This window comes from Cuculus canorus, chromosome W (genome assembly GCF_017976375.1).
Source record: "Cuculus canorus isolate bCucCan1 chromosome W, bCucCan1.pri, whole genome shotgun sequence".
Classification (NCBI taxonomy): Eukaryota; Metazoa; Chordata; class Aves; order Cuculiformes; family Cuculidae; genus Cuculus; species Cuculus canorus.
In genome coordinates this window covers 19,505,450-19,577,538 of record NC_071440.1, presented here as the reverse complement: position 1 = coordinate 19,577,538, position 72,089 = coordinate 19,505,450, and positions in this window count along the sequence as shown.

Below are 72,089 nucleotides of genomic sequence, written 5' to 3'. Positions count from 1 at the left end.
ACCAAATAAATATATAATACCTTGAGACCAAGGCCACTCAGTATTCTTTTGGCTAGAGGTAACTTTCCCTCCCTGGATTATAATTATAATCATGAGAAAAATGACTTGCGTGACGTTCCATGGAGATTTATGTGCCTTTTTCTCTTGGGTGCGATGGATCCATGCACTCTGCTCCTTGATTTTGATTGCTGTGAAGGAGGTAAGGAGCACCTGGAACAGTCCTTCCCTCTGTGGTTCCAGAGTCCTCTCTGCAAGAGACTTTACATATACATAATCTCCAGGTCATATGTTATGCACAGGTCCATCCAAACCCTTACTTCACATCTCAAACACATGTCTTTCAATCTTTTGGAGTTGTTTGTCCAATGCCAGCATGTAGGAGGTCCTGATTTCATACACAAATAGTGACTTCTCTGTTATACTACTTCTGGGATAAAATGTGGTCCCCTATCAGGAGACATAGTTGCTGGAACCCAAAAGCATGGTATTATCTCCTGTATTAATGTTCTGGTTATCTCCTTGTTCTAGTAGGGAATGCCTCCATCCAACCTGAAAAGTTACCAGTTAATACCAATAAGTATCGACATCCCCCCTGCCTTGGGAGTTATGAAAAATCAATCTGCCATTATTGCCCAGGCCCGTTGCCTCTTCCAATTTGGCCCATTTCTGGTTTGGGGTAATTTTGGGATTAGTCTGGAGGCAAAGGTCACACTGCTGAGCCACTTGTCTCACAGTGGTGTATAGATTTCTAGCTGCAATCCCTTTAATTAAGTGTTTATGTAAAGCTTCTTCCCCCCCCCCATGTATTTTCCTGTGTTCTTCCCTCATCAAAAGCCATGTTAAATAAGGGGGAATGATTAGTTTCCCTTGTGGAGTGAGGACCCATCCCTCTTTATGATATGACCCTTCCAGGTCTATAATAAGTTTCTGATTATCTGATCTTTCTTTGTATATTCTGGCTTACCTTCTACAGAGATTTGCCGGTCAAGGATCAAAGCTTCTTTTGTTTTCACCTCACCTTTGGCTGCCAGTTTTGCCTCTGTGTCCGCCAGCTCATTTCCTCTCCCCAATTCCAAAGTCACTTTGTGGTGCGCTTTGATGTGCATGATTGTCACTTTCTCAGGTAGCTGGACTGCTTCCAGCAGTCTCAGGATCCCTCTGCATTCTTGATGGCTTTGCCCTGGCATGACTTTTATTGCTTAAGATATAGCTGTTTCCATCCATGAATCAGCACTCCACGTCTTCCATGGGACTGTCTTTTAGGTCAGAACGGCTCAAGTATGTGGCCTCGATGGTCTCTAAGTAGTCCTGGTGCACTGGTTCTCCTGTATTTCCACTGAGAAAAGAAGCTGGGTTGATGATGTTAGTAACCACAATTCCCGTATCATCATGTTCCAACGTTATAGCTTGGTATTTTAGGAACCTTTGTGGAGAAAGGCAGTGCCCACCTTTCACTTCCAGACACTAACACAGTCATTTTCTGGCCCACGGTAAATCTTCATGCCTCCTTGATGTTTAGCATGATGGCCTTTACTGCTCGTAAACATCCAGACCCTAGGACAATCCCTTGCTTCTCTTGAGAGAAAAGGAAAAATGACTTACTCACATCTTGTAGTCCTAAGGCAGGGACCGACATCAGGGCTTTCTTCAGCTGTTCAAAGGCTTGCACAGCCTCTTTGCTCCATTGGAGGTATTTCTGTTTGGCGGTGGTTAGTGCATACAGGGGGTTAACAAGCAGTCCATAGTTATAGATCCATAGCTGACACCACCCAATCATCCCCAAGAAAGTTTATAACTCTTTCACTGTTTACAGTCTCATAGTTTGGTATATTGCCTCTTTTCAGGCCTGTGCCAAAGTTCTTCATCCAGTGCTGATTTCATAGCCCAGATAGATCACCTCACGTTGCATTATTTGGGCCTTCTTTTAGATACCCGGTATTCCTGAAGCCCCCAAAAGTTTAACAGACTCACCGTCCAGGTCATGCAAGCGTTGTCTCGGTGGCAATCAGGGTCTCATCTATATTCTGCAACAGTCTCCCTTCCTTAGGTGGGGCTTTCCAGGCCTCAAGATCTTTTGCAAGTTGATTACCAAATATCCAGGTGAGTTGAGTTCTGCACCTGCTTTCAGGGTTTTCCCATGCAAATTCAAAAGTTTCTGGCTGCCTTCATGGAGAGGGAGGCAGAAGTAGGCATCCTTCAGGTCTAAAGCAGTAACCCAGGTTAGTTCAGGTATTAATACAGTTAACAGGGTATATGGATTTGCCACCATTGGGTAAAGGGTTTTTCTTATTTTATTTACACCCCAAAAGTCCCAGGCACATCGGTGGCCCATATCTTGGGATATACCTGGTTTGTGATTTCTTTGCTGATTTTTCCTTCTGTGGGAACCCTGACTACAGATAAACCCATTATTTGCATATACTGCTGGTCATTTACCTCCAGAGTAATCTCTCCCTTTTCAAATTTGATTATTGCACCCAATTGTTCTAATAAACCTCTCCCCAAAAGTACCTTTGGGGAGTTGGGCATATACAAGAATCTGTGGATGCTCCATTGTATTCCCAGTTTATATCTGAGAAGTTCACAAAAATGCGCCTTTTCACTTTGGCCAGTTGCCCCTTTTACCACGATGTAGTCATTTCTTAGGGACATCAAAGCTTGGTTCAAAACCAAATATGTTGCCTCTGTGTCAACTAAAATTCTACTTTCTCCTCCTCTTTCCCTGGCTTCATTATAACTAGTGGATCCGCTAGGGTGGATTCCCCAGGTCTCCGTCAGTCTTCCTTCACGTGAGCCACTATTCCTCTTTTAGACTAGCCCAAACCCAACAACCTAGTTGTTGTATTCCTACCCTTGACCCAGGATCCAGCGGTGTGTTGCGGCACATTATATCCCTCAGTCAATTTAGGAATTCAGATGGTGATTTAGAGGAACCTTGTTTACTTGTTTTGGAATGGCCCTTTTCATTCCCTTTGAGATTCACTCCTGATATACCTGTAATTTTTCTATGTGTTTAGATCTGTCTGGATCACACATTGGGTCTTGGAGGGGAAAATACTCTTTCCAAATCCCCTACAGTTTTAAAATCAGTTTTTGTTTTTATTTTTGTGGGTTTTTTTTGTCTCGGTATTCTCAGAGAGGTGCCTGTAAAACTGTCAAAGCAGACCTTTTCTTGATGCAGGAAGTTACTGGGCTCTTCTGGGCTGAGGGGTCCCGTCCGAGTCCGTATCCCATTCCTGTGATTGAGGGGGAGGCTTAAGCAAATCAGATAAATCTTGTTCTGGTGTCTGGTGAATTTTATTTATTCAAGTTCACCTTTGCCCAGTACTGCATGTCACGCAACACCGCCTCAGTTTACCTTTAAATTCTGTTATTTTCCTGCTCAAGGGCGAGTACCATAGGGTCCTGGGGTGGCAAAATCCCACAGTCCCTTTGCCACTCTGGATGGTTTCAGATGGTGAAAGCATGGAAAATTTATTTCACTTTCCCTCTCTCCTTAAAAACCAACATCAGTTGCAAAACGGTACTGCAATCCTCTTCTTACTCATTGAGTCCCCGGCTCCCCCTGCCAATTCCTTCCAGTGCTGTAATATGCACCCTAAGGGGTTTGCCGGAGGAAATTCTTGCTCGATTTTGCCCCCATTATACTACCTTCCGACTCTACCTTTCTCTAACTTCCACAAACTGTTTAAACACTTATAAATGGCATGTCTCTAAGTTCTCAGGGACTTCCCACAAGACTAGCAACAACAACAATTCCCGTCTACAAATTATAGACACTCAGGACAATAGAGTCATCCCAACCCAGCTGAATAGCACAATGAAATCTTATGATAGTCTGAACACCAAAATCTGATCCATTCCCGCAGCCTGCAGAATTCTGCCCCCCCTGTCCACACAAACCTTTTTGCTTTTACACTTTCAATTTATTCTTCCTCTCACACAAAGCACTTAACTCACATTCCCGGACAGGGTTAACTCACACAGCAATGAGACTGCTTGAAAAGATAAGCCTAACTCGCATTCCAAGAAGGGGAAGAAGGAAGGGCACTCTCAGCGCTTCTCCCTTTTTTCTCCTTTTTTTTTTTTTCCTTCTACTGTGCTAGGTATTTTAAAATTTCATCCTTTGCAGCCTTCCATTCCAAAGGTCTGAGGTAAATATACCTATCTGCCGGCTCAATGGACGTTTGGAATTGAAAGGCTTCTTTGGTGCATTCCTAGGATCAAGACAAGTAGGGCTTCAAACACTTTGCACTTCATCCATCTCTGGCCCCTCTGTCTATGGAGGAATAATGTCCTCCAGTAAACTATCCCTCTCAATTCCACTGATACTCTGTTATACATCAAACAATTCACAGAGTACAGTTATGACACAAAGCACACAACATATAACAGTGATCTCTCACTTTGTTCATCTCTGTCTGCTTCCTTCGCAGGAGAGCAGAACCGCGGATCAGATCTACGCACTCGCTTCACACTCAATTGCCCGTCTCGTGCTACCACACGCTCACATACAAGCACTCCACAACATATGAGAAGTTTAAAATGAGCTCTTAGCGATGTTACAATATGCACGGTACCGAGACGGAAATCCTACAGTGCAAATATATGATGCTAGCTACCATACAGAGTGCTCCAGCTACCCCAGCGAGGAGCGCCCAAGTTATCGTACCATACCATACCATACCCGCAAATTCGCTAGTTTCCTATGGGCGGGCAGTATCATTCCCTCACCACGTGCAAGTAGGGGATTTATATCCCCCCTTACGACTGAAAGGGTCTTGGTAAGTGGTCCTACCCCATGTCATCATGTGAGGCGTCCCATGCATGGCTTATAGACTCTTCCCCTGTTTTCCCTGCAGGTATTTCCAAATCACATACCTGGTCTGCCCGCTGATGGGCCGTCTCTCCCCCTGCTGTGATCAGGTAGGCATGGGAGATTCTCTTAGAATGTCCCGCTCCCCACCAGTCCTGCAGCTGGGCAGAGAGGGTGTCCCATCTGGGGTGTTAAATTTTTCTGTGGAATCAAACCCTATAATCCAAAATGAGTTATAAAGCAGGTATGTTTATTTCCAGCACTGGGGTGCAAGGGGGTTCTCCTCCTAACTTATCAACTTCCAAGGCCTTCTGACGAGTAGTGCAAGTTCCATTGCTCCGAAGTGAGCATTCCCAACTACCCTGTCTGCTTTCGCTCATCATAACTATGGGCTCTTAGTGAAACCATTGTATGAACTATTGAAATAATATCCAATGGGATCATGAAAATTGGCATGGATTGGGAAGGCAAGAAGGGCATGTGAATAATTAAAGAAGGAACTGATGAAGTTCCCAGCTTTATGTCTCCCTGATGTTTCAAAGCCATTCTGGTTATTTTCACCACTAACATTGCGAATCCAGCATCTTTCCTTAGCGGAGTCACTTTGGAACCAGTGAAACATGACTGATACAGTTGATAGTGAAGAAGCCAGCTAGCAGAAGCTTACTGATAAGTGGGCATTGGAATGCAGAAAGCTGGAAAACAAGCAGAAGAGACTGTGCCTGCACACAGTTAAATGAAAAAACTTTTTTTCATCCTGAGGAAGACTTCTTACTTCATCCCTAAGACCCCGTCCCACGACCACCAGGAGCCACTATGCTGGCGCAAGACAGGACCGAACTTTCCAGAACTAATTATAATATGAAGCGGGGAAAGGTTATGAATATGTAGTAGACGCTAATAACTATGCATGTCTTTACACTATAAGTAGCTGCTTGTTAAGTTATACGGTGTGCAAGCTAGGAGGAGAACCCCCTTGCACCCCAGCTCTGGAAAGAAAGATACCTGCTTTATAACTCATTTTGGGGTATAGGGTTTGATTCCGCCAAACAGAGTGCTATGGAAATTAGTCTTAGACGAGTTACAAAAAAAAACAATAAAACAAACCCACTGTGGCACAGATGTTCTGTATAAATAATAGGAAAGCAAGTAGATTTCTCTGAACTCCCTAGAAAAGGGGGGTACTGATATTTATTAGTATTAACAGATACTTTTTCAGGTTGGCCAGAAGCTTTTCCTTGCAGTACGAACAAAGCAGAGAAGTCACAAGAGTATTGTTGAATGAAAATATACCTCTTTTTGGAGTGCCTGCAGTAATAACATCAGGTAGAGGTACACATTTGTGCTACAGTTGTAGAAAGATTCATGAAATTTTAAGAACCGATTGGCAGTTACATACTCCATACTGACCACAGGCTAGTGGACAGATGGAGAAAATGAATCATCAGATTGTTGCTGATAAAACAGAAAATAGTTAAATTTGTCAAGAAGCCAGTTTATATTGATATCAAGAACTTCCTTTGGCCTTGTTTAGGATTGGAACAAAGCCAAGGCCCAAGGAAGGCGTTAGCCCTGTATATCAATTGCAGTATACAGGAGAAGATCTAACAGAATTAGGTGAGAATTATTTACAATGATGTTTAATCAGCTAACAAAACTGGCTGAACTTGCTTGAGAAAGAAAACAACAAAAAAAAAACAAAACTAAAAAATCCAACCTATATTAGATGCACAGGCTATAGGTTTAGATCAACCTGTACATCCTTTTACACTTGGGGATGAGGTTTATGTTAAAGATTTTACAGGAAAACCACTGGGAGAAAAGTGGAATGGACTGTACCAAGTATTCTTAACAGCCTTTGCAGCAATCAAGATTAAAGAACTTGGATCGAGTGAGGAAATCACCTACCAGCCAGTGGACAACAGAATGCTTAACACCTTTAAAAAAAAAGAAAATAAATTAAAGCTAATTAAGTAAATGGTAAAGATGGAAAAGTTTTAATATTATTGTTAATGTATCCACTAGGAGAAGCTTTATTTTCCCCTAAGTGGGATGCCTCTATAATCATTTGGGAAGAACTGGCTTGTACAATATAAAATAGTATGTCCTTTTGTTTAAATGCTGGTTCTTCAGTACAACAAATATTTATTCCATGTACTTTGGGAATCCCCACAAGTATTCAAACATTTGGAAACTATACGTGATTGTCAAAATTTTGTCATATAAAGCTGAAAGTATGCTGTCTTCCTTTTAACACCATGAGTAGCTGTGTCCATGAATTATAATACTTTAAAGAGATTTATTTGTAGGTATGCAAGGAGCCTCAGTCATACCTCTCGCACCTCGGAGGCCTTGAATCTTGAAACTAGACTTCAGCATCAGTTTTAGAAAACAGAGCTGCAATTGATTATCTATTATTAAGGCACCATAAAGGATGCTCGGATTTTGAGGGCATGGGTTGTTCCAATTTGAACCATCAATATCAGACTGTAGGAACCTCTATAAAAATTAGCATGGCTCCATACAGGAGTGAGAAGATATAGATTTTTTTCTTGTTTAACTTATTGGCTCCTAAACTTGTCCTGGTTGCATCCCTTGCCAAGTTCAGCTCCAGCTGTGTCTTGGCCTTCCTGATCTCATGCCTACACAACCAGGCAGCGTCCCTATACTCTTCCCAGGTTCCCTGTCCCTGCTTGCACCGTCTGTGCAGTTCCCTCTTGTTCTTGAGTTTAACCAGCAGGTCTTGACTTAGCCACACTGGTCTCTTCCATTTCCTGGCTGATTTGCTACATATGGGGACTGAGCACTCTTTTGCTTTATGGAAAGCATCCTTAAATATTTGCCAGCTCTGCTCTGCTCCCATGTCCCTGAGGACCATGTCCCAGGGGGTCCTACCGAGTAATTCCTCGAAGAGCTGGAAGCCTGCTTTCCTGAAGTTTAGTGTCCTGACTATACTCTTCGCCTGTCCCATATCCCTCAGGACCTTGAACTCCACCAACGTGTGATCACTGAAGCCCAGTCTGCCTCCAATCCTGTCACTGATGAGTTCACTTGTATTAGTGACCATCAGGTCCAGTACTGCATCCCCTCGGGTGGGAGTCTCTATCAGCTGTTCTAAGAAATTGTCTACAGTGCACTCCAGGAGTCTATGCAGCAGGACTCTAATTTGGTTATCCACACCACTTGTCTTCTGCATGTACAAAAGAGATTTAAGTGATGAAGTCCTTCTGAAATTCTTGTTTGAAGAGCAAGATTTGGTGCACACACTCCAATTAATTTTTCTTCTTTAGCAATCATGTCTGATTGACTGTGGAGTTTGCAAGGTTTTTTCCAAATGTGAGGATCTTCTCTGTTTAATAGTTTTCCCTCAGCCACCTGAATTACTGCTGTACATAACAATGTTGACAGAAACCCTTACCACAGCTACTTAGTCTATCAGTGGGATTGCATTCTTCGATGACAGAAACAATCCCTACATTCAAAACACAGGTGGTTCCTCCGCCTATAGCTTCCCAGCTAGTGTACTATTAAATAGCTGTGAAATGTGTTTAGTGCAAAATACTAGACAAAATCTAAAATAATTGCTTCACCTGAAATCTGAAGAAAAATCCAGACCTGGCTAACTAATCTGCAGATAAGTACTGATACAAGAAGTAGTTACAAACAGTGGAATATTTTGATTTAAGCTAAAGTTAAGTTTCATCTAAGTAATTGTGTTCCTTGAAAGTTAGACAGATTGTCCCTCTGATAGCATGTTTTCTTTAAAATGGTGTTTTTCCAGAAACTGTTTATTCTTTGAAGATGATAACATATTGTGTGAAGTATGATCTGTGCTGAACAGATGTCTCATCTTCTGTAATCACCTCTGTTTGGAGTTTCCTATCTCAAATACAAGGCCAAGGAGAGAGCTGGAGCCAGCTCCAAATTAGCAAGAGTTCTGACTGTTGCGAAGTTTCATAACATTAAAATTAGACCTTGGAAAGTAATAGAATATGCATAAGATTTCTGGGAAAGTTTATACCTATGCATGTAAGTGGGAAATATATTCTGTAACCAGCTTTTGTCTCGTTGCACATGATTGATGGAGATCACTCCCTCACGTTGCCCAGGCCTGATAAAGGATGCTTGCTTTCTAAAACTCCACAACAAGTCTTAGAGAGTTTTATTTGCCGGCATTTTCAGTATCATTTTGGCAATCCAGATGGGACTTGCTTTCAGGATTTCGGATCTGTGGGTGGTTGAGGATGCTCCAGCCATCAACCGAGAACTTCTTGGGGGGAACCTCCACCCCCTTGGACTGCGTTATGGAAGCAAGGATTCCACTGGTAAGAATTAAAGAATTAAAGCATCCTTTTTTGATTTTGGTTTGGTTGCCTGCTCATCAGTCAGAGGTGAAAGCCCTGCAGGGTTGGGCTAGAAAGGTATCTAAATTGGGTTTGGGGTTAGAGTCCCCAAATTGGAATTTTGGTATATTTGGCAATCCAGATTTTGGTATTTTGGTATTTTGGTTTGAAGTTAGAGTCCTCAATTTGATATATAATCATGATTTTGGTTTTGGTTTGTTTGTGGTTTGTCAGGGCCTTGGATTTAAGTCAAGACGAGAGAGTCAATATATGGACAGACTCTAAATATGCCTTTGGCGTTGTGCATGCCCATGGAGCCATATGGAAAGAGAGGGGTCTTTTAACAGCACAAGGGACTGGAACTGAGCATACAGAACAAATTCAAAATTACTAGCTAGTATTCAGAAACCTACAGAAGTGGCTGTTATGCATTGTAAAGCACATCAGTTGGAGACATCTAATATTGGACTGGGAAATCAATTGGCTGATAAAGCTGCTAAAGAGGCTGCAGAAACAGGCATCATGGCTTTAGCACCAGAGAAAGAAATAAAATTGTTAGAAACAGCTCCTAGATAGGATAATAAGGACCTTAGATTGATTAAGGCATTGCAAGTGAAAGAGCAAAAGAGTGGGTGGTTTGTCACACCCACCGGGCAGGTGGTAATGCCTCCTTTTCTTTTAAGGGAATTGGCCGAAAGGGAACATGATGAAGTACATTAGGGAACAGAAAATCTTTTAAAACACTTAAAGAAAGTAGTTATAGGAAGGACCATGACAGAAATTGTTCGTTCAGTTATGGGAAAATGTGGGGTATGCCGAAGAAACAATCCCAATACCAATAATCGAGTAATACTTGATGTTAAGGAAGGAAATTCCTCTGGAAATTACTGGCAAATAGATTTTACTGACTTATCTCGCAAAAAAGGATACAGATATATTCTAGTTTTAGTAGATAGTTTTTCGAACTGGCCAGAGGCTTTCCCTGCACGCACCAATAAGGCAAGAGAAGTAGTAAAATTTTACTTAAAGAAATTATTTCAGGGTTTAGGGTGCCTTCAGTAATGTCTTCAGACAAAGGTTCTCATTTTGTGACAGAAGTAATCAAATGACTAAGCAGAGTTCTGGGAATGTCCTGGGATTTGCATACGCCTTATAGACCTCAGTCTAGTGGGGAAAGTGGAGAGTATGAATTATATGAATGGCAGTTGAGTAAAATATGTCAGGAAACCTCTATGACCTGGGTAAAAACTCTACCTTTAGCGTTACTAAGAATTCAAATTCCACCTCGATGAGGAGGTCTTAGCCCATATGAGATATTGTATGGAAAGTCTTATCAGATGCCACGTGTCCCAGGAGATATCATTGTTAAAGGGAATTTGTGTTGGGCAGGATTTGTCTAGCTTCAAGAAAACCCCCAGCACAGATCAGTTGATAAAAGCGGATGTGCTGGAGCTTGTCGGCTACAGGCCCTGGGAGGGAGTGAGATAAGAACTTTAACAAAGATTGCTGGCTTGATCGCGGGTACTTATTGTTGAATGGCAGGGAACTGTCGTTAAGTGAGGCAAATGTTTAGAGAGAAGACCCTTTTGTATTAGCCAATCTATGTTCGCCTCGTTTGACATAACCGCCAATCATTATCGGACACGCTACCTGTAACTAGTATAAATACATGTTAGCTGCGCAATAAAGACATTTTGCTTGCATCAAGCTGCGTCCCGTCTCTCAATCGCGGCAAATTTGGACATTAATAACTATTTGATATCTTTAGGAAAGACTCGAGGAATTGCAGAAATTTGTGACTGTTAACAAATCCTTAGAGCTTGATACGCCAGCACATCCATTACAGCCCGGAGACTGGGTGTATATCAAGTCTTGGGATTCGGAACCATTAAAGGACCTAGGTGGAAAGGACCATATAATGTACTTTTGACTACATATACAGCCATGAAGCTAGCTGGAAAAGGACCCTGGATTCATCATTCACAGATTAAGAAGGTTCCTCCTTCATAGACCACAGAACAATGATCCCAAACTGCTCACCACACATCAATTGAGCGGGTATTGAAGCCTGAGTGGAAAATCCAGCAGGACTCAGGGAACCCACTAAAGGTAAGGATTCAAAGAATGAGATCACAATGAATTTTGGGGTTATGTTTCAAATGACTGTCATTACAATGATAACTGTGGGAAAAGGAGTGGAACAACAACAGCACATTGGAATGGATAAAAGGTTTTGGTAAAATGAATAGACTCTAGCATGACAGTCTGCCTCCCCATGCCACATTCCACCTCAGACCCCATACCCTGGGGAATTATTCCATTAAATTTTACAGCTCTTCAAAAATTGGATAATGTCACCAAAGTGCTGAAACAGGCTAATGTGAGATATTATTTAGATAGTGAAACCAGTGCAGACAAAGAGAGTGGTGTACTGCAGGATGCAATACTTTGGAAGCTGGGAAGTAACAGGATTGTTTTTGGGCATCATGCTAACACTCCTTGCCTAAAGGGGTCCACCCCATTAGACCACCATTTCTTAGATTGGGTTGCAGGGTATAGTGAGACACAAGCCGCTGCTGGATTAATGACCCTGCATGTTACCAACTGCAGCAGTGATGTGACTGAAGTACCAGAATGTAATATCTTGAGGAAAGGCTCTGGGACTTGGGATAAAAGTTACAAGGAGATTGGAGATATATTTTGAATTGGTGTCTTAGATGGGGAAAGAAAGATATATTTGATTACATCAGGTCATCTTGGAACTGCACACAGAAAATCACATTTAACTCTGCCAGGGGCAGATATAATAACAATGGCCCTCTCTTTATTATAAAAAGAGAATGAGAATTATAAACCCTTGATATTGGGGATAAACCAAAAGAGCCAGTGATGAGGATAATTGGCAAGGGCTGAGCACATCCACAGAGTTTTTTACACCCAGGATTTACTGCACTGGAAAACTGGATTAGAATTGAAAATCTTACCTGGAATATCGCTGATTGGGTGGCTGGCTTCCTCTTCCTTGTCATCAACTTTAGTGTTAATCACTGTCATAATAAGGATCATCTTCTCAGTATTAAGTTGTGCAAAAAGCATAGTTTCAAAAAAGGATCACATTTCTAAAATAGATGTAGATAATCTATGTTGGTGTTATTCTGCCTTGCTTGCTATCCTGTGGGAAGAAAGGTGGTGTGTTTGGACCTTTAGATGAGAATTGAAGGTCCAAAAAGAAAAGGAGAGATTTGATACAAGAAGTAGTTACTATTACAAAAAGTGGAATATTTTGATTTAAGCTAAAGTAAGGTTTCATCTAACTAATTGTGTTATTTGAAAGTTAGACAGAATGTCCCTCTGATAGCATGATCTCTTTTAAAACCAGGATTGGGATTGAAGGCTGCCCAGTTTTAGCTACTGACCCGGCCGGGGGATGGGCTAAACCAGGACACAGGTAAAGAATCTGGGACCAAATTAAAGAAATCCAGGAGCTACAGTGAAGATTTTTACCAATAACTGACTATACCAAAAAATAATTTAGAAGAAGAATGAGCTCCATAAAAGACAGAGAAGTGTGACTGAATCCCAGTATTGCATATATGTTATCTGGAGAACTGTACACTCCTATAATTAGCAATTAAGGCATTTGTAAAGGCTTAAAAATTTTCAAAACAGGAAAAAAACAAGCAGAAATCCAAGGACAGAATTCAGATGAGACAATGGAGAAATGCTGTAAGAATTGATAAAATGTTGTGTGCTTTTGTTGCTCTGTATCACCAGTATCAAGCTATGGCCCCCTCTGCATCTAGACATGGCATCATGACAGATATAAATATGGTTACAAAAACATTTTGCAGCTGAAGAAGTTTACCACTCTGTGTATTAACTTTCAGACCAGCTGAAATGCAGAACATGTATGTCCAAGACAAAGACTACCACATGATCCAACAGCAACCTTGTAAAATTACTTTTTCGACTGGATTGGCTGCTGTATGAAAACCCAGGGGGACAGGTAGACAAGTTTCAGTGTATTAAACAATACAATTAAATGAGTTGTTAAAAGTAATGGTATTTTCCTATTGCTCTAATTGACAAATCCAAGAATTAAAAATTATTACAGTATTCCTTTACAAACCAGGGCTCTGAAATTGTTTCTGTCGACATCGATGAGTACCAGTCCTCTCTCTACTTTTCTTTTTTTTTTTTATGCCCATAGAAATAATTATACCTGTAATTAAAAGAACTTGACAGCTAAAGCTTGGTACCAACTTTTTGAGACTGAACTCATGCCTACAAAAGGGATGGGGAATGTAGGCACAGCACTAACATTACTGTGGGTAATCCTAGGCAACAATTTGTTAATTCCTATCCTGTGAAGGAACCACATGTGGTAGGTTTTTTGCAAAATTTTCATTTTTAAAGCAAAAAAACAGATGCTTGGTCATGTTCTAGTTGCACAAGGGGAAAAAAAAAAACAAGCAGTGACAACTACAAGAGATCCAGGTACAGTTCTGGATAGTCTGTGTCTCTTTTCTTAAAAGATAAAGGAATGAATAAGTGATAATGCTAGAGAAGAGAGAATGGAAACAAGCTAAGAAGATGTAGAGGAAACCATGATGAGCACAAGAATGAGAACATTATCTGGAGAAAAATAATTTGAGTTTGATAAACACTAACAAGGAACACACAAATGCACAAAGCCAAGGCAAACTATGGGCAGAGCTGGATGTTCTCACCTCTGACCATCCTGGAATACTGTTACTTTATTTACTGCAATATAATTAAAAATTAGCATGACATCCTCCTGTGGGGAAACTGATGACACGGACTCTGATATCTTGGATCAAAGACCTTTATTGCTCTTTGCGAGCTCCTTATATACACAATGTTATGTTGCATCTAAAACTTGGCATCCTTTGATTGGTTACAAACAACTGTTCATGCATATAAGTTTATACTACTATTGGTTAGTTGCTACTGTCCACACGCCTAGATCAAATGCTTACTTGGTTAATTAGCTTTGCATATTTTACATGCTTTTCCCCTAAGTTATCATGATTTCTACTTTTCTAACTTACACCTCCCTCTCAGCTTCTGGGCATACAGCCTTTGTTTCCTCTTGCTACACCATTCATGGTCCTTCAAGGGCATTGTGGCCTTCGTTAATATAAAATGTTTCTACACTCCTGGGCAAAGACTTCCAGAGAATTCAGAACTTACGTACTGTTGGAAAGACACTGGCACGTAAAAACAGTTGAAAAGTTTATGGTTTATATAATAGAATATCAGAGGAGTCAAGCAGGCATGTGCTCACAGTTAGATTCCTTACAGGCATATTTACCCAACAAAAGATAAAGCAGTTTAATCACTGTTAGTGGAGGATGCAAGAACTCAGTGTCACCAAAAACCTGCTTAATTTATGGTACCTGTCTTCTGGTTCTTACATTGGAACATTCTGAGTGCTCATCCTTTTAGTTTGATTTGTCATTAAAATAATTTTAATTTTTATAATAATAAAGAACTGGTTAAAAAAGTTCTATTATAAATGAATGCAAATCTCCAGCCTCTAAATGTTAACAATTCTTAGGAGAAAAAAAAGGAGGCATGTCCATGTATCATTCAGGTTAACTTTCCTTAACCATCCCTGATGGCTTGTACTTTCTAATAAAAACAGAGACAAAATTATTCTGCTTTTTCTTTTCTTTCCTCCTATGCTAATTTATAAGGAAATAAAAATAGATTTCTTGTAGTCTCTCTAAAGGCATTTTCTCTGTGACTGCAGCCTGTGATCTCGGCAGCCCAGTGTTCACTTCAGCTGCCACACAAGCTGCGTCCCCACTGCAGAGCTGATCTGAGTGTCCTGTCCCTGCTTCATCTCCAGGCCACATCAAAGCCCCTCATTTGAGCCCAGCTCATCTTTTGACCCTCAGTCCTGGGTACAGGCTATGAGCCAAGTGCTGTCCTGATTCTGGGTGGTACCCGGGGTATTTCATACCAGGGATGTAAGGTAGATGGTGAATAGATTTCTTGACATTCTGCATTTTTGGCTACTTACCCAGGAATGATAAGCTCAGCATCCAATCGTAGCTCTGCAACCTGAGCTGAGTTAACCCATTACATTGCCAGTTACCAGCAGTGACAGTACAGCTGAATTCAAGGAAATATTTGAGTTTTGATTTCGGAGTGAGGAATGAAATAATTAGTTTTCTAATTTAGCCTTTCAGTACTTAAATGGGGGCTTATAAGAAAGATGAGGACAGACTTTTCAGCAGGGCCTATAGCAATAGGACAAAGGGTAATGGTTTTAAACTACAAGAGGACCATCTCTGACTTTCTACTTTCCCAGCTGGCTCTGACTGCCCCCTCAAGGTCATTTATTCCGTTTGCCTCTCTTTGCAAGTCTAGTCCTCCTCTCCCAGCCAAGCAGCCTAGAGGAAGAGTCAGAGGAAGCTGTAGCAAGCAGTGGGTACGGCACTCTGTGTACCAGGTAGGGCTGTGTCACGTTTGTGTTGCTGCATCTATACAGCAGCTCAGAAGGCCAACCATATTCTGGGCTGCATCAAAAGAAGCGTGGCCAGCAGGTCAAGGGAAGTGATTCTGCCCCTCTATTCCTCGCTTGTGAGACCTCATCTGGATTACTGTGTCCAGTTCTGGAATCCTCAACATAAGAAGGATATGGAGCTGTTGGAACAAGTCCAGAGGAGGGCTACAAAGATGATCGGAGGGCTGGAGCACCTTCCCTATGAGGACAGGCTGAGAGAGTTGGGCTTGTTCAGCCTGGAGAAGAGAAGGCTCAGAGATCTTATAGCGACCTTCCAGTACCTGAACGGGGCCTACAGGAAAGCTGGAGAGGGGCTATTCGTAAAGGCTTGTGGGGATAGGACCAGGGGGAATGGGTACAAACTGGAGAGGGGCAGATTTAGACTAGACATTAGGAAGAATTTCTTCACCATGAGAGAGGTGAGGGACTGGAACAGGTTGCCAAGGGAACTTGTGGATGCCCCATCTCAGGAGGTGTTCAAGGCCAGGTTGGATGGGGCCTTGGGCAGCCTGATCTAGTGGGATGTCCCTGCCCATGGCAGGAGGTTTGGAGCTGGATGATCTTTAAGGTCTCTTCCAACCCTAACTATTCTATGATTCTATGATACGGTGGGGACCACCCATCCTCAGATTGGAGGCTGAAGGCTACCATATGGATGAGGGCATAGACAGAGGAAAGTTGAGGGTGAAGGTTTTACAGGCCACCTTAGTCATGGCTTTTCTTCATTCTGAGCCTTTATCCACAATACCTGACAATAATTCTTCACATATAATATTTCCAGTGAAATTCCCCCCCAAATAATTTGCAAACATAAAAAATAAAAACTTGTAATCATAAACAATTACTTCCTTCGTTACGCAGATGTGACTTTAAAGACAATTTTGTCAACAATGGAAAACAAAAGGATACACATACCGTATACTTAACACTTATCAAAACAACTAAGAATGCCAAATTAATCCCAGACATCTTCTGCCATTCTTTTTTACCAGGGAGAACCAAGGAGGAAAAAAAGATCCACCATCTGCATCCACAGAAAGTCTAAATGAATGGACAGCTTCAGTTCATTTTCCATTGCATTGTGTTTAGCTAGTTTTATACATGCTAAGGAATGCTTCAAATGATTATGGTTTTGGACCTTCAGTAGTTAGCTCTCCCATACCTACCTGTAATGCAGCTATTATAAACACCAGGGTGATGTACTGTTTTGTACGGAACAGACAAGTTGACGCTCCAGGGAATTTCACCTTGATAACATAATTTAACAGCATCCACAATTATAATTATGTAAACTTCCCTTTCCTCTTTATAGTGGAATTTCTACAGTTAAATAGTTCCAAATAACTTACTTTATTTTTAGTTACTTTAAGAGAAGCATATGTGACTTGTTTGTATTAGCTTTGTGGAGCTTCCAAGAGAACTGTCTGAATTTCCTGCATTTTCAACAGAAAATAAAACCTTCAAAAAACTCACTCTGCTGAAGGACTGGAAGAGTGGAGGGGAAAGAAGGAAGTGCACAAGAAAGCTGCTCTTACATTTAACATGCAAATGAACTTCAGAGGCAAACCTTTGGTGACAGAAATATTATTTTTGCCTATTTTACTGGCGTATACTCTCTGGCTGTTGTATGTCAAACTCAGATAACTTTTGGCCATAATAATGAATTAAGTGAATACACTTATGGTGAATACAACCTCCAAAACTAGCCTTGGCATCTCTGATCACTGCTTTGAAATGAAAGTAGGGCTGTCACACTAGAAGCAAATTTGTTGCCAGACATTTTACTAAATAAAAGTACCATCCTGACACTCGCCATCGCTGCCTTCTCAAATAACCAAGTAAACTGAAAGAGCAGATTTTCAGTTCACTCACCATTTTGTCAATCCAGCCCATGCAGTAAAGCAACATTTCCCAAGAGAAACACAATACTTTCAGCCCATATCATGACACAAACCTCCAGGACAGCCTGCAATAAGGCTAAACTAGAGGAAATGCTATAGTGGTATGTCCTGTCCCAGAGAAAACGGCCTGGGAGCAGTCTGATACAAGGGAAAACAAGTCAAACAGTACCTGCCAAGGTACCAAACCCAGCTGCTTTGATCCTCCAAAGACCTGTTTGCCTCAGGGTTTGATTTCAGTAGCCACTGAACAAGAAAATATAAAGTTGCTTCTGAGGACATGGATATATTGGAGTGAGGGTGCAATTCTTTTATTGGTACTTCTCATGCGACTTCACTATACCATGTTTATTATTCAGCCAACCTACAACTAATCCACAACTCATCTCTTGGCCACATCTTCTCCTTCATCTCTTCTTCCATTCCTGCTGTCTTTGAAATTCCAATCCTAAACCACTTCATATTGAAATACTTTAACATATCCCTATCTGTTAAGGATAAATATTTTGTTAACAGTACAACCAAACCAGTGTTGGGAAAGTAATCTTTATGGCAATTATAAGAATACTGTTCAATTATGCATAGTCTTTTCTATGACTGGTTTAAAGCCCAGTCCAGCTGAATCAGCAGGTTGTGAAAGAAATGTCAAACCTAGAATAGGTATTAGATTTAATGATAATTAATCATTAAAAGGTTAAACTACTTTGAGTATGGACATAGATTAAATATAAATATAAGTTAGTGGAACTGCTTGAGGTTTTCTTTAAAGTTTTAAAGAATAAATAGAAATGTCTCAAGAAAGAAGATAAGCGATTTTTATGATCGGTGGAGAAACATGAAGCATTACTTTTGCCGGAGAACCGAAACAAGACGGCAGAGATGAATTATCAAGGTGGAACTGAGAGTGACTTCAAAGAACAACAAACAATACAGAACTGAGAGCCCATGGAAAAACACCATGGAAAAAGACCATGGAAAAACACCAAGAACTTTTTGAAGAAGAAAAAAAATTATACCTATTTTACAATGTATATAAATATCTGATGATTTTGTGTGGGCTTTGCCACTCACTGAGGTGATGGCTCAACTCTGAGTTGTTAATAAAGCAAACCTAGAGTTACCCACAGTCTGGTGAAAAATCCTTTAACACTATCTGACGGAGACCAGCTCACAGGGACGCCTAAATCGACAGACAGACTACCGCTCTGGTGGCAAGTAGCAACATTTTATTCTCCAAATGGAGTTTTTATACTCTTCTGGTTGAGATAACATCGTACTTGTATGCACTGTTTACATACTTTATTATTATTCTTGTCGTGAGAAAGCAGGCTCTACAAGTTCTACAAAACAAGGGTCTACGTGTCTGTCCAGAGTTCACATAACATCCTTAACTAAATCTGCAGGTGTTCCTGGAGTGTATACATTTAGCTTGGGCCCTGGAATAGGGAGAAACACATTATACTGCCAAGAACCTCTGTGTCCGCATCCTCCCTTCCAGGAGGAGCGGCTTTTAATCTCAGCAGAGTTTTCTGTTATCGACCCTTTCAGGCCCCACAGAACACTGCCCTCAAGGCCTCTGGCTTCATCATTCTGCTTTTGACCCTTTCAGGCCCTCAGAATGTATAATGGTTCTCCTCATTTCACCCTTTCTTTTTAAATTGAAAGCGGAATCGGTTTATCTTTAATGTGTTCCAATTTCATTTTTTTCATGTCCACGACTATTTGTCGAAACTGTTTTATGATAAGCCTCAAGATGTATGGACAGACAAGTAGTCCCAAAAGAATTACAATAGCAATTGTTATTAAGCCATAAATCCCTTGTTTAAAAGATTCAAAAGATGGAAAGGCAGATCTCAAAGCATTAACAAAGGTTTCTGCCTGTTTGGCTACTGATAGATCTACCTTATGGGAGTTTAACATATCTTGAATATGTTGCTTTAATTTATCCAAATCCAGAGAGGTGTTAGCATTATTCCAAATGCCTTGTAAGTGACTTTGGATTTTATCCCATGAAAACATAGTACAATTATATTCTACTGGGGTTACACAAATAGTACGATATTCTGCATGACACATTAGTGTCCCAGTCATGTTGGATAATCACCTCCTCACATGATGATTCGGTACAATGGATTTGAAAACACATTGGATTGCCATCTAACCTTCCAGAAAAATTAAAACGTGCTGAAAAGATCACGATATGTTTATCAGAATATTGTCCCATAAACATAGTCTGATTATTATATACGGGAATATCTGTCAGCTCTTCCCATGTAACTGGATGGATAATAGGAGGGTTGGGAACAAATGCCCAATATGTTTCTGCCTTACATCCGTGTTGTAACAGCCATAGGGTGCTCAGCAACATTGCTAATAATCGAATCCCCGTCTCCCAGTCTCTACTCAATGACAGCCTCTGCATTCGTCGCCGTAGTTTCCCCATTCTTGTTTTTGGCATGTCGGACGCACCTTTCCGGAATCCACCGTGGCGAAGTGTAGGAAAAACACAAACATACCCTCTGCCCCAGATCAGTACCGGATCAGGACCATGCATTTTTCCATCCATTGGGTCTTTCCAGTATACCTCAGGTTTAGTGCTAATTTTATGATTCCATTGTCTGTCAGCAGCAGATTGACCATCTTCGTCCAATGTTAAAAAATCGAGGACGAATAGGGCATGCGACAATAAAGAAAATGGGTTATCCTTTACCCCCCATGTCCCCCTTTTAATTTTATTAATTTGAGTTTTCAAAAGATGATTATACTTTTCAACAATTCCTTGCCCTTGTGGATTATATGGAATGCTCGTTTTGTGTTGGATGGAAAATTGCTGACAAAAGGTTCTGAATCCTTGACTGGTGTAGGCAGGGCCGTTATCAGTTTTAATCATTTTTGGGATTCCCAGGACACTAAAACAATGGAGTAAATGAGTTCATACATGTGATAATTTTTCTCCTGACAGGGCAGATGCCACGGAAAAATGTGAGAAAGTATCTATGGTGACATGAACATATGAAAGTTTTCCAAAGGCTGGAATATGAGTGACATCCATTTGCCATAAATCATTAGGTAATAAGCCCCTAGGGTTGATACCATATTGAGGGGCAGGTAATAATGGAACACAGGAGGGACAGTTCTTAACTATTGATCGCGCTTGTTCTCGAGTAATACTACACATTTTTCTTAAAGTTCGAGCTGATAAATGATGTAATTCATGTAGGTGTGTGGCTTTGGATATGTTATATACTTGTGGTTTCGTCAGATTACCAGCTGCTTGATTACCTTGTGCCATAGGACCAGGCAGGTTAGAATGACTACGAATGTGTCCCACAAAAACTGGACAGTCCCTTTGTAACAGCAGGGATTGTATAAGGCTCAAATGCTGTTGGATAAAAGTCACTTTAGAATTTATGATTGGTACTGTTTCAAGCATGTACAAGGCTTGCACAATGTATAGGCTATCTGTGATGATATTCAAAGGCTGAGCATATTTTAGTAAGGCTTGATAGACAGCATATAATTCAGCCATTTGTGCAGATACGTCCTGTAACATCCAAACATAATGATTAGATGGTGCTAATAACACAGCGCGACCATTTGAAGAACCATCAGTATACACAGTCAAAGCGTCTTTTAGAGGTGCTTGTTTTACAATCGTTAGGAAAACGACAGAATGGTATGTGGTGAAGCTAAGTAATTTGTTCAATGGATATTTACGGGATATTTCCCCTGGAAAATTTGCAAGGGATAAAGCAAACTCATCCATCATATTGAGCAGCCATGTAATTTGATCTGGTTTATAAGGCAGGACTATTTTAGCTGGTTCTTTTCCAAGATAAGTTATACTTAATTTTCGCCCTTGTTTTACACACTCTGCAATTTTATGGGGATATGATTTTAGGGCAATATTTTGACTATGACGGCCATGGATCCAACAGAGGATTCCGTCTTGATACAGTACCCCGGTGGGAGACAACTTAGTGGGAAGAATAAGTAATTCCCAAGGTTTAGTTAAATCAGCATAAGTCAATTTAGCATCTGCCATGGCCTTCTCAACTTTTGCCAAGGCTTGAGAGGCTTCTTTCGTCAATTTACGAGGAGAATTAGGATCAGGTTTTCCTTCCAATATTTTAAACAAAGGGCTAAGCTCTGAAGTGGTGAGTTTCAGGAATGGCCTTATCCAATTGATATCACCCAAAAGTTTCTGAAAATCATTTAAGGTTGTCAGGTGTTGTACTGAAAGGGCAATTTTTTGTGGTGCAAAATACTTAGGGTATAGCTGAAACCCCAAGTATTTAAAAGGAAAAGTTCGCTGTATTTTATCTTGGGCTATCTTCAGCCCGTTTCGTTCCAATTGTTGCTCCATATGGGAATAGGCTGCTACTAATAATTCGACAGATTCAGTAGCTAACAAGATGTCATCCATATAGTGGATACAAATCAGTGATGGAAAACAGTGTCTCATCTGTTTAAGACTTTTATCCGCAAATTTCTGACATAATGTAGGACTATTAGCCATACCTTGAGGTAAAACTTTCCATTGATAGCGGTCCATAGGTTCGCTGTAATTAGTAGAAGGAACACTAAAAGCAAATCTTTGGCAGTCATCAGGATCTAGCAATATGGTATAAAAACAGTCCTTTAAGTCTATGATCAGCAAATGCCTGACACAGAATAACAAAAACATACATATTGGATGACCATCAAGTCGTCTATGGGCTTTTTTTTTTCTGAGCAATGTTTTTTTCAATTTCGTCCAAAGTTTGTTGTGTATCACTCCTAAAAGTACGAGGTGCTGTTAAAGCCACGTCCTCCCTTAAGAAGATCAAATAATGGACTTAGTTCTGCATTCGTTATACCCAAATAAGGTTTAACTCGATTGATTGTTTTTAGGAGCTTTTGTAAATTGTTTTAACTACTATTTGCAATTTGGCTTGCTGGGGTTCAATTGTAGCATTCAAATTTTTCCTACTCAAAATATTTCCAGGTTTGAATTTTTTCAGGTGCGACTTGAAGGCCTATTTTCTCTAATACAATCTTTGAAATGATATTAATTGAGTAATACAACTGCTTTGGGTGATATACACAGGTGGGAAAGAAATATAAACCATAGCTTGTATTTGCCCAGTAAAATCAGAATTAATAACACCAGGTTACACAAAAAGACTTTGCAAAGTGACACTCGAATGACCCACTGACCAAAACACTTAAACCGTTACCAATAGGACCAAAAGCTTAAAGCGAAACCTTCAATCCCTTATTATGGAGGAGGCTGTAGAGAAGATCCAAGCAGGAGCATTTACTGTTGTCACACGTCTCTGCTGCATGCTGGGTTGCTGGTTTCTTTGGTTCTTTGATGTTAACGGTTTACCCCCGGCTTCTTTTATCTGTTTTTACCTGTATGGAAATTCTCAAAGGTGCAAATGCATTAACTTTTCTATTCCTTTGCAGTTTTTTACTCTCAGAGGATACTCCTTTTGGGATCTTAAATCATGTCTTCATTAGTATCTGGCTAAAATTCCCTTTATGGCTGGCCGCACTAGGACCCAGTAGTTGCTGATCTGATAAGGGACACTGGAATGCAGAGTGTTCTTCATAAACTGTTACTCCCCTAGAGAGAGATAGAAACTCCCAAGCTGAAGCAAAACAAAAAACCTTCACTTTCAAACAAAATCAGGAGTAAGGGGGGGGTGGGAGGGGGTGGTGGGGGGAACTCACACACAGCCACAGGGCTGGGTTTTTTTCCATTTTTTTGTTTTGTTTTGTTTTGTACTTTCTTTTTTCTATTTTTCTATTTTTTTCTTTTTCCATTTTCTTTTCTGTTTTTCTTTCTGTATTTCATATTTTCTTTCTTTTTTCTATTTTTTTTTTTTTAATGTATTTTAAAATCTTGTCATCTGCAGCCTTTCAGTTCAAAGGTCCCAGGTAAATCTACCTGTTTGCCGGCTTAGTGGACGTTTGAGATTGAAAGGTTTCAGAGTTGCATTTTAAAGATTAATCAAAACAGAGGCTCAATATAACCAAAACCCAATTTGCAAGTCTTACAAATGTTTAAAGCACTTTAAACACACACACATACACACATAGAACCACTCTTTTGAGAGCTAGCTTAATATGCTTATACAATATTGTTTACGACCGGTCAATAAGAACAGCATGATGGTATGAATATTTAAACTACACATGGCGCCGAACACACACAACACTCAAAACATGCACATATATCACAAAATTTAAAAAACAATCAATCTGTTTTCTAGTAATCTTTACTCCTCTAGCACCAGGCAGAAACTTTAACATGCTAGCAAAAATACTACGTTCGTTACTTGAAGCAATTCTCATTTTTTTGTCGTCTGTCTAAAATACCCTTGTCCTCGCCCTCGTTTCCAACTTACCAACCGCGGCTCGTGAAGGCGAGCGACGTCCTGTCCTTTAGCAACCGAGTATCCCGGGTTTCGGCACCAAATGACGGAGACCAGCTCACAGGGACACCTAAATCGACAGACGGACTACCGCTCTGGTGGCAAGTAGCAACATTTTATTCTCCAAATGGAGTTTTTATACTCTTCTGGTTGAGATAACATCGTACTTGTATGCACTGTTTACATACTTTATTATTATTCTTGTCGTGAGAAAGCAGGCTCTACAAGTTCTACAAAACAAGGGTCTACGTGTCTGTCCAGAGTTCACATAACATCCTTAACTAAGTCTGCAGGTGTTCCTGGAGTGTATACATTTAGCTTGGGCCCTGGAATAGGGAGAAACACGTTATACTGCCAAGAACCTCTGTGTCCGCATCCTCCCTTCCAGGAGGAGCGGCTTTTTTTAAACCCTTTCAGGCCCCACAGAACACTGCTCTCAAGGCCTCTGGCTTCATCATTCTGCTTTTGACCCTTTCAGGCCCTCAGAATGTATAATGGTTCTCCTCAACTATCCTCCTACAATATCAGGTTCCCAAATCAATCAAAAATTTTTAGACATTGGCCTAAATTCCCTCAGTGCTTCACTGATTCTTGTTGATGCTTCACTCTCATAGCCCTGTGCCACTTTTATGTGTTTACTGAGGATTGTACAATTGGAAAATATTTTGGTTTATTTAATTCTTGTACTGCATATCCCTGTGTGAAATTCATAGAGTCATGGGAAGTTAACTGGCAAACAATTTTAGCAGAGTAACTCCAACACTGAATGAACAGGCAAATATATTCTCTCTTTTTAGAGAGGATCTCTGCTGGCAGCATGGCAAAACCTTAGTAGGAAGGACAGATGTTGACTCCACTTGCTGAACCTACAGTCTAGTCATTAGGAAGATGTGGACTAAAGATATTTCACTTCCCGGGGGGTTGCTACGACTACTAAGCGATTCTATAAGTAGGGCTCCTCTGCTTTAAAAGGAAAGAATGAGCAGCTATCTGGGCCCAAACAGATGGAGAGGCAGGAGAGATGCAGACTTCAGCATTTTTGTGCGACTGGGATTCAGTATCATGACTGCAGAAGGTGTTCAGTTCCAGACAACAGGACTTTAGATAGTCCGCCTCTTTGGCATTTCATCCCAGCTCCATTCTTGGGAATCTCCCATCTAATTCAAGTGCTGAATCCCATCCTGGAAAGCAGAGATGACAAGTCTTCTCCTCCAGTAATTTCCTAAGATAGCAAAATGAAAAATCAAATCAAACTGATTTTCACCCCAACTAGCTCAGCTTCAGAAGCTGGTTTAAGCCCGCCAAGAAGCTCCAGCATAAGGGGATCCACTGCAGTGCCCAAAATACCTGATGGTCACCAGCTAGGGGCTCCAACAATGTCCATGCAAGAACACAGTATTTCCAAACCACATACAACCATGAAAATAAAATGCAAACAATATTTAGTAAAAGTAAACCCAACCATTTTCCAAGGTCCCACAAAACCTGGGAAGCAACTGCTGCTAGGAAAATAATAATGTTCATACTAAGAAAATTGAAGTTAAAACTGTGAATTTGTATTTTTGTCAAATCATGCCTGAAATAATAATGATGTTTTCTTGCTGTTGAAAGGAAATACAGAATTCTCCATTTCTCTTTGAAGCTAAGCAATATTCCCTAGAGATATGGGAAGATTTTGTTTAGTTTAACTGATAGAACAGGAAAGGATAAGTTCCATATGCAAGCCCAACTCAACCATACAAAGGTAAATAGATCATCATGATACAGGCTTTAATTAACAGAATCCGTCTACCCTGAGTAGAGTTCAAGGACTTTAAAGATATTACTCAAGTGAAATTGTTTCTGGCTCCAGAACTACACATACAGCTTAGCTGTAAAATGTCACCACTAAAACTGTTCAGAGGTGTTACACAGTGATTACTGCTATGTGAACTGAAATTTTGTCACTTCCTAATTATTTTTTTTCGGTTTTAAACTGTGGCAGGTCTTATATAACACTCACACAGTTTCGAATTTTTGCATATAATATATAAATGCTACTTAATGAAATCTCTAGACCTAAAAGTGTATTCCTTAAAGATGACTTCTGATGAACCTCTTTGAAGCAAGTAGTACTGTGTTTGTGCTTTAGTATGTACATTAAGTCCAGATTTAAGAATCCTTATCATATCTTTCATGATTGTTTGGAATGGGTTCTTATCATTTTTGCCCTGTGTGTTGTTTAACTGAAGTATAGAAGTCCTTATTTCTATCATGAAGAAGAATAAGATGGAAAAACATTACATCTTGCAAACTGACAGAAAAAAAGACCAGTTGGCAATTTAAATCAAACAGCTTTCTTCACACCTCCCAAACTTTCCTCCATACAGTACACCACAGTTATAGGAGTGTAATTTATCTACCAGTTCCTTACAGCCCCATCATCATCTCTGACTATATTATCAAATATTTTCTTCACCTTTGGTATTATATTTGTCAGTAACAACTATGACACGTTGCAAAATATATATACATCTAAGAGCATATTTCTAATGATCCTACTGTTGTCATTCAAGAAAATCACTCAGAGCTACAGTTTTTGCAGACCTATCCTCAGTGTCTAAACAATTTTAATCGAGAAAGTATTAAAACAGAATAAATACCAATCCCTCACTAAAGTTGTCAATTGTAGAAACATTTTATATTAACGAAGGCCACGATGCCCTTGAAGGACCATGAACGGTGTAGTGCGGTAAGAGGAAACAATGGATAGCAACAGTAAACTATGGCTGTATGCCCAGATGCTGAGAGGAAGATGTAAGTTAGAAAAGTAGAAATCATGATAACTTAGGGGAAAAGCATGTAAAATATGCAAAGCTAATTAACCAAGTAAACATCCAAGTGCACCCAATTGTTCTAATAAACCTCTCCCCAAAACTGCCTTCGGGGAGTTGGGCATATACAAGAATCTGTGGATGCCCCATTGTTTTCCCAGTTTATATCTTAGAGTTTCACAAAAATACACCTTTACACTTTGGCCAGTTGCCCCTTTTACCATGATATAGTCATTTCCTAGAGGCATCAAAGCTTGGTTCAAAACCAAATACGTTGCCTCTGTGTCAACTAAAATTCTACCTTCTTCTCCTCTTTCCCTGGCTTCATTATAACCAGTGGATCCACTAGGGTGGATTCCCCAGGTCGCTGTCAGTCTTCCTTCACATGAGCCACTATTCCTCTTTTAGACTGTCCCAAAACCAAAGAAACTAGTTGTTTTATTCCTACCTCTGACCCAGGATCCAACAGTGTGTTGCAGCACATTATATCCCTCAGTTGATCTAGGAATTCGGATGGTGACTCAGTGGGACCTTGTTTCATTGTTTGGAAATGGCCCTTTCCATTCCCTTCGAGATCCACCCCTGATATGCCTATAATTTTTTCTACATGTTTAGATCTGTCTGGATCCCATATTGGGTCTTGGAGGGGAAAATACTCTTTCCAAATCACCTGCAGTTTTAAAATAAATTTGGGGGTTTTTGTTTGTTTTTGTTGGGGTTTTTTGTGGTTTTTTTTCGTCTGAGTCTTCCCAGAGATGTGCCTGCAAACTGTCAAAGCAGACCTTTCCCTGATGCAGGAAGATACCGGGCTATCCAGGGGGGTAGGGGTCCCGTCCAAGTCCGTATCCCATTCCTGTGATCGAGGGTGAGGCTTTACAAATCAGGTAAATCTTGTTCTGGTGCACCTTTGCCCAATACTGCACGCCAAGCAACACCGCCTCAGTTTACCTTTAAATTATTTGTTATTTTCCCGCTCAAGGGCGAGTACCATAGGGTCCTGTGGGGCACAATCCCACAGTCCCTTTGCCACTCTGGATGGTTTCGGAGGGTGAAAAAAACCACTTCATTCCACTTTCCTTCTCTCCTTAAAAACAACATTAATTGCAAAACGGTGTTGTAATCTTCTTCTTAGTCATTGAGTCCCCGGTCTCCCTGCCAATTCCTTCCAGTGCTGTAATATGCATCCTAAGGGGCTTGCCTGAGGAAATTCTTTGCTTGCCTTTGTCCCCATTGCAGAAACTACTTTTTAGCTCTTCCTTTCTGTAACTTCTACACAAACCATTTCAGACAACCTGACTCCACTGACTCTCAAGGATCACTCACAAAACTCACGACAGCAATTCAAAACTTGACTCATCTCTGACCCCCTGTCCACGCAAACCTTTTTGCTTTTACACTTTCAATTTATTCTTTCTTACACACAAAACACTTAACTCACATTCCAGGAGGGGAAGGGTTAATACGCATTCCAAGAAGGGGGGAAAAGGAGGGGCACTGTCAGCCGCTTGTCCCTTTTTCATTTTTTTTTCCTTCTTCTATGCTAGATATTTTAAAATTTCACCCTCTGCAGCCTTCTATTCCAAAGGTTCGAGGTAAATCTACCTATTTGCTGGCTGAACGGACGTTTGGGAGTGAAAGATCTCGTAGGTGTATTTCTAGGCTGTTTCTCTGGCTGGATCGGAACTCCGCACTCGTGCGTCTCGATTGCAATACCACACACTCCCACACAAGCGCTTGAACTTAGAATATGCTCTAAATTATGTTAGAATACACAGGTACCGGTACTGAAGTTTTGCAACAGATGTACAAGATGACAGCTATCCCACACAGCACTCCTGTTACCCCAGTTCACCATAATAGTACAGCTCCTCACCCTGTGCAAAGCGCCTTATGGGATCATGGGACTATATTCTTCCCGGTGCTTTGCTATCCCAGCAGGGAGCACCCCCTTGGGCCCAAACCACCAATTCCCAGAGGCAAGCAGTGTAGTTATCTCACCTCACACAGAATGGCTTACAGGGTCTTGATAACCTATCCTACTCCTTATCTTAGCATGAGGCGTCCCATACACAACTCACAGATTCTTCCCGTTTCCCCTGCAGGTATTCCCTGTGGAAACATTTTATATTAATGAAGGCCACAATGCCCTTGAAGGATCATGAACGGTGCAGTAGGAAGAAACAACAGACAGCAACAGTAAGCTATGGCTGTATGCCCAGAAGCTGAGAGGGAGGTGTAAGTTAGAAAAGTAGAAATCATGATAACTTAGGGGAAAAGCATGTAAAATATGCAAAGCTAATTAACCAAGTAAGCATCTGATCTAGGCGCCTGGACAGTAGCAACTAACCAATAGTAGTATAAACTTATATGCATGAACAGTTGTTTGTAACCAATCAAATGATGCCAAGTTTTAGATGCAACATAACATTGTGTATATAAGGAGCTCGCTAAGAGCAATAAAGGCCTCCATTTACCACCTCACTGGAGTCCATCTCATCCTTCATTCCTGCAAATGGTGACCCCGACGGATAGCGCCATCATGTGGCTATTGAGGTCTACAACTGCTCTGAGCAGCCGGCAGGAACCCCGACTCAACTCAGAATCATCAGCTGGACTGCGGTTCTTTGCAAACCCTGGGACATTACCTATCATAAAAGGTGAGGAGTTGGGCAGTCAGGGGGCATCATCAGAACAAGAGGCAATCGCAAAACTCCTGCTCCAACTCCTCCTAAAGAGAGGAGTTAAATATGATGAGAGTAAAGTGAGCATTCTATTAAAATGGCTCTGTAATAATGGTGCCCCAACAGATGCAGCACTTGTCTTCAATCCCAGATATCGAATGTTTAAGCATATTTTGAAAAGGAAATTGACAGAAGAAAAGGCAATAGTAAATATGTTTAAGCATATTTTGAAAAGGAAAGGAGTTCATTATGAAGAACATAAACTGGAATTGTTATTAGCATGGTTAAGGAGTAAGAATATGCCCACGGAATCACCGTGTGTTTTTGACAGTGGGATGTGGAAGAATGGCTCAGTGAACGAGGGCATGATTTAATAGCAGTGAACAATCCAGGGTTTGCTGTCTGTAGCTAGGCCTGACCTTGAGATAAGATAAAAGGGAGCAGAATACAAGAATGTGGAATTCAGCGCTGGAAAGTCCCGAAGAGTTGTGAAGCTGATGAGAACTTTGTATCTGCCCCTTTCACATGCTTGAGAGCATCTAACCAATTATGTAACAGCACAAGGCGCGTGAACAGTATGATAAAACCAATTATGATTTGTTTTGTTAGCGTGTGCATTATTAGGATAAGTATATAAGGAGTGTTAAGTGTCTGAATAAATGAGAACAATCATACTCATATTGAGACTCCATCATTACTCTGGGTCCGCCTCCCACTCCGACATCTGGTAGCAGAGGAGGGGAGTGGGAAACCGCAGCTAAGGGAAACGCTGCCTGTGCATAGTTAAGGTAGACGCTGGTGTGAGGTCGCTCCTCGCCCCTTAGGGATAATTATGGAAATAGAAGCTGCAGCAAAGCTACTTGCGGGAATCCTCTCTAAGAGAGGGCATGAACTGCCCACAAAATGGCTGATAAAACTTCTACATTTAGGTAGAAAATGGGGACACTTTATTGATCCACATACGATGTTTTCTGTTACGGAGTGGCGAGATTATGGAGAAACGTTGTGGCAAAAGACTATATCAGGAACAGACAAAGAGGAAAAGGAAATTAAAACTGTTCATGGGTGACGGAGTCGACGGGAGACAAGCACATCCGATGATGATCAACAAGTCTCGATTTATTGATACGATAGGCATGCTTTTATAATAGCAGTAATAAGGCTCATACATATTACAAAAGTAAGGCTCATCATTGGTCCGATACAGAGTGTCAGCCCTGCCTCTATTGCTACATTCCTAGGATGTTTGTGGTTTTTCTAGGTCCTGTTTTTATCTCCTGTTATCGCCTAACTTCTTGCTCAGGGAGACTGTGGCCTTGTACGAGGCTGTTATTATTTCACCAGCTGTATTTTCTCACGTCCCTTCTCCTCAAGCCATGTCTCTACAAAAACTCTCCACACATGGGGACTGGAATTTGGTGTTGGACACTTTAAAGGAGATGAAAGTGGAGAGGGAGATGGCTTGTGCAGCAGCCCAAATGCTGGGACCTCTACCTAACGTCGAAAAACCCCCAGCCAGAGCGGGTTCGATTTCCCGTTTATTTGGATTGCCTGCAGTGAAAGGCATGAAAGGAACTGTTTGCAGGAATGTTGGTGAGTTAACACGAAAAGCTGAAACAGGGGAGATGGAGGTGGAGTGATGGTTCGAGAAGGAGGAAGTTGATGTGTTGGGCAACATGGAACAGACTGAGAAAAAGCAGGAAGTGTCCAAGGGTGGCTTCAGTTGCAGCCCACGTTCCTGTGCTCCTCCTTGGGTACAGCCTTCTGCCCCCCCCCCCCCCCCCCCCCGAATGAGGAATTAACTCCTCCAGTGCCGCCTTCCCCTTCGCCTCTGTATCCTTCATTGTCGCCGCCCGGCGATTCGTCCGGTACTATGACGCCAGACCTAGAAGAAGGAATTAGATGTACCTGGGAAACGGCCACACAGTTGCTGCAAGCAGTCCTGCAACGTCTTGACCATTTGGACCTACATTTAGATAACAAGGAACAAGCCTTAATGTGTATATAAGAGCAGTTCTGGAAAACCTCCACCACATTTCAATAACATCTGAAGGGCAATAAAAAAATATCTTGCTCATCTCAACTTTGTTTCAAAGCAGCACAGGCAATCACAGACATCTCCCAACAGCACTGGGATAAGAATACAGCAGGATTAAATAACGGCAATATATTAAAGTCTTTTTTCTTTATGAATGTTTTAAAAGATACTTCCCTGAAATGGTTTTGTATAGGGTATTTCACTGGCAGAAAACAGATGTAGAATATGACTATCACCTGTTTGTTTGTTTTTTAATGTCTCCCCCCTTGAAAAACATTAGAAAATTTTCAAGGAAAATGAAGGGGAAAAAATAGAGCATTTATTTATGTGTTAATTCAAAACCTCTCCTGCTGTTGCTTTAAAATTAAGGCTGCAGGGTTAAACCCTCAAAAGCCAGACATCAGACTGAAAGTATAGTTTTCCCTTTATCCCAATGTATATGTGTTAAGATACAATTTAATTACAAGTTCATGTAACTATAATCACACAGAATCCTTTAGCCATCATTTTAGCATATAATTTACAGCATGTTAAGAATTGATAATTTTTGTCCAATTTCTGACTTATTGTTCCTGTAATTAACCAATTCTGTGGAAGAATTCCTATTTACAGAAACTGAAATGTGCAATGTATTCCTCTATCTCGCTTAGTTCCTAAACTACAAAGAAATAAGAAACTTAAGATAAATTGTTGTTTATATGAAAGGAAAATAAAAGTTTATCTTTCCAATTATGCCTGTGCAAAACATTAGGGTGACTGTACAGAATTCAATAAGCATGATAAACAGATTCTTCTAAATTTCTATTTCTTCTAAATACACTCTTCACATATTTTGACAGGTTTCCCACAAAGTTATTTTACAGAGAACAAGAATCCGCCACTGTCAATAGGGATAACCAAAATTAAATTTTTATATTCTACATTTCTTTAATGCTGCTTTTCAGGCCAGGTGATGAGGAAATCACTTTTAAATAAGCGGCTTATTCTGTTCTATATGATCCTTCTAATGAGCAGCAGGAGAGGAACCAGGGTACTTTTGGGTTTGAATTTCTGCCTACATCAATTCTTTTTCTCCTTCCGAACCTTTTTCTTTTTCATTTCATACCAAGACTGTTTTTCAATCTTATTTCACTCATCCCCTCTAAAATATTCTTCTTTCCTTCATCCCATCCTTCATTCCTTTGGCCACCCACACTGTCAATTAATAGCAGTTGCATGACATTTTAGATAATGTTAACAACAGCCATTTTTGCGAGAATTGCCCTCAGTGAGACAGTGCAATATGTTGTTCAGTGGGATAATACGTCTCCAAGACAATATAATTGTAAGTTGATGAGACTGTGCTACTGTAACTTGGACACAACTTAAATAAATGTGGCTCTGTATAGGTAAAAAATGGTCCCTTTTAAACTTCATGTTTCCGTTCAGACAGATTTGAGCAGCAATTTGACAGGTGAAAAGTTTCATGCATGATTTTATCCACAGTCTGAAGCACACTATCTTCCTCTCATCATCTTTTTAAAAATCAAGTCTTGAACTACCTTCATTTCTCTCATTTTCTCTGTCTGTCTTTCAAATTCCAAATCGTAAATACCTGCAATAAAGTAATCTAAAGATCTGTTATGCTTTTTTTTTTTTTTTTACATAACTATTTACTACTCTTTGATATAAATGGATTCATTTATTTTAAGCAGCTAAAAGAGTTCTAAAACCTCACTGGTTAGTCTGTAAGTCCCTGTAAAATATGAAGAGAAGATTCCAATTCAATTAAGTATTGTACCAAACAGCCTAAAATGGTCTGAGCAGACTTCCTTCTGTATCAATTTCCTTTACTTTATATGGCTGCATGTTTAAAAAAGAACTACTGAGATGTTTATATAACATACGGTAACATACTTCTGGTTTTTAAACACTACATTTTTTTAATCGAAACCTTGCTTTAGGAACATTAAGTGTGTTTTACTACATCGTTGAAATACATAGCAGTTACAAAAATAAATCCTACTCTTTGGAGAGCTACTGCACTGTGTTTTTCTGTTTGTCTATGGAGGTTTGACAAATCCCAACCACTCAGATCAATCAACTACTCCTGAAAGGTTCTGAACAGCCCACTCATGTGAAGGAGGCAGTAGGAAAAGTGTCTAAAGATCAAATCAGCAAGAAAGATGCTTTGGAAGATTGGTACTGTTATATTTTTCATCCAAGCACTTCAAAATTTGTGATTAGTCTGAGTTGAGCAAATGTTGGCTTACAAGGCAGTAATAAACAGTATTTGCAGAGAGGCTTGTGAAGTCTCTCTCTTAATAATATATCACTTATTCTATTTACAGTTTATACTGTATCACACTTCAGGCCCTTCCAAAATCCTGGTATTGCAGCAGGCTGTCTCAGCTCTCTCAAAGGCAACACAAGTAGATGCACAGTAGAAAATCAGTGTATAAAATTCTACAGTTTATTTGGGAAGGTGTGAAGGCACCCTGAGGGAGTGCTCATCCATTTCTAAAACAAGCCCTCAGAACTAAAGAAGCCTCATTATCTTCTCTTTTAAGGACACTTGTTTAAGTCTTATAAGAACACTTATAAAGACTATAAAAGTCTTAAGTCTTATAAAAAACCATGTCTTTTGAGTATAAAAATACAAACAAATGTCATTATTTATACCCTTTACTGCAAAATAATGAAAACGCCCTAAACCTATATAACTATTAACAGAGAAGAATAAGTAAAAAATTAAGATGTTTTACTTCCTTCAAATGTGTGTGATGACCAAAATAACTGTCTTCTTTTAAAGAAGACTTTAGTAAGTGTTTGTATTGCTAATGCCAGAAGTTCTTCCCACTTATTCAAATTTGTTGTCATGTCTCTTATCTAAAGAATGAAAGGTTTTCAATCAGACAATCATAAGATGCTGCGACAACACTAAATGTTCTTCAAAAAAAAACTAATATTCATCTTATTTTCCCAAATATTGATAATTTCTAAGTGAAATGAGGCTTAATGCAATCTGTAAAACACAAATACCGGACACCAATGAGACTTTTGTGAGACTCCTGAACAATGAAAGAACACTATCCTTTTGAAGAACATCTTCCTGATGTTCTTCAGTATATTTATCTAAAAATCCTTCAACCACAAGCATATTATTAAAGACACAATAATGCAAAGACGAACTGCAAATAACTATTAGTCCTTCATACTAATATATGCAAATTTAAATACACTGAACTTCACCAACATCTTTATCACAGCATTTTAGGATAGTTCTTTCTGCTTAAGGATAATATATGCAGCATTTTCTCAGGAAAGTTTCTAATTAATTTCAAGGAAAGAACTGATTAAGAATTCAGATAAAACTGCAGAATTTGGCTATCACTCACTACAAAAGCTTGCTTTAGATTTGGGTTAGGTTGGTTATTTCAGTCTATTCTGAAATTGCTATTTTCATTATATAAAATAGAGGGATTAGGTAGGAGCAACATTCCTTAAACTAAAATACAATTCATCTGTATGACTAATATTTAGAAAATGCATTTATAGGCCTCTGGCTCAATACTGGAGTGGAGACAAGCATACCCAAGAATAACCTGATATTGAAAATGTCACTTCTGCTCATGAGCCATCAACTCAGACTAATCAAAGAGAAGGTAATTTAGTGCAAAACAAGGCAATTCTCCCATTAAATGCAACATAAATTGCTAGCATCCACATACCATACAAAAACATTAAAATATGGTATTGTTTTACCATATACTTGCCTTCAGTAAACAATATCCTAGAAAAAAAATCTTATTTAATCATATTTTAAGTTCATTACAGTATACAACAAAAGGATCTAAAATTTCACACACAAAATTGAAGTTTTTTAGACCATTAAGAATGCACGGCTAATGCAATCAAAAAATCTTACCTAGTTACTTAGTGACATATAAAAATGGAAGAAAATCTAGACAAGAAGAGTACTGAAGAGACCTAGGCAGTGCTTTTGGAGAAAAATTGGTGACTTTTGATATTTGAAAAAATATTATGACAAAATAAACTACCTTAGCTTTTTTTCCCCCAGTATTTGTCAAATATGGATGTATCTCTATTAGGAGCCTTGATTTAATTTGCTAAATTTTCCTATTCTGCCACTGGTGTATTCAATTCTGCAGCTAAGCAAGTACTACACATTTTGTATGTTCAAAGCAGTTACCACTAAGCAGTATTTTTACAGACTACTAGCTAAACAACATTATTTGCATCATACTAACTCTATTATGGCTGACTAGTCTATTTGGAAGTGGGTTTAATTTCATTTCTTTAGTCATCAGATGATCGCAGGGAAGACTTCCTATTTCTTCATGACAGCATGCATTTATAGGAACACACATGTCTGGTGGCAGAGTTCTGCATTAAACCAGTCTTTTAGATAATTAAAAAGAATCAGATAGAGCTGCAGCATATCTAATGTAATATTAGATATGTAAGCAGGGAACATACTATAGGATCCAAAAACATCACAACATTTATTTACAGTTGAAATACTGTTCATGTTGATAGTGAATGAAATACGTGTTTGCTATATGTTGGACAGGCTAAAACAATTAACTCATTTTGCACAGCATCCTTCACAAAAATATGTCTGTATCAAAAGATCCAAATACAGACTCAAGTGATGATGTATGCCAAAGTACGTGAATCTAAAACTATTCCTACATTTGATTTTATTTCCCTCAGTTTTTGCATTAAGCATTTTTTTAATTACTTTAGCAAGAGAATTCTGAACCTCTGACATAAGCTTGCCAAAATTCAAAATTTACTCTCTTCTCCATCCCCTCCCTTTCTAGAAATAATTAAGGAGAATCTCTTTTTACTAGCTGTAGTATAACAAGCATTGAAGTGCTTGAAAATCATACACAATACTATGAAATCCTTGAAAAGCAATCATTTGGGTAGACGGTAGCTCCAACAACAGGTCTGATGTGCTACTTTCCAAGGGAAGTTAGCATGCCTCCAGTTATGCTGTTAAATATCTATTATTTAATAAATTACATTAGGCTTTAATAAAATTACAAAGAAAATAATTGATAAGTTTACTTAAGTAATGTAGAATCATAGAATCACTAAGGTTGGAAAAGACCTCTAACATCATCAAGTCCAACACCACCATGCCTACTAAATCATGTCCTGAAGCACCACATCTAAACATTTTTTGAATGACTTCAGGGATGGTGACTCCGACGCTTCCCTGGGTGGCCTGTTCCAATGCTTCACCACTCTTTTAGTAAAGAAATTTTTCCTAATACCCAGTCTAAACCTCCCTTGAGGCCACTTCCTCTCATCCTATTGCTTGTTACCTGGGAGAAACGACCAACACCCACCTCTTTGCAACCTCCTTTCAGGTCACTGTAGACAGTGATAAAGTCTCCCCTCAGCCTCCTCTTCTCCAGGCTAAACAATCCCAGTTTCCTCAGCTGCCTCTCATAAGGCTTATTCTCCAGCCCCTTCACCAGCTTCATTGCCCTTCTCTGTACACGCTCCAAGACCTCAATGTCTTTCTTGTAGTGAGGGGTTGAAAACTGAATACAGTATTCGAGGTGCAGCCTCACCGGTGCCGAGTAGAGGAGGACAATCATTTACCTGGTCCTGCTGATCACACTATTTCTGATACAAGCCAGGATGCTGTTTGCCCACTTGGCCACCTGAGCACACTGCTGGCTCATGTTCAGCCAGCTATTGACCAACACCCTCAGGTCCTTTTCTGCCTGGTAGCTTTCAAGTCACACTTCCCCAAGCCTGTAGTGTTGCATGGGATTTTTGTGACCCAAGTGCAAGACCTGACACTTGGATTTATTGAACATCATACAGTTGACCTCGGCCCATCGATCCAGCCTGTCCAGATCCCTCTGTAATGCCTTCCTACCCTTGAGCAGATCAACACTCCTGCACAACTTGGTATCATCTGCAAACTTACTGAGGTAGCACCCTTTATCCAGATTGTTGATAAAGATATGAAACAAGATTGGTCTCAACACTGAACACTAGGGAACACCACTTGTGACCAGCTGCCAACTGGATTTAGCTCTGTTCACCACAACTCTCTGGGCTCAGCTATCCAGCCAGTTTTTTACCCAACAGAGTACACCTAACTCATGAGCCACCACCTTCTCTAGGAGAATGCTGTGGGAGACATTGTCAAAGGCTTTACTGAAGTCCAGGTAGACAACACGCACAACCTTTCCCTCATCCACTAGGTGGGTCACCAGGTCATGCAAGGAGATCAGGTTAGTCAAACAGGACCTGCCTTTCATGAACCTATGCCGGCTGGGCCTGATCCCCAGGTTGACCTGCACTTGCCTGGTGAGCACACTCAAAATGATCTGCTCCATAATCTTTCCTGGTACCAAGGTCAGGCTGACAGGCCTGTAGTTCCACAGATCCTCTTTCTGGCCCTTGTAGATGGGCATCACACTGGCAAGCCTCCAGTCATCTGGGACCTCCCCTGTTGACCAGGACTGCTGATAAATGATGGAGATTGGCTTGGCAAGCTCCTCTGCCAGCTCCCTCAGTACTCTTGGGTGGATCCCATCTGGCCCCATAGACTTGTGAGCGTCCAGGTGTCATAGCAGGTCATTGACTGCTTCCTCCTGGATTATGGGGGGCAGGGTTATCTTGCTCTCCATCCCTGTCTTCCAGCTCAGGGGGCTGAATACCTTGGGGATAGTTGGTCTGATTATTAAAGACTTGGGCAAAGAAGGCATTAAGCACCTCAGCCTTTTCCTCATCCTTGTTGGCAATGTTCCCCCCCATCCAATAAAGGAGATTCTCCTTGGCTCTTGTTTTGTTGTTGATGTATTTGTAAAATCATTTTTTGTTATTTCTTACAACAGTGGCCAGATTGAGTTCAAGCTGGGCTTTTGCCTCTACAATTTTCTCCCTGCATGACTTAATGAGATCCCTGTACTCTTCTTGAGTTGCCTGTCCCTTCTTCCAAAAGTGATAAACTATCTTTTTCTTCTTGAGTTCCAGCAAAAGCTCCCTGTTCAGCCAGGCTGGACATCTTCCTCACCAGATCATCTTGCAGTGCATGGGGACAGCCTACTCCTGCGCCTTTAAGGTTTCCTCCTTGAAGAATGTCCAGACTTCCTGGACCCCTTTGCTCTTCAGGACTGTTTCCCAAGTGTCTCTCTCAACCAGCAACTTGATGTTATGGTTTGAGCTAAAGAAGAATCAGTTTCTAACTTCAGCTCAGTCTCATCTAAGTAACTTCACTTTCTGGAAGTTAAACGCATGTTTTTTCAGACAGCGTTTCTCTCTAGCAATGATAACACGGGGCATTGGTGTGCAGAAAGGCCATTGCTTATACTTATTCCTATAGAAACCAAGGCCATCCTTGAGCTGGTGGAGTGACCTAAGTCAAAGAGGCAAATAAGGTTGCACCTGCAGGGAGAAGTGGACAGGACAGGTGACCCCAAATTGACCAACAGAGTATTCCATCCCATATACATCATACTCACTATAAAACTGAGAGATCAGGAGGATGACTCTCTCTTCTGTGATGGCTGACATCCAGTGAGGACCTTGTCTGTCTGGTTGCCCCTGCTCCTGGATCTGTGTGTTCCTGAATCCAGTTCCTGACCCCAGCTCCCTCCTGGCCTCAGACCCTTTCCCTCATGTCTGCTCTGCAGCATTTGTGGTGATGTATAGTCATCAAGGGGTGGGGGCACAACCTCATATATTTGTACATATTTATTACTACTACTACTATTTAATTAAAACTGTTTTAATTTAGTTTCCAGCACGCAAGTCTTTTTCCTCTCATTTCCCTTTCCCTGGGGGGGGGGGGGGGCAGGGAGAAGGGGAAGGGAATTGAGAGCCCAACTGCTTGATTTTAGCTGCTGAAATTGGCCTGTCCAGGACTAAACTGTGACACCTGAACAAGCCAAAGTCTGCCCTCCTGCCAGCTGCTTGCAGAATGCTTCATCTACCTCCTCATCCTGGTCAGGTGATCTATAACAGACTCCCAGCAGGATATCTGCCTTATTGGCCTTCTCCCTCATCCTTACCCATAAGCACTCAGCCTTATCATCACAATCTTTGATCTCTATACAACTGAACCCCTTCCTAGCATACAGAGCTACCCCACCACCTCTCCTTCCCTGCCTATGCCTTCTGAAGAGCTTAGAGGCATCCATTGCAGCACTCCAGTCATGAGAGTCATGCCACCATGTTTCTGTGATGACAACTAAATCATAGCTATCCTGCTGTACAATGGCTTCCAATGCTGCATGCATTGGTGTAGAGGCACTTGAGCTGGGCTGTGGGTTTCACCCCCAACATTGGGATGCCACACTTAGGCTCATCTCTAGTGAGCCTGCTGCAACTGCTGGCCTGGCCTGGCCTGGCCTCCCTTTGGGTAGTAACAAACTGTGCTCTAACAACTCCCTGCTCTAATGAACTCTCTCTTCTTATTATGCCCCGGCCCTTATTACCTCATTAGCAGCTACCCTGGTGATTGGCCACTTCCAAAGATCTCACAGCTGCTGCAATCAGACCTATCTCAGCTGTCCACAAATTATCTCCTACATTAATCTAGTTCTATCCCCTTCCCCCTTCAAACGTAGTTTAAAGTCCTCTTGATGAGCCCCACAAACTCATAGGAGAGAATCCTTTTCCTCCTTTGAGACAGCTGCACTCCCTCTGTCACCAGCAGGCCTGGTGCTGTGTAAACCTCCCCATGATCAAAAAACCCCCAAATTCCACTGGAGGCACCAGCCTCCAAGTCACATGTTAATCATGTGAGTTTTCCTGTTGCTTTCAGTATTCTTCCCTTCCACTGAGGGGATTGAGGAGAATGCTACCTGTGCTCCTGATCCTCAACCAATCGCCCCAGTGCCCTGAAGTTCCTTTTGATGGCTTTTGGACTTCTCTCTGCAACTTCATTGCTGCCAGCCTGCATAACCAATAGTGAGTAATAATCAGAGGGCCATAACAGACCAGGGAGTTTCCTAGTAATGTCTCTAACCCGGGCCCCAGGGAGGCAGCGGACTTCCCCGTGGGATGGGTCTGGTTGGCATATTGGTCCCTCTGTTGCCCTCAGAAGGGAATCACCTACAATTACCCTCTTTTTTTTTTTCCTTAATGGAGGCAGTCATAATGTGTGGGGCTGACTGATTCACCCTAGGCAACCCCCTTGATGGAACTTCACCTACATCCTCATTTGCCTGGCCCCCAAGTTCTAGAACCTCATACCTGTTGTGTAAGGGCAACTGGGAAGGTGAGGGAGGCCAAGAGGGAATTTGCCTACTGCCCTGAGTAGGGACCTGTTTCCATTCCTCCCCATCTCTTAGTTCTCTTTCTGCTCCGTGGCAAGAGGGTAGGGGATCCTCTGCTTCTTGTGGAGCCTCCATCTGCTGACTTGGCCTCAGGGATAGTAGGGTGTGGCTCCACCAATCTCACGCTCCCTGATACTCCTTAATCTTTCCACTTCCTCCTTCACCTCTGACATCAGGCTGAGGAGATCATTCACCTGATTGCACTGAAAACAACTGTCTCTGCTGCCCTACGGAACTAGTGACAGGCTCAGGCACTTCCTGCAGCTAGAGGTCTGGACAGCTGCATGTTTGTGTGGGAGCTCTGTCTGGGTTGCCACATTTCTTCTGGTGATGGCCTTTGGGTGAGTGGAAAGCATAGCTAGGTCCTCTTCTAGGAGGGTGGTGACCTCTAGTTGAGTTACCCTCCAGAGACAGGAGGGGACTGCGTCCTGCCCACATGCCTTCCCTGCATGCCCTGCTTGTATGAACTGCCACACAAACTGCTGCACCATGCTCTGTTTGCCACGTTCCTGCTCGCTTGTGCTCCCTGGGGCTGCTCTTGTATGTGAGGAGGATTGGCTGCTGTCACTCCTGTCCCCACCCACGCTGAGTCAGACCTGCCGCTTGCTCTTCAGGAGCTCGCCCTTTCCCACTCGGGGGTGTGTGTGTGTGTGTGTGTGTGTGCACGTGCGCGCGTGCGTGCTGGGGAACCCTCTCTCTCCCTGCAGAAAGAGGCAAAACCGCCATGCTTTAGGAAGGGTCCCACAGCACAATCCTCTGCTCCAGAGCCCTTCACCTCATTGGCTTTGCTGAAATGGCTGAATGGCTGAATTTGTCTTGATTTGAACTGAAAGAAGCAACGTTCTCAATTATCTTATAACCAGTTTTCTTGTTTGTTAAAAATTTTGGAAAACATGTTTTCATTGAATGCAAGAAAGCAACAAAACCCATAGCTGGATTTTTCCCATTTCTTCAAGCATGAAGATACTCGTGGACAAAGACAACTTGACTGATGTGTAGTATTTCAAAACAGGTCATTGCTACTATGAAAACAACACTTAATAATAAAGCTTTGTTTTAGCACAGACTGGACTTTTAGCATAAAGCACAATCAGCATAAAAGCCCAAAATCTCAAATACTCTGTGAAATCAAGTTTTACTCAATTTATTACAGGAAGAAAGGTAACAAATTATTAGTAGTGATCGACAAGTTAACAGGAACAGCTGGTTAAGGCAATGCATCTAATTATTACCATAAGAGAATAAGAATAGTGATTAAGAAAGATACATCACCAATTACTTCTTTATTATCATCCAGATCCGCAGTTGCCAGAGGGGGCCTTTTTTTTTTTTTTTTTTCACAGCAAGGATTTGGAGAGGCTGTCCCAGCAACTGGGAAGCCCATGCAGTGCGTCCACTTGTGGGTGAGGTCTCCCAGCCCTTGCTGCGAGGGGCTTAGCTTTTATACTATTGACCTTGCATCACCCCAAAAATGCAGTCTCTGGCCCCAGCTGCTTACTGCCTCTCTTTTTCATGCTTTCTTGCACCAAGAATAGCACAGCACAATCACACTGATAATAAAACACTTTCTCACACTCCTATGTGTTAAGAAAAGCACAGCACAATTCTACTGATGATAGCAACGTGAAAAGTTAGACTGAACAGTACATGTGGCGATGCAATATGAATCATCCATGGGTCACCCACATTGCTCTAGGCCTGTTGATCAGGCCCTGTCACTTCATTTGGTCCTCTGACCCATGGATTATTTGTATCCTGAATAATTCATTCATGCACAATCTAAGTGTGATATAAAAATCATCTAATCGGTTTTAAAATTAGGCATGCAGGCATTACCCTCTGCCCCCCTACTTTCCCAATTCATGTTCTGGTTACAATGATAACACAAAACTAGCAATATCAGCAAGAGTCTCATTGTCAACAGATTCTCTTCCGTTTGTGAAAATCAGTTGATGTTCATGTCAGTCTTCTTATCCATACGAGGTTCTGTGGGTAGTATCTTTTCTCTTTTCTTCCAAAGACACTGTCTTTGGCCTTCTTTGACCCCTTCTCTTCTGCTTAAGGAGTTTTAAATTACACAAAATCAGCTTCTTCATGCAGCATTTGGGTATGGGAGGTCCAAAGACAAGTTACTTATGGTAATTCTTGCTTTTTTCTTGTGAGGGCGATCAAACATTGGAACAGGTTTGTCCAGAGAGGTTGTGGAGTTTCCATTTGTAGAGATATTAAAAATCCAACTGGACGCAGTCCTGGGCAATCTGCTCTAGGTACCCTGCCTGAGCAGGAGGCTTGGACTAGATCATTTCAAGAGGTCCCTTCCAACCTCAACCATTCTGTGATTCATGCCAAGCACAAGCTGCTTGGCCTGCCCTCCCCTCCTGGATGGCCCTCTTATTAACAAAGGAGGCCATCCCTCACATCAAGGTCTGGTATGGCATGTGTCCCCACTGCTCAACGCCTACTGGGTTGCAGCCAATAGCAGGGCTAAAAGTTCTTCTTGGTGGCAAACACAGAGGCCAAACCAGTCTTGCCCTTGACTATGGTAGGAGGCGCTTGGCCAGTCTCAGTCCTTTCACCTGATTGTCAATGCAGCATTTTGCCTGCCTCATCCTGTAACAAGTCACTGCCATGGCAATGCACAAGCAGATTTGCATTAGCAGAACAATTACAACAGGGTGCAGAAGCGCATTGAAAATGTCGGTGGTCATGGTGGTGAATAAGTAGATCCGGTCACACAGGATCTGCAAAATAAAATTCTATACCATCTAGTTATTTTCTCATATAGCACTTAGTTGCAGGGAAATTCTGTCCGACTTTCAAAAAATACAGATACTTAGATGAAACTTAACTGTACTTTAGCTTAAATCAAAATATTCCACTTTTTGTAATAGTAGCTACTTCTTTTATCAAATCCCTCCTTTTCTTTCTGGACCTTTTGATCCTTGTCTAAAGGTCCACACCACCCTCCTTCCCACTGGATAACAAGCAAGGCAGAATAACACCGACATTGTTTATCTACCTCTATTCTAGAAACATCATCCTTTTCAAAACTATGCATTTTAAACAACTTAATACAAGAAGACGATCCTTATTATGACAGTGATTAACACTAAAGTTTGCAACAAGGAAGCCAGCCACCAGGTCAGCGATGTTTCACTTATATGACTTAAAAATTTATTCAGCCAACTGTTTTCTGCATCCTCTCTAAGATCCTGAGCTTGCTGGGCAACAGTCTGAATTTTGTTCTATCTGCTTATTGAGATCTTCTGTTACTGAGGGACATATTTGGGATATGGATGCAACAATGATCTGTGTTCAGATCTGAACAGGCTGGACCGCTGGGCCAAGACCAATGGCATGAGGTTTAACAAGACCAAATGCCGGGTCCTGCACTTGGGGCACAACAACCCTATGCAGCGCTACAGACTGGGGGAAGAATGGCTGGAGAGCTGCACGGAAGAGAAGGACCTGGGGGTGCTGGTTGACAACCGACTGAACATGAGCCAGCAGTGTGCCCAGGTGGCCAAGAAGGCCAACGGCATCTTGGCTTGTATCAGAAATGGGCTCACCAACAGGTCCAGGGAGGTTATTCTCCCTCTGTACTCGGCACTGGTGAGACTGCACCTCGAATACTGTGTTCAGTTCTGGACCCCTCACCACAAGAAGGATGTTGAGGCTCTGGAGTGTGTCCAGAGAAGAGCAACAAAGCTGGTGAGGGGCTGGAGAACAAGTCTTATGAGGAGCGGCTGAGAGAGCTGGGGTTGTTTAGCCTGGAGAAGAGGAGGCTGAGGGGAGACCTTATTACTCTCTACAACTACCTGAAAGGAGGTTGTGGAGAGGAGGGAGCTGGCCTCTTCTCCCAAGTGACAGGGGACAGGACAAGAGGGAATGGCCTGAAGCTCCGTCAGGGGAGGTTCAGGTTGGATATCAGAAAATAATTCTTCACAGTAAGAGTCATTGGGCACTGGAACAGGCTGCTGAGGGAGGTGGTCGAGTCGCCTTCCCTGGAGGTGTTTAAGGAACGGGTGGATGAAGTGCTGAGGGACATGGTTTAGGGAGTGTTAGGAATGGTTGGACTCGATGATCCAATGGGTCCTTTCCAACCTTGTGATTCTGTGATTCTGTGATTCTGTGTTCAATTTCAGATCTCTACAGACTCCATGCTCTTTGGGCCAGGAGTAAATTGAAAAACAGGCAGTGTTGTAAGACTGCCTTAGCATTTTCCAACAGCTGCTGTAAATTTGCATGCACTACCATTTCTTTTACAAGTGACAAATCCATACTGAATGGGGTTGGGGTTATACTACGATACAAGTTATAGTCTCTGATTAGCAACTGGCTGGTTAACATTAGAGGTTTATACACAAAATCACAGCCTCTGATAATAGCTACATTGCAAGCACATACATCTGAGTCATTAGACACAGTCTGATTATAAACTTCATTCATTTGCACATATTTGCACTTAGTCCAAAAACACACCCCCCCCCGTCACATGTTGAGAGAGACAACGCAATGAACATCATGAGGGTAAATTTGAAAATATGCGAGAGACTTCAAAGGAGAGCTTACCAATCTGTTTAACCCCTTACCTCCTCCAACCAACAGTGATGCAAGGGTGAAAAAGCCCAGCCTATCAGAATAATAAATATAGCAATCCCACAAGGATAAATAATATAATATTATTCAGCTTGCTATATACCATTTTACTTAGATCCTTATCAGCAATTTCACAAATAACATTGTGTAGCCCACTGATTTCTGATTAGAAAAATACTTTAAATCTCTCTTAGTAAACAAACAAGTTGATTTTATTAAGAATAACAGCTCATGACTTAACGAGGTTTGTTACTAGCTGTGGAAAAGGTACTGTTTGTGAAAATACATTGAACCGAACACACACGAGCATGCGATAAGATATACGTGTAGTAATAACAGTCAGATGCAAATAAAAATAACACGTAGATAGGGTTAAAGTAGAAAGAGAGAAATACAAATAATTAGCTTGATGTTAAGATGCATTTTGTTAGCTCAGATAAAACAAGTGCTTATCCTAATGGAATCCGGGGAGGGAGGGGAACAAAGGGAATGAGATCCAGCCTGTTGGCTGATCCCAAAAGTTTCAGTCAGATTTTCACCTCTTTGCGTCTGCTTACCCTGATGAATTTGGGGAGGGGGAGGCTGATCCCTAGAGCTTTGGTGACGTTTTTCTTTTCTTCACGTCTGCCCACCCCCAAAACTTTTTCTTTGTTCTACACTTTTAAAGTAAGCTTGAGTGAATGTGGTCACTGTATTAATTGCTTATTGGTGGAGAAAGAATCCTCGCTTCACTTGCCAAAACTCAACTGCACAAGCCCAGTAGGTGCGGTCATGGGAGTGGTTTACCTCAGAGGTGGGGAGGAGGTGGGTAGCCTTAGGTGTGGAGATGTGTTTTAGTATTATAATGATATTACAATGATGAGTACAGGTCATCTGTAGGTCGAGTTGTCAGGGCAGCTGCTGCAATCCATCTTCTTAGAAAATAATTAGGCTCTTGTCCTTGGTGGGGCCTTGCCAGTCACAGGAGTTGACTACACCTACTTCTAGATGTCTCACCCCCCACTTACTGATACTGATGTACCTCTGATGCATTTCTTTCCATTGAAGGCCTTGTACGCAGCCCATGGTAAGAGGAGGAGGGAAGGAAGGGAGGAAGCACCCAGTTCCATTTCTCCCCACATTCAGCCCCATTCCTATACTGAGATTTTATTTCACCTTATTTTCCACATAATCTACCCCCTGACTACAGTCACTCAAGCTTCACAATGCCCGAATGGGTTTGGGGATAACTACGTCTCATGGGACATCTATTGCAGTATGTGTGTTAAGCATTGATAGTACATAAGTTAATTTCTTCATTGTCACCCAAGTTCTTTGACAACACTGCTAACAAGACAAAACAAAACAGAGTTAGTGTCAAAAGAACAATAACAGTGTGGATCACTCTGTTGAGGATGTCCTTCGTAGTTGATGACCATTTGGAGAGGGTGTTCCACCAATGATGTGCTGCATCCTTCTTCACTTGTTCCAGGACACAATGTATTAGTCTGTTGTCCATCTTCACCAGAGTGAGGTTCAGTTCAATAGGCATAGGTAGTGCAGGAATCAGTAAGACGTGGCAGACATTAAATGTGTGAAGTCATACACTGTAATATAAGCAAAACTACAAATACAAATATTTGAATGATTTGTGATAGAGTAGCACCACAACGAGTTCCCAGACAAACACTTGCTTTGACAATGTATCTCAAAATGGCAAAAATGTTGTTTGGTGTGGAGACAAATGTCTCAGGCCTTGATGGTACTCCTTTCACAGATGAATCCTTGCAGTTCTCACACAACGCACACACATCAATATTTTGCTCCTTTTGGGCCCATGCTCTGTGCTTTAAAAGATAGAGTACGGTTCCATTATGATTTAATCCCAATGCAATGATTGCATATATACCAAAGCATTATGAATGGTTAGCACAAATGCTGTGGCTGTGTTTGCAATGGGATCAAAGATAGAATTTAGAATTTCTTTTCAAATTCAATTGCATAACCTCAGATCAAATACTGTGTTTATGGGATGACAGTATATCCATATGGATACAGATAAAAATTCAGAGTTGATAAAATTGTACCAGTATTTGCTAAAAATACCGTTCACTATTGTCTGTGCCAGAGCACTGCTGTTGCTGAGCTGTCAAGGGGCACTGGAGTGCTGCTAAATCAACTTCACTTGTGAAAGGGGAAAAAAACTTTTCTTGTAAGATCACACATCTATTTTAAAATATCTTTCTCAAAAATATTCAGATATTTTCCTCAAGTTAGGGTTGACACAACTGTCCACCCCCTCACACACATGCAAACTGCTGAACAATAAACAATCTTCTTTGAATCTCTGAAAAATAAACAAGGTGTTAATTTTATAGTTTGTCAGTGAATATTAGTGCTTGGATAGTTCAAGCTGGAAAATAAACAGTCAAAGCAATTAAATTGCCAGAGGAGCAGCTAGCAAGTTTATTGCAGCTGGATAAATGTTCTGTTGCGTTTCAGCAACATTTGTTGACAATGCTAAAAGGATGATCGGAGTTTTTAAAAGTTTACAAATCAGAGGCACTTGCCTTTGTTGCTTCAGTAGTAGATACCACACTTTGGATTGCTTCAATCTTTTACACACATCTGATGCCCACTGTTACTTACACACTTGGTGCAAACACCAAGAAGATTTTTGAAGATTAACTTCAAATCTTCCTTCTCTGTCCCTCTTTTCACATACATTTTCCACCACTGATCACACTTTCTATTAAATTACACTGTTTTCTCCCTGCCAATTAGGCAGGTGTTTAATATTTCTTACATTATTGATACACATAACACACATACTAAACCTGTCTGTATTGTCCCCCAATTACACACACATGACAATAAAACTGCCTGCAGAAATAACCACACAACAAATCTTGGATAAATTGATATCCAGTGCTCTATTAAAATTTTGAAGGGTCATCCATCCATATTTTAATAAAGCTTGTTTGAGTCTTCCCCAATAATCACTGATAAAATTGCTCATAACTCGGTATCCCTCTACAGAGATAACAGGGTTAATTCCTGCAGACCCAGCGAAGAAGCCACTGAAGCAAGGCAAAAGAAAAATAAAAAGGAGCAAACCAGCCATTTGCAAAGGAGGAGGCGGGAGTGACTTGCCAAATGTTCTCGAGATTAAAACTATTTGTGGTGGCCACAATCTTTTTGTCAGAATTAGACAAACTTCTTGACATAATTTAACTGCACACTTTGTAACTTTTTCAATACTCCAGCTAAGGGTTTCCCCTTCTTTATGCTGGGTATTTTAAAAAGTTTTTCTCTCTGCAGTCTTCCACTCCAAAGATCTGAGGTGAATTCGCCTGTTTGCTGGCTTAGTGGATGTTTGAGCTGAAAGGATTCAGAGATATGTTTCTGTCACAGAGTCTATTACAGCCTGGACTAGATGTCTCCGAAGGGGAAAGAACACAGAATAAAGGAACTCTTGGCATGATTTCTACTTTTCTAACTTACACCTCCCTTTCAGCTTCTGGGCATGCAGCCATAGCTTACTGTTTGCCTCATACTGCACTGTTCATGGTCCTTCAAGGGCATCGTGGCCTTCGTTAATATAAAATGTTTCTACAGCAAACCCCTGTGACAAAAATGAACAACAAACGAACAAACAAAAACCAGTTGCATTTTGAAAAGAAAGGAATGGCATTCTGCCAAACCCACCAACCCACCTCCCCACCCCTCCAGTGCCTGCTGGCTGTGCTCCAGGAAGATAACAAAGCAACAGAGAGAATTAGTTTATTCGAATCACTACGACTTTCTCCTCAAAACTTTCATAGTTGATTTATCCCAAAATTTCTCAAGATTAGAATCTGTTTGCAGTGGCCACTTTCTTTTGTCAAAATTAGCCGAACTTCTTGACATAATTAACCCCCATCACCCCCTGACTTTGCAAACGCACCATCCAAGAGAGCAGAGGTACCCTTGGCTTCTATCTAAACCTTTTAATTATATCATTCACCTCATGCTCTATCAGGATCCCACTGCAAACTTGCTTCCATAAACACCAAATGTACTTTCTTATGATTTACTGTCCCCTGCACAACCCGTACTGCAGCTCTTTCAGCTACAGTCTGATAAGCTTCTAACTTATCAGCAAGCAACTTACTCTGACACTGTAACACTACACTAGCCCAGGAGGGAGCTAGGGGTGAGCAGCTCCTGACCCCTGGTGGCAGCAGCTGCCACATGGTGGCTGATGCATGGGGGGAGGGCATTCCCAGAAGCATCCTCAGGTGATTTAAATGGCCCCTAAGGAGCACCAGCAACCAGAGCTTGGAAAACAGGAGCAGGCAAATAGGGGCATGGCTTGTCAGAAGGGTGGGGTGTGGCAGTTTGCACGGACAGATAGCAAAGATAGGGAGGGCACAAGGAAGGCACAGTCTCGGTCTTCTGGAGGTAGTTCAGTCAGTGAGAGGGAGCGCAGCCATGGTATCCTCCCGGTGGGAGGCTGCATCCTCTGCACCTGCCAGAAGGGATGTGTCAGCCCAGACTGAGCTCCCAGGAAAACATACAGCCATCCAGGTCTCTGGATGAGTGCCACCAGCAAGGGCAACAGTTGTGTGAGGAGCAAGCAGGTGGATTATTTCCTCAGCCTAGTGGCAGAGCTGCGAGAAGTAGACAGGCTAAGGAATATCAGGGAGTCTGAGCAAGAGAGCGACTGGTGGAACTACACCCTGAGCTCCCTGAAACAGGAACAGAGACAGCCACCAGAAAAAGCCCCTGATCAAAGGGGGTCAGTATCCTCCCCCCCACCCCCCAGGATGTAGGCAGGGACTTAAAGTGAAGCAGTGAGAGGAAGCAAGTCCACCAACGGGACAGCAAGCAAACCCATTCCTTGCCTACCATACCTCCCCAGATGCCTCTCCGCAATAGATACGAGGCTCTAGCTATGGAGGACTAATCAGTGGACAATGTGGGTGCCAATCCATCTACACCAGAGGAGGGGCCAAGGCCAGAATGACACCATATCCCATCCCCCCCCCCCCATATTACTACAACCCCCATGAGGAAGAAAAGACAAGTCATAGTTGCAGGTGACTTCCTGCTGAGGGGAACAGAGGATCCAATATATCGAGCAGACCCTACTCACAGGGAGGTCTGCTGCCTCCCAGGAGCCCAGATTAGGGATATTGCTAGGAAAGTCCACAGTCTGGCAGAGCCCTCTGACTACTGCCCATTACTGCTCTTCCACGTGGGAGGCGACGAAGCTGCAATACATAGCCCAAGGGTGATCAAGAGACTTCAGGGCCTTGGGACAGCCAGTGAAGGAATCTGTGCCCCAGGTGATTTTTTTCCTCCCTCCTTTCAGTTGCAGGCAGTGACAGACAGGCCCAGTCTATTAATACATGGCTCTGTGGCTGGTGTCGCCATAGTAACTTTGGGGGTTTTGACAATAAGATGGCCTACACAGCACCAGGCTTACAGGTAACAGATGGGAGCCACCTTTCACAAAGTGGGAGGAGGGTCTTTGCTCAGGAGCTTGCAGGGCTCACAGACAGGGCTTTAAACTAGATGTGAAGGGGGAGTGGGATAATATAAGGATACCCTGTGACAAGCTGTGGGAGGACACACAATGGTTAGAGGGATGGGGTGCTGGTATGGGGCCTCCACCTGTTGCCCTGAGGCATGCTGGGGGCACTGCAGCACAGTTGAAGTCTTCCAGAGATGAGCAGGAGTCTCATGAGGTAGTAGGAGTCAGCAAAGAAACTTCCATGGAACACCTTAAGGGAAATAAGGGGTGTCCAACTAAGAAGGCAATGTGGCCAACAGCCCAGATGAAGTGCCTCTACACAAACACACATAGCTTGAGCAACAAAGAGGAGGAGCTGGAAGCTACCATGCTGCTAGAAAGCTATGACCTGGTTGCCATCATTGAAACTTGGTGGGATGAATCCCATGACTGGAGTGTAGCTACAGACTGCTCAGAAGGGATGGACCAAGTAGGAGGGGTGGAGGCATTGCCCTCTATATCAGGAAAGGGATAGAGTGTGAAGAGTTGTCTCTGAAGAGTAGCCACGAACTGGTTGAAAGCTTATGGGTCAGAATAAAAGACCAAGGCAGCAAAAGGAACCTTGTGGTTGATATATACTACAGGCCACCTGATCAAGGAGAGCCTACCGATGAAGCCTTCATCCTCCAGCTACAGGAGGCTTCATGCTCACAAGCTCTCATCCTGAGGAGGGACTTCAACCACCCTGACATCTGCTGGAAAAGTAGCACAGCGAGTTGTAGGCAGTCCAGGGGACTCCTAGAGTGCATCGAAGATAATTTCTTAAACCAGGTAACAGACACCCCTACCCAAGGGGATGCAGTACTAGACCTGATGGTCACCAATGCAGTGACATCAAGATTGGAGGCAGCCTGAGCTTCAGTGATCATGCATGAGTGGAGTTCAAGGTCCTGAGGAATATGGGACACGTGAGGAGTACAGTCAGGAGCCTGAATTTCAGGAAAGCAGACTTCCAGCTCTTCAAGGAGTTAGTCAATAGGACCCCCTGGGATATGGTCCTCAGGGACAAGGGAACAGAACAGAGCTGGCAAATATTTAAGGATGCTTTCCATAGAGTGCAAAAGTGCCCAGTCCCCATATGTAGAAAATCAGGTAGGGAAGGGAAGAGACCAGCGTGGCTGAGTTGAGACCTGCTGGTCAAACTGAAGAGCAAGAGGAAACTGCGCAGGCAGTGCAATCAGAGACAGGGAACCTTGGAAGAGTATAGAGACGCTGCCCAGTTGTGTAGGGATGGGGTCAGGAAGGTCAAAGTGCAGCTGGAGCTGAACTTGGCAAGAGAAGCCAAGAATAACAAGAAGGGCTTCTACAGGTATGTCAATCAGAAAAGGAAGATTAAAGAAAGCGTACCCCAACTGATGTTTGGGAATGGTAACCTCGTATCAACAGATGAGGAGAAGGCTGAGGTACTTAACTTTTTTTCTTCAGTCTTCACTGACAACCGCTCTCCTCAACCCTCCTGGTGAGATAAGAATGGGACCAGGGGGGTAAAGCCCCTCCCACTGTAGAGGAGGATCAGGTTCGTGACCACCCAAGGAACTGAACAGGTCTATGGGACCTGATGAGATGCATCTCAGAGTCCTGAGGGAATTGGCAGATGTGGTGGCCACGCCACTCTCCATGATATTTGAAAAGTCATGGCAGTCGGGGAAGTCTCTGGTGGCTGGAAGAAGGGCAACATTGTCCCCATTTTTAAAAAGGGTAGAGTTTGAACCAAGCCAAGATCCAAGGCAGGCATTAGCCCCTTATATCAATTGCAGTATACAGGAGGAGATCTTATACAATTAGGTGAGAATTATCTACAACAATGTTTAATTGGCTTGAAAAAACAGCTGGACTTGTTCAGAAGAAAAAAAAATAATAAAAATTTAAACCTGGGGATTTGGTTTATGTTAAGAATTTTATAGGTGATCTGCTTGAGAAGTGGATATCAAGTGTTATTGACCACCTTCATCGCAATCAAGATTAAAGAACAACTCACTTGGATCTACTATTCCCGAGTGAAGGAGGCCCCAGGAAAATGTTGTACCTCTGAAATTCTAGGTCCTTTAAAGCTGAGACTGCAATGACAATAGGATGAAGAATCCACAAGTATTTATTCTAATAGCTGGTATTGTTAATATTGTGATTGCTTGGGATCAAAATATGTATCTGATTGGTACAAGAAGTAATAGTCTTAACTGGTCAGATTGCAGGGTATGTACAGCTCTTCCCAGAGGAAATATGCAGTCCCCTTTATTTGGGATTTCAGTAAGTAACTGGAGTTGGCCATTTAATGGCATGGGCCACAGATGTCAGCAAAAGAGAAAATTATACCAAAGGTCCTCTATTTGAATTGCAAAGCCTGGGCAATGCCACCTTTATAAGGCAAAATGATTCTGATGCCTTAGAAGAAGGAAATTTTACAAGACTTTGGGGAAATTATTCCAGTGGTTGTTTACCTGAAGAATTATGTTGTGATGGGTATGCTAGGAAAGGGTTACCAAATCTGGTACCCCAAGACCTAATTTATAACCTCTCTCATACTCCTCTGGGACTACTACACACCCCCTGGAAAAGAACTGACCACAGCATAAAGAATAGGATGGCCCACAGGATATAGTTTTGTTAGGTGGTTCTTCCCTCAGTTGAGAGTAAGTGAACTGGAAAAGGCAATTGTTAATACCTCAGCCACTATAGAACAAATTGAAAACTTAACAATAGATACCATGTGTAACTTGCAAATAGATGTATCCTCCCTTAGTAAAGTATTATTATGAAGTCAAATGGTACTCTTACCTGCCAAAGAAGGTGATGTTTGTGTAATAATAAATGCTAGTTGTTGCTCTTATATTAATAAGGAAAACCGAATAAAACCAGACTTAGATGAAACTTGGAAATGAACTGATATAATGTATAGAATCTCACTGGATGACACCTCACATGGATTTCAGAAAATCTGGGAAAAGCTTACATCCTGGCTGCCAAATCGAAAATGGCTCAAATTATTAATTGTTATAGGCTGTTTAATGTTTTGGTGTTTCTTATGGTATTGTCAAAATTCAGCAAAAAGTTATCCAGCAGCTTCCATAAGATATTGCCACTGGCAGCATGAGTGTTCTTTGTTTTGTCCACCTAAGTGATGTACAGTTCTGGTTTGGTTTCCCAGACAGCATTGCATGAACTTTTGGCTAGTGAAGGCAACTTAGTAGAATGTGTAATTATCGCCTAAACATAGAAAATTATTCACTTAGAAAATAACAAGCATATGTTATTGATTCAAAACATCTTCCATTTTGTCAAATTAAAGCACAGATTCTCACCAAAGCTACATTTTGGCTTATGCAGATATCATCTTCATCATGAGCTCTCATTGTGAATCAACAGACTGTAGCTGTGATTCTAGCACTCATGTTTGGGTGAAACTAGTGGAAAGTACTGGCTGCAGCTAGAACATACAATGATAACTCGGAGAACTCCTTCACATGGTGGCAGAGCTGAGGGAGGAGGTGAACAGATTAAGGACTATCAGGGAATGTGAGAGGGACATAGATCTTTGGAGCAGTGCCCTTGCACAAACCCAGCAGGCTGCTGGAGCCAGTGTGGCGGAGCAGCTCGATCCAACAATCTGTGAGGCAGGGGGAACAGGAGATGGGGGATGGCAGCAAGTTCCTGTCCGGCGCAGGAAACCTGCTCCCCCCACCCAGACAACTAACCCCCAGATAGCCCTCAGAAATCAATATGAAGCGCTGCAGGAGGAACCTATTCCCCAGGAAGAAGAAGATGGTCCCCACAGCCTAGAAACATTCCCTAGGCTCCAGCATCCTCAGAAGGCCCTAAAAATATCCTCTGTCAATAAAAAGAGGAGAGTGATCGTCTTAGGGGATTCCCTTCTAAAAGGAGTGGAGGGACCCATTTGCAGATCGGACCCGCTCCACAGGGAGGTCTGCTGCTTACAGGGGGCATCAGTGAGGGACATCAATAGAAAACTCCCTTCCTTGGTGAAGGAAACGGATTACTATCCCCTGCTAGTATTTCAAATAGGCAATGATGACTTACAGCGCAGAAAGCTGAAAGCCATCAAAAGAGACTTCAGGGCTTTAGGGAGGATGATGGAGGGCTCTGGAGCACAAGTGGTGTTTAGTTGTATCCCAGTACTAAAGAATATGGAACAGGAGGTCAGGGACAAACAACTGATTAATGCCTGGCTCCGAGCCTGGTGTGAGGAGAGAGGCTTTGGCTTCTTTGATCATGGGGTGACCCACCCACCCCCAGGTTTTCTTACTAGGGATGGGTCATGCTTGTCTCCAAGGGGGACTAAAGTAATCTCTAAAAATCTAGTTAGGCTCTTAAATAAAGCTTTAAACTAGATGTGAAGGGGGAAGGGGAGGAGACCAGGCTAGTTGGGAATGAGCCTGGAAGTGAGACACCGGCGACTGAGAAATGGTGTGCTGGAGAGGACCACCAGTACACCACCACAGGGCAAGTGAGGGTGAGTACAAGTGGGGACAGCAAGGATGAAACTGGGTCTGTGGAATTAGTTATTCCAAGGACCAGTCAATTGAGAATGAACTCTCTTCCCTTTACGAGGGCTGAAGGTTCATCAGCCCAGCTGAAGTGCATATACACCAATGCACGCAGCATGGGCAATAAGAAGGAGGAGCTGGAAGCTGTTGTAGGGCAAGGTGACTATGATGTCATTGCCATCACAGAAACGTGGTGGGATGACTCACATAACTGGAGTACAGCTATGTTGGGATATAAACTCTTCAGGCGGGACAGGAAGGGTAGGAAAGGAGGCGGGGTAGCACTCTATGTTAAAGAGTGTTTTGATACTCTTGAATTGGATTACAGTGAGGATGGGACCGAATGCCTATGGGTTAAAATCAGAGGAGCCCACAAGAAGGCGGACTTTGTGATAGGAGTCTGTTACAGACCACCCAGCCAAGAAGAAGCAACTGATGAGCTCTTCTATAAACAGCTGGGGATAGTCTCTAAATCTCTGCCTCTTGTCCTTGTGGGTGACTTTAATTTTCTGGATGTCTGCTGGGAGTACAATACAGCAGAAAGGAAACAGTCTAGGAGGTTCCTGGAGTGCATGGAAGACAACTTCCTTGCACAACTGGTTAGTGAACCAACAAGGGAGGGTGCCTTCCTAGACCTGCTGTTTGCGAATAGAGAAGGTCTTGTTGGGGATTTGACGGTTGGAGGACGCCTGGGACTAAGCGATCATGAGATGATAGGGTTTTCAGTTCTAGGTGGGATAAAGAAGGGGACTAGCAAAACTATCACATTAAACTTCCAGAGGGCAGACTTTGGCCTGTTCAGAAGGTTGGTTAGCAAAGTCCCATGGGAAACAGTCCTTCAGGGCAAGGGAGCCCACGAGGGTCGGGCGCTCTTGAAAAATGAAATCCTAGCAGCTCAAGAGCAGGCCATCCCTGTGTTCCGGAAAAGGAGCCGGCAGGGGGAAAAGCCAGCTTGGTGGAGCAGGGAGATCTCAAGATGTGTCAATAATAAGAAGCAGCTCTATGTGCTTTGGAGGAAAGGACAGGCATCTTGGGTGGACTACAGGGACGAAGTGAGATCGTGCAGGGAAAAAATCAGGAGGGCCAAGGCCCAACTAGAAATCAAATTGGCTAAGTCTGTGAAAGACAACAAAAAGTCTTTCTACAAATACATTAACAGGAAAAGGAGGACGAGGGAGAATATCCAGTCCCTATTGGATGCAGAAGGAATAACAGTGACAAGGGATGAGGACAAGGCTGAGGTACTTAATGCCTTCTTTGCCTCAGTCTTTAATAGCAAAGAAAGTTGTTCCTTCTGTTTACAAACCCAAGAGTTAGAGGAGCAGAATGAGGCTCCCGTAATCCAAGAGGAGGCGGTTAGAGACTTGCTTGCCCAGCTAGACTCCCACAATTCTATGGGGCCGGATGGGATCCACCCAAGAGTATTGAAGGAGCTGGTGGATGTCCTTTCCAAACCCCTATCCATCATCTTCCAGCGGTCCTGGCTGACTGTGGAAGTTCCACTAGACTGGAGGCTGGCTAATGTTGTGCCCATCTACAAGAAGGGTTGCAGAGAGGATCCAGGGAACTACAGGCCTGTCAGTCTCACCTCAGTGCCGGGGAAAGTCATGGAACGGGTAATCTTGAGTCCTATCATGAAGCATATGCAAGAGAACCGGGTGATCAGGGCCAGTCAACATGGGTTTACAAAGGGCAGATCTTGCCAAACTAACCTGATCACCTTCTATGACAAAATCACTCGACTACTGGATGGGGGAAAGGCTGTGGATGTAGTCTTGGACTTCAGTAAAGCCTTTGACACAGTTTCTCACAGCATTCTGCTTCAGAAACTGTCAGCCTCTGGCCTGGACAGGCGCACACTCTCCTGGGTTGAAAACTGGTTGGATGGCCGGGCCCAGAGAGTGGTGGTCAATGGAGTTAACTCCAGCTGGAGGCCAGTTACAAGTGGGGTTCCCCAGGCCTCAATACTGGGTCCAGCCCTGTTCAATGTCTTTATCAATGACCTGGATGAAGGCATTGAGTGCACCCTCAGCAAGTTTGCAGATGACACTAAGCTGGGAGGAAGTGTGGATCTGCTGGAGGGTAGGGAGGCTCTGCAGAGGGATCTGAACAGGCTGGACCGCTGGGCCGAGACCAACGGCATGAGGTTCAACAAGGCCAAATGCCGGGTCCTGCACTTGGGGCACAACAACCCTATGCAGTGCTACAGACTGGGGGAAGAGTGGCTTGAGAGCTGTACGGAAGAGAAGGACCTGGGGGTGCTGGTTGACAGCCGACTGAACATGAGCCAGCAGTGTGCCCAGGTAGCTAAGAAGGCCAACGGAATCTTGGCTTGTATCAGAAATGGGGTCACCAGCAGGTCCAGGGAGGTTATTCTCCCTCTGTACTCAGCACTGGTGAGACCGCACCTTGAATACTGTGTTCAGTTCTGGACTCCTCACCACAAGAAGGATGTTGAGGCTCTGGAGTGTGTCCAGAGAAGAGCAACAAAGCTGGTGAGGGGGCTGGAGAACAAGTCTTATGAGGAGCGGCTGAGAGAGCTGGGGTTGTTTAGCCTGGAGAAGAGGAGGCTGAGGGGAGACCTTATTACTCTCTACAACTACCTAAAAGGAGGTTGTGGAGAGGAGGGAGCTGGCCTCTTCTCCCAAGTGACAGGGGACAGGACAAGAGGGAATGGCCTGAAGCTCCGTCAGGGGAGGTTCAGGTTGGATATCAGAAAAAAATTCTTCACAGAAGGAGTCATTGGGCACTGGAACAGGCTGCCCAGGGAGGTGGTCGAGTCGCCTTCCCTGGAGGTGTTTAAGGAACGAGTGGATGAAGTGCTTAGGGACATGGTTTAGGGAGTGTTAGGAATGGTTGGACTCGATGATCCAGTGGGTCCTTTCCAACCTGGTGATTCTGTGATTCTGTGATTGTTATTAAGATGTTCCAACCAAAATGCCTGAAGTTAAACATTGAAATGTATACTTTCCTTCCCCTTTTAAATAGTGAGTTGTATCTACAACTTACAATGAACTGAGAACTAAATGTTTAATCCATAGACATGGATGTCTTGAGAGAGATCTGGGTATCGACCTGGAACTGGGTAGTGCCTTAAGTACTAAAATATTTCAAAGATCTTTGCAAACCTGAGCAACAAGTGTTTCACAAGTACCTGGAAGAATGGTGGAGCAAAAAACTTTGCAGATGTCTCTTGGAGACAGAGATGCAGATGATTAAGGGATTCAAATCATGCACATGAACAGTGGTGATGAAATTTTGAGAAAGGACTCTGAAAAATAGTAGCAACAAGAGATTTATGGTGTTAATGTAGGAGACAAGACATTGGCTTTTAAGGTTGGATGCAAAGTATCCCACTCCATAAAAATTTATAAAATTTTAGTTCAGAAGTCATTTTCAATCAATAAACCCAAGAATCAATAGTGCAGTTAAATAAGAATAAATAAATAAATAAATAGATAAATAAAACCTGACAACATGCTATTAACATTGTGGGTGGCTTCTACTTGAAATGTAATTTGGTTAGTGGGATATTGTGCATAAGATGCATGGCTGAGTAGTCTGTAGATTTGGAGCTGATTGTGCAAGCACACATAGTTGTTCCACGTGTACTGACTAACTTCAGGATACTTAATGGCATGTTAGTTTAAAAGTGATGAGTCCAAGAGGTAAACCTTATATAGTAAAATCACTTTTTTTTTTTTTTTTCAGTAAGCCCAGACTGTCTCGAAGCAGATGACGTGATATATGCTGCAGAGATGTTCTGCACAGGAGCCATGGGGTAGAATTGCTTATTGAAAATACCTGAAAGCTTTCATTTTCCTAATAAACTGCATCTCCAAGTAGCATGAGTGTGGAGAAGTTTGTGTTATTTTTAAAAAAAGAAAATATTCTTATTTAATATTTGATTAAGAATATAAGTGATTTGAAGCGTCATCCTCATGGTTCTCCTTATGGATTAGTGGTGGTCTCTCAGCTATCCAGCCGTTCAATTTAAATTAGTAATTTTCCAGCAAAGAGTCAGGTGCCACCAGTGAGGTGTCGGAAGCACATTGCATGAAGGCAGAGCTGCTGAGTCCTGCAGACCTGACCTAGTTCCCCAGGGGGACATGGAGGCTGCACAGGCCCCGGGCAGGACAGGGAGGAAAGGAGCTTGATGGAGGGAACACGGAACATTGCCGACTTGCTTAATAGAGGTGTAACTACTAAAGACTTGGAAGCTGGCATCTGGATCCATTCACACTAATCTAAATGACCCAAACCATTCCAGTTTTGCAGAATTAGTAACATTCTGAGAACTATTTCTTCTGTTCTTTTCATTCCCAGTTTCTAATGAGAATATCAAACTACAAAAACTGTCATTTCTTCTCACATTTTGGTATCACTGTTCCTCACCACAGCCTATTTGACCGAGAAATGCAGAGGTTCGGGGGAAAAAAGGGGGAGGGGGATTAGTCAAATTTTTATTCTAATCCTCCAAAGGATTTATTTAAGATGTATAAGGAGATTTTCGATCCCCACTCTACAGCAGGATGTAGGAGTTGAGAGCTATAAGCTATTCTTAAATGCTTTTGTTCTTTCATGTTTGTAAGCTGAATTTGTGAGAAAACATTGATGAGAATGCTCCCACTGCACCAGCCGCAGGTCAGAAAAAGCAGTGGGAGAAGAAAATAAGAACAACCACAACTGGTGTCCAGAGATAACTAATCCTGCAGCTCCAGTGTAACCTCCAGGACAGTGATTAGCATTTGGCTTTTCTTCTAAATGCTGGAAAAGTTTCCTGGAGTGTCAGCCTAGCTGAAGTCTAGTTCAATATGTGTACACTAACAAAAGAAGATTTTAAATTTCCATTTAATGTTCCTGTCACATGTACTTGGTTACTTTGTATACTTTTAGGTGCATTATGTGGAGTATCACAGGTCATCCATGTACCTTATTAGTTTTTAGAACATTTAATGAAAGAGGAAAATCCAGTTTTGTAGGTAGGATAGAATAAGGTACCTCTAAGGGAAGTGACTTATCAGGCCAGTTTTAGTGTCAGGAATAGTGTGATAGATTTTTTTACTTCCATTTGGTGAAAATTCAACCCTTACCTTTTGTAAGCTTGCATAGATTGAAGTGCAGTCCAGCTTAGTGATCTTTCTCTGAGAAGTGAGTCTCAGAGGAACCTCTACCCTACTGAAGGTGAACCTCTACCCTACTGACTGTTAGACACCACTAAAGCTTTTGGCATGTGTTTGGTAATGCATGGTCTCACAAAGAGTTGTGCTTTATTAAATTAGAGTTCTACTGTGAATGCTGCTATGATTGCTCCTCAGTTCTGCAAAACAGTTTTAAGATAATTCAACTTAGATATTTTACTTGTCTCCACAGTGCAAGAAGATGCAAGTCCTTGAAATGGCTTTCAATGTGGCGTTCACCTAGCAGAAATTAAAAACTGATGATTATAAAAATACCCTTAAAATAAATATATACATGTAATCAGATCTTTCTGATGCTACATTCTTCTAATTAATCACCAAGCCATCCTCTCACTAATGCAGGATTTTATGCTAAAATATATTTCCTATATTTCCCAAAGTACTTTATAGTGCAATTGTGTCTTTGCTGAAGTTCCTGCATAGATTTGTTGTCAGTTTCCAGCAGGCACTTCTCCTTGCATTTTGTTGTTTGATATAACTGTGATAAATGTTTAGCTGTGCTCATGGAGATTCCAGGGAGTCACCAAATGGCTGAGGTTGGAAGGGACCTCTGGAGATTGTGGAGCTGGTTGCCCAGATCTGCGTCCATTTGATTTTTAATATTTCCAAGTATGGTGACTGCACAAACTCTCTGGGTAACTTGTTTTGTTTCCTTATATTTAAATGCAGTTTCCTGCATTTCAATTTGTGCCCACTTCCTTTTGTCCTTTCTCTGGGCACCACCGAGTCTGGCTTTGTCATCTCTACACCCTCCCATCAGATATTTGTACGCATTGAGATCCCCTCGAGCCTTTTCTTCTCAAAAATAATCAGCTCTAGGTCTCTTAGCTTCCCTTTGCGTGTCAGCTGCACCAATCACTTAATCATCTTTGTGGCTCTTTGCTGAACTCGCTCTAGTATGTCCATGTATCTACTGCTGGGGAGACCAGCACTCCAGATAAGGCTTCCCCAGTGCTGAGCAGAGAGGAAGGTTTCACCTCCCTTGACAGGCTGGTAGCGCTCCACCTTATGCAGCCCATGCTGCCATTGGCTTTCTTTGCCATGAGAATGCTTTTCTGGAATATGTTCAACTTGGTGTTCATCCCTAGGTCCTGCTGGCTGGCCCTCAATGGATCTAATATTTCCCTTTGAGCCTTATGAGGCTGACCTGTTTCTCCAGCCTGCCCAAGTCCCCCTGAATAGCAGCACAACTGCCTGGTGCATCAGCCTCTCCTCCCAGTTCTGTATTGCCTGCAAGCTTGCCAAGGGTGCACTGAGTCATTAATGAAGATATTAAAGGGATTGGCCCCAGTATAAACATATGTGATACACCACTTGTGACTGGCCTACAGCTGGACTTCATGCTGCTGACCATAGCTCTATAAGCCCATCTGTTCAGCCAGTTTTCTGTCCATTTTCCTGTCCACTTATCTACCCTCAACTTCATCAGTTTGTCACAACTTGGCTTAATTTGAAAACATTATGATTTTCTCGATTGTACTTTTGAGAGCTTTAATGCTGTTTGTATAGTTGATCACATTTACAAGTCACTTCAGTATCCAGAATAGTTTTGGCCTCAGATTAATCCAGATTACACCAGTAGGGTTGTGAAAATTTGGTTTTGCACACCTTTGATTGTCACTTAGATAAATTTAAATTCAGAAAGATATTTGTACGTGCCTAGAAAGCCATGTTGTGCCTCTTCTGAATATCCCATTGAAATACAGTTTGTCTTTGATCTCATGCTCTAGCTTTGTCGTTTTTTTTCCAAGATGGGCAGGAATTAACATCCCAACCCATGAGGCTTGTGCTTGCTTTTTGTACAGTATAGAATACAAATGGTGCTTTGCTAATCATTGTGATAATTCAGTTTTTGGAACTATTTTTTTTGTTTTGGGAAAAATGGAGAATCACCTGGAACATCAGAGAAATTTGTCTTTTTAAACGTACATTTTGTGGAGGGCATTTTTTTTAGGAATTTGGGAAGATTTTTGAATTTATAGAAGCAGAAAGAATTGCACAGGGGAATAAGATGTATAAAACTGATGGGAGGTAAAGCACAAAAGCACAACCATTTTTCTCTGTGAGAATGAGGTTAATTTCCAAATAAATTGAAGACAATGTAATTGTAATTACTGTGAAACTCGAGGGACTAGGACTTAAACCAACATGATAATTTGTTTTGAAGATGGAAAAATACCGTACAACTGCAAGTATGCTGAAAAGAATTATTAAATCAAATCTGTATCAGTTTTCCCAACAGTCCCAAGGCTTGTATGCATTTGTCTGAAGGCAATAAAACAACCTCTCTTTAGAATGACAAGTTCAGTAGTGAATATAAGGTAATTTAGGTAATATAAGGTAATTTCCCACTGTATGTGGGGAATAATGACCTTTTTCCTACTGAAAAAGTCACAAACAATAACTTTGAAATGTTACCTAAAATAAAATCTGCTTTCTCTTGCATAAGGGCTCTTCATGCCCATGTAATGTTTCTGTATCTTAATGGTAATGTCTATAATGCCTTTTTAAACTGAAGAACAACATTTAAAAACCCCGACGGGCAGACTGCAGTAAAAAAAAGTGATTACATTTTAGTTCTGTCAAGGTTGGATTACAAAGCATAGGTAGCATGTGCTTTTTGCTAAATATAGGAAGTACTTTTGTAAAAGATAAAGGGACAGTCAAAGACTGAGCTCCTTCAGGATGCTGACAAGCCTTTCCTGCTGTGAGCTGTGGTGATTTTGATCACATACATTTGTCATTTGGGAGAGCACTACTGGTGATGGAGACAAAAGCTCGAAAGCTGGGTGAATTCAGAATTCCAAACATTTTTCCTTCCTCAAAGGCTTCCAGATGATCCGTTCTGTAACTGCCATCTTCCTGCAATGACAAGTAGTTGAAACTGTCTGTAATATATTTCTAAAAATTCCTGTAGATTCCGAAGACCACAGTGTGTTCTTGATACATATATGCTGTACTTGGGAGTTGCATTTGTAACAGTTACAGGTCCTTGCTCTATATTTGCACAGGTTGTTTTTCCCATTTACATTTTTTTTTTAAGAGCTATAGGACAAGGGGGAGAAAATCATTGAACTCTCCAAACTTAGGACGTGATATTAGGACGTGATATTCATTGTTCTTAATAACATCACACAGGAAATGAAGCAGAAAAAAGGCCTTGGCATTATTTCTAACGCATACGTAGGAATGGGCATGGGTGCTGTTGAGGGCTCTAGCTACTAAGAAGAAAGAAATAAAGAAAAAAGTTAAATAACAGGAATTACGAAAATGCCATGGGCTGAATTCCCTGGATGTCACTGTTGAGACACAACACGGTGATGTGGAAGCAAGTTTCTTTATTGAAGTTACATGGTTGGCCAGTGCGTGCTTGATCTTACACACGCCTCTTATACCCTTTATTAACACACGCGTCTCCGCATGATTGGATTAGCTTATATATAAACAACCTGTGAATGGATGGTACTACTTTCATGCATGGTCCTATATTGTCTGCCCACTTCCCGTCCCATGATCTCCTTCTGGGTGCAGTAAGCAGGGGTCCCCAGCCCGCTGTGGACCCCAACAATTTCCCCTTTTTGTATTTGTGCTAAAGAAAACTGCCCGTTAAAGATTGCCTGTGTCGGCCGCTGCGAGGCCCTTCGCAGCAGACACACAATGCAGGGCAACATCGACAGCACAACTACAAACATACCCACTCTTGAAACAGGCAAGTAAAGCAGCATCAACATTTGACTGTGCTGAGTAATATCGTAGGTGCATCTGAGAAGTATACAAGCATTGACTTATACCCCATTTTTACTGATCCTAACAGCTCTAACTCGTGGTTCCGGTACATGACATTATCTATTTCCACTGATCCTAAAAACTCTAACTTGTGGTTCCGGTATATGATTTATACTCCAGTTTTTATGGCAGTTCTTTGATGTTAGCAAGGGCTATCCATCACACTCATCTCCGGCTGTTTGATTCTCCACACGTGGCCTCCATGGCTTATCCACAACAGGGCGAACACAACGAGCAGGGTACCACCAAGGTCCTTCATCTTTGGAAACACAAGCATACCCTCGACCCCAAGTTAATAGCTTGCATGGGCCTGACCATTAACCACTTTGAAGGTCCTTCACTTGAACCTTCACTCCATCAGAGATAGCTGTGGTAGACTTCAAGGATTCAAAATGTCGAATCATTGGGGGATTCTGATGTTCCTCATTGATAGTTAAGAAATTTAATACATACATCACCATGTTCAGCTGTGCTTCAGGTGATTCCCCAGACATTCCCACCTTTTGTTTTTGTAAAAGGCACTTAAGTGTACCATGGGCACGTTCTATAAGTGCCTGACTAGTGGGGGAATGAGGAATATCTGTAACATGGCTGACACCCCAAGACTGTAAAAATGCTTTCACTCGCCCAGAAACATAAGCGGGACCATTGTCAGTTTTAATTTGTCGAGGAACACCACAGGTGGCGAAGGCTTTTTGCCAATGCCTAATAGCATCTTTTGCTGTTTCTCCAGTATGTGCAGTAGCAATTATGACAGAAGAAAAGGTATCAATTGATATATGTACATACTTTTGTCAGCCAAATTCTGTAACATGAGTTATATCAGTCTGCCAAATTTGTAGGGCCTGTAAGCCTCTAGGATTTACTCCATAAACTGTTGGAAAATGTTGGCCTTGACAATCCAGACATGAGGCAACGATAGATCGAGCTTCAGTAGTAGAAAGCTGAAACTGTCTCTTGAGTGCTCTGTGACTCTGGTGAAAAAAATGATGAGAAGCAATTTCTTGTTGCATAATGTTTGGTACTGGTCCTAATGCTACTGCAGATACTAATTGGTCAGCCCGGGCATTTCCTTCTGCTATAAAACCAGGTAAGTCAGTATGGCTTTTTATGTGTACAATATAATAGGGTAAGCTGCGTTTTTGTACGGTTTCCCATATGAGCTTCATAACTCCAAACAACAGGTGGTTTGTCACTTGTCCAAGAACTGTTTTATCCAATCTCTGCACTAGGCCTGCAACATAAGCAGAGTCAGTTACCACATTTATGGCTTGTGGGAACTGTTGAAATGCCAATGTTACTGCTCATAATTCCACCACTTGTGGGGAGCCTTGTTGATGCTCAATTAAATGTTGCCAATTTTGTCCATCAAACCATGTAACAGCAGCTTTTCCTGTTTTCCCAGACCCATCTGTGAAAACTGTGGGTCCATCAACAGGTGCTGTTTGGCTTAACAATTTCTGTGCGATAGAGATTTGAGTTCCCAGTTTACAAAGTGGATGGGAAGGAAAATGATACGATATCTGGCCTGTAAAATCCAGGAGAGCAGCTTGAAGTGCAGAACTATTGGCAAGACACCATTCAAAATATTGAACTTGTAGAGGAATAACAATACATTCCGGATCTTGTGCCAATAGTTCCACACATCATGTTCGAATTTTTATAATGAGTTGAGCTAGCAGCTCATATAATCCTGGAGCAGCCTTTTTTGTTCGAAATGGTAAGAAGATCCACTCCAATATATGGAGGGGGTCTTCCCACCCCTGATCCCACTGCACGGGCGCAGCATAGGGCATTGTGCCTTCCACAAAGACCAATGCCTGCACAATTACAGTCAGGTCAATGCGCCAGACATGCTTTTCCTGAATGGCTTGCTCTACAAGTGTCAGAACATTTCTGGCTTCCTTATTTAGAATCCTGGGTGCTGCAATATCTGTGTCCCCTTTTAACAGACCAATTAGGGGTTTTATTTGTGATGACGTAAGACCCAAATAGGGTCTCAGCCAATTTATAATTCCAACTATTTTTTGAACATCATTTAAAGTCTTGATTTCAGTTACTATCTCAATTGCCTGAGGTTGGACTGTTTTGGCCAGCACTTTCATGCCCAAATACAACCACGGTTGAACACGTTGTACCTTTTCAGGGGCAATGACCAGGCCATAACATTCCAATATTTGTCTAGTGACCCTTTCCAGTTCTCCTAATTGTTCTGACATTGCAGCAGCCAATAAGATGTCATCCATATAATGATAGCAATAGCATTCAGGATATTTCTGCCGCACAACACTCAGTGCCTGGGCTACAAACCATTGACAGATGGTAGGTGAGTTTTTCATCCCTTGGGGTAAAAGCTTCCAATGATATCTTTTTGTGGGTTCTGCATGATTAGTCGAAGGAACTCTAAAAGCAAAGTTTTCAACATCATTTTCATCTAAAGGAATTGTAAGGAAACAATCTTTTAAGACCATGACCAGTATGACCCATTGCATTGGAATCATTTTGGGGGAAGGTAGTCCCGGCTGTAGTGCCCCCATGGTTGCAAGCACTTCATCGATTTTTCGCAGGTCATGTAATAATCACCATTTCCTGATTTCTTTTTGATCACAAAAACCGGTGTGTTCCAAGGACTGTGTGACTTCAATATGGCCTGCAGCTAACTGTTCTACCACTAATGTGTGCAGGGCTGTGAGTTTCTCTTTGTTAAGGGGCCACTGATCCACCCACACTGGCTTATCTGTGAGCCATCACAACCTTAAAGTGGGTTTTTTAGTGCCCCGCAGGATAGTGACCCCTATGGAAAATCCGTTGTGATACAGACTCCCCATTGTCCCAAACAATCTCTTCCCCAGAGGTTTAAGGGGGCTGGAGTAATATAAGGTTGTACAGTGGCATTTTGCCCTTCAGGGTTCGTAATAATTACAGGTTTTGCTGCTATGAGACTAGTAGCCATACCTCCTAGGCCCATTACTCCTGAAGTTGCAGGTACCACAGGCCAGGAATCAGGCCAGTCCCTTCGAGCAATGATAGTAACGTCAGTCCCTGTGTCAAGCAGTCCAGATATTTGAATGGAACGTGGAAAAGCAATGTTCATAACAAGGATACATTTCATTTGTGGCCTTGTGTCTGAGAGAGGTTGTGACCAACAAATTTGAGGTGGTCCAGTGGATCCAAATCCCCCATCTCCACGGATGACTTGTTCTGTTTTAAGAACATTGCTTTTAAAAGGCACCAATTGCGCAATGTGAGTTCCCTCTTGTATTGTAACAGGGGAGGTGATAGTAGAAACCATTGCACAAATCTGTGCTGTAAAATCCTCGTCAATTACTCCCACATGAACTAGAATGTTTTGTAAGATAGCACTGGAGCGTCCGATAAGTAAGGCACTGAGTCCATAACTGATGGGCCCCCACGCTTTCAGAGGGACCTTGTGTACTCCCTGTGTATTAATAGTTACTGTGTGGGCGGTGGATACATCCATCCCTGCTGCTCCACTGGTTTTTCCTGATAAGAGGTCGCAAAGGCCTGGGGTTGCATTGCAGGAGACCAAGCGTTCTTCATGGGCACGGGTATTTGTGTCTGGGCACGCTCCCCCGAGCTCTGTCTCCCGTTTCCTGGCTGTAGCAACTCTCCATTTATGTGATATTTGGACTGGCATTGCTTAGCAAAGTGTCCAGCTTTCCCACACCTGAGACATCTGCTAACAGCTGATGTAATCGCTGATTTAGCAGTGCCATTCTTCTTTTTTCATCTATTTGAACAGGCAGTTTTGAGATGTCCAGTCTGGTTACATTTACAACATCCTTTGTCAGGTGTTCCCATGGCTGCCATAGCAGCAGCAAGAGCAGCCATTTTTTGGTCAGCCAACCCCATCTGGGCACAAGCCATGATCATAGTTTCAAGAGTCAGTTCACCTGGCAAGGCACGTATTATTTTTTGACAATCTGCATTAGCATTATCTCACGCCAGTTGTGTGATCAACAGTGTTTTGTCATAGTAATCAAAAACTTGGCGTTCTACAGCAGCCCGCAGCCTCTCTACAAATTGTAAAAATGGCTCTCGAACTCCCTGTGTAATTGTTGTATATTTATCCTTCGTTTCAGTGATCTCGGCTGTTCTCATCAGTGCTTCAAGCCCTACTGCTTTTACCTGTTCAAGCATTGAAGGGTGCCACTGAGCTTGATGCTGCGGATTACTAAACTGCCCAGTACCTGTTAAAACATCTACACCGTTCCCATATCGGGAGTCTGACTGGGGGAGCTGCAGGTTCCGTATTGCCTGTCCTTCTGCCCTTTGAGTCCAAACATTTCAAAAAACTGTGCACTGAACAGGCTGAAACATAATTTGTGCAATTTGGGCAAAGTCATATGGTGTCATTTCTTCCATAGTTAATAATCGAAGCAATTGCATTGTTGCAGGGGAACTGGAACCACACTGTGTAACAGTTTTCTGAAGTTCCTGTATCACTTTCCAGGTGTATGGTCTGTGCTCATCCATAATTCCCTGTTCTGGATCCCCCTGGACCACCGGGAATGCCATAGCTGTTGCAGGACTCTGGTCACGTTCCTTTAAGGGTATAGTTATTGCCTCGGACAATGTCCAAAGTCCGTCTAGCATAGCCCGTTGTTTTACCTTTTGCCAAATTAAACAGGGATCATACGGTCTCACAGTAACCTGTGCCATGGTGAATCCCATGCCTGAGGGGTTTGGGGTTTACTGGAGGAACCCCCAGAGTTTGGCTCGGTGTTAGCCTCGATCTTTCTATTTTTTGAAGCAGCCACCTCAGTGCACCACCACCACCACGGGATTGTCCCAATCACCTGGCTCATCTGGCAAAGGCGGGCATACCAGTGGATTGTATGCTTCAGGTGCCCCTCGCTCTTCAGGGGGCAGTGGAGGGGCGGACAGCGTTACGGGGTTACCCCGCCGTCGGCTTTGTTATATATCGGACAGGCCGAGTCTGTTCCATCCTCTGACTCATCAACAAGAAAATGTTTTCGCGCTAACCGAGATTCTTTGGGTGCGTTACTGGATTTCTTGAATGTAGGTGTTGAAACTCAGATAGAGATGCAGAGTCTGGGTCGGCAGTTAATACAGAAAATTCCTCTTGCTCCGTTAACAGATCCTAAGCAGATGGAGGCTCGGCTCAGGAGGCAAGGGGTGAAAGATCTTGCTCTGCCAGATCCCTCTGTTTTTTAAAGTCTTTCAAAGTATCAAACAAAAGGCACCATGTGGTTAACAAGGATACTGACTCTTTGTCTCAGTGTGAAGCGCTATCAAACAGCCTGTTCCCTATTTCTTTCTAATTCGAAACAGTAAATGATGTTATTATATCTGTAGTAGAACCCTGTCTCTTGCTCCATAAAAGCATCTTTTGCAACATTAATTCCTCTAGCTTTACCCCCTTCTTTTCTAGTATTTGCTTCCACATGCTTATAATCATTTCCTCCTCTTTTGTTAGTGAGGCTCCCATCTTTTTCCCCAGCAGCTCACCTGCACTCGGTGTCTTCTTAAAAGTCCCGGATCCGGAATTAAGCAGCTTCTTTCGCCGCTCCTCTTGGCTATTCTCGCTGCTCGCCTTGGCTATTCTTGCCGAAAACTCTTTTTTAGTGGCTGTGCCACCTCGGGGAACCCCAAAATTAAAACTCTCAGAAAATCGCTCGCTATATCACGTCGGGGGTCACCAGATGTTGCTGTTGAGACACGACACGGTGATGTGGAAGCAAGTTTCTTTATTGAAGTTACATGGTTGGCCAATGCACGCTTGATCTTACACGCGCCTCTTATACCCTTTATTAACACACGTGTCTCCACATGATTGGATTAGCTTATATATAAACAATCTGTGAATGGATGGTAGTACTTTCGTGCACGGTCCTATATTGTCTGCCCACTTCCCGTCCCATGATCTCCTTCTGGGTGCAGTAAGCAGGGGTCCCCAGCCTGCTGTGGACCCCCACACCTGGACATGCACTGCTGGTACTGAACTAGGCAAGGGCAGGCTAGGGCTTCCTAAAGCCAAATTAACCTCCATGTGGATCATTAACTGTAGCCCTTTCCATAGGGAATCGAACTGTTATGAAATGCTTCATTATCCCTTGTTTTGTTCAGCATCTGCTGCTGTTGGATTCTGACTGGATATTAACATCCCTTAAAAAAAAATAGCATTCTTGATAAATGTTTTCTTTTGATGATGTGGCTATTTTTCAGGATGAAAAGACCTATTTTTTATTTCCTATCTACTTTGACATAAGTTTTCCTTTGGGATGAGGTTTATTTATGTCTGGTTACATTTTGCAGGTTTATATCTAGGTACATAAATCCACAGAAATTCAACAGAGGGGATTGATGTTGACTTTACAATGAAGGATGTAGACAATTTTTAATTGTGATATTTATTTTTGAAGTACAATGTTGTTATGCTTTTACAGGAAATGTTTAGTAATTGACAGTAAACTTAATCTTGGTCTTGGTGTCAAAAAGTATTTAACATATTACATTATTTGACATTATCCTACATTTTTCTTGCATTTTTCATTTTTTCAGTTAGTAGTACCTTCATGTGCCTCTGAAAATTTTTAAACATTTCACTCTCTTTCCAAGAATGTATACCTACCTGTTAGTGCTGTTTGAAGACAGAAGTAATATTTCCAGCAAATAGCTCTCTTGGAGAAAGTTGTGTGTATCTATAAGTATGTGCATACATTTATGTTATACCAAATATCATAGTATGAATTTTGAGATCATGAAAAATTGCCATACACTTTGAATAGAAAGCTCTCTTCTCTATTCCTTTCAATGTATTTCATGTCAACATGATTTATTCAGAAAGGAATGCATAAGTAAAATTTGAAAATTGCCTAGAAATTCTTTATTTGCTGATTTGAATACACATTCTTTAGGAAATGTACATTACAAATATCAGACACAAATATAGAATTTTTTTAAATGTGGTTAGAAGGAATGCCTTTGAATCAAAACCAAGCTCCTTCCTCTTGGGATGTCAGAAGTGGGAGACCTTAAATATAAAATTTGAAATTGCACTTTGAGTACCAAGGAGGAACATCCTTCTGAATAACTGCCTGGTGAAATTGTAGGAGAACAAACTGCTGCTCTGACTTTCTTTTTAGTAGTGCAGCTCAAAATGATTTTTTTAAAATTATTTTTTATTATGCCTAGAAAGAGAGAATCATAGAATCACAGAATCACTAGGTTGGAAGGGACCCATTGGATCATCACGTCCAACCATTCCTAACACTCCCTAAACCATGCCCCTCAGCACCTCATCCACCCATCCTTTAAACACCTCCAGGGAAGGTGACTCCCTGGGCAGCCTGTTCCAGTGCCCAATGACTCTTTCCGTGAAAAACTTTTTCCTGATGTCCAGCCTGAACCTCCCCTGGCGGAGCTTCAGGCCATTCCCCCTTGTCCTGTCCACTGTCACTTGGGAGAAGAGGCCAGCTCCCTCCTCTCCACAACCTCCTTTCAGGTAGTTGTAGAGAGCAATAAGGTCTCCCCTCAGCCTCCTCTTCTCCAGGCTAAACAACCCCAGCTCTCTCAGCTGCTCCTCATAAGACTTGATCTCCAGCCCCTTCACCAGCTTCA